Source organism: Periophthalmus magnuspinnatus, chromosome 8, assembly GCF_009829125.3.
Source record: "Periophthalmus magnuspinnatus isolate fPerMag1 chromosome 8, fPerMag1.2.pri, whole genome shotgun sequence".
NCBI lineage: Eukaryota > Metazoa > Chordata > Actinopteri > Gobiiformes > Gobiidae > Periophthalmus > Periophthalmus magnuspinnatus.
The window spans coordinates 24,528,069-24,600,157 of NC_047133.1; the positions used below are offsets into that span (position 1 = coordinate 24,528,069).

Sequence of the window (72,089 nt, forward strand, 5' to 3'; positions counted from 1 at the left end):
GAAATAACACAATGATAACTAAAACACACAACACTGATAGAACATGGGAGATGAATGGTCTGAAGGACCTGGCAATAGCAGCAGCAAAAGGAGCAAAGAGGGACTTAGCAGGAGGAGCAATGCGGGGTTTAGCAAAAGGAACAGGGTGACGAATAGGAAGGGACTTAGCAAGAGGAGCAGGGCAGGGCTTAGCAAGAGGAGCAGGGTGGAGCTTAGCAAGAGGAGCAGGGCGGGGCTTAGCAAGAGGAGCAGGGCGGGGCTTAGCAGAAGGAGCAAAGAGGGACACAGTAGGAGGAGCAGAGGGTAGCTTTGCACGCCTAGCGATAGAGGGAAAGAGGGGCATAGGAAGAGGATCCAAGAAAGGCTTAAGAGGAGGAGGGGGAGGAGGAGGAGGAGGAGGAGGAGGAGTGAGGAACTCAACAAGAGGAGCAGCGAGAGAATTTACACGAGTAGGAATGATGAGCTTAGGTCGAGCAGGAAAGGGGTACTTTGGTCTCCTAGTTGGAGGAGCAGGGGGGAGCCTGAGCCGCCAACGAGGAGCAGAGTAGGGCAAAGCAGGAGGAGCAGGGTCAGAGAGAGAATGAGAAGTAAGGAGTGGCATAGCAGGAGCAGTAGGGAGAGGCTTAGCAAGAGGAACAGGGCGGGGCACAGCAGTAGTAGCAGGAGGAGCAACGCAGGGCTTAGCAAAGGGAACAGGGCGGGCCATGGCAAGACGAGCAGGGACAAGAAGAGGAACATTGCGGCGCTTAGCAGGAGGAGCAGGGAGAGGAATAGCAGGAGCAGCAGGGAGGGGGATAGCAGGAGGAGCAGGGAGCGGCATAGCACAAGGAGCAGGGAGGGGAATAGCAGGAGCAGCAGGGAGAGGCATAGAAGGAGCAGCAGGGAGGGGCGCAGCAGGGAGGGGGCTAGCAGGAGGAGCAGGGATGGGGGTAGCAGGAGCAGCGAGGGGGATAGCAGGAGGGAGAGGCACAGAAGGAGCAGCAAAGGTGGGCATAGCAGGAGCAGTGAAAGAAGGAGGCAGTGTGTGTGTTTGCATGAGTGGGTGAGTGTATATGTGTGTGCTTATGTAGGTGTGTGTTTGCCTAAATGTGTATACGACTATGTCCATGAGTGTGTGAGGACTTAGCTCCAGATATGAGGACCTTTGCAGGAGGTCTGGACCTGTGCAGGAGGTCTGGACGTGTGCAGGAGGTCTGGACCTGTGCAGGAGGTCCTAACCTGTGCAGGATGTCTGGACCTGTGCAGGAGGTCTGGACGTGTGCAGGAGGTCTGGACCTGAGCAGGAGGCCTGGGTTTTGGCTCACACAGATCTGTGGAGAGAAACATTTGTGTCAGACATTGATGAAACAGGGCTCACATACAAGAATACAGCAAATGGAGGGGTCTGAAATGTTCATCTTAGGTGCATGTCCACTGTGAGAGACATAATCAAAAAAAATCTGGAAATCACATTGTATGATTTTTTTAAATAATGTATTTGTATGTTACTGCTGCAAATAAGTATTTGAACACCTAAGAAAATCAGTGCTAATATTTGGTACAGTAGCCTTTGTTTGCAATTACAGAGGTCAAACATTTCCTGTAGTTTTTCACCACGTTTGCACACACTGCAGGAGGGATTTTGGCCCACTCCTCCACACAGATCTTCTCTAGATCAGTAAAGTTTCTGGGCTGTCGCTGAGAAATGACAGCCTAAGTGGGAGAACTTGCAAAATCACAAGGTGTTCAAATACTTATTTGCCTCACTATATATATATATATATATATATATATATATATATATATATATATATATATATATATATATATATATGCTTGGCCTCACAGTGTCTGCAGTACTAGATCAACAGTGGTTTTGATCAACAGTATTTTGATTGATTTATGTAACTTATGTATTACTCTGAACTAATAAAGTGAATTTGTCATGTTTTAAGGTCAACTATATTTGTAGAGCGAAGACATGTTACACATGTTACAATGCTTTTATGCACAGAGGTACCCAATTAGTGAGTGCATCTCTATTTCAACATACACATTCATTTGACACACTGTGTGGACCTCAAAAGTGTCCTGTACAACACTTTATTCTCAGCCACTGAAAGGCAACAATGCAAAAAGCAGTAGGTGAAAATGTATGGTCTTCTGGTAGTCTAACGTTAAGTCCAGAAGGTTAATAGTTTTTTTGAAAGGACAAAATATTGAATAATGCACAAAATCTGGTATTTTCAAATGACAGACCATAAAAATTTGCAAAATGAAATCACATCTGGAGGCATATTGCAAGAAACACAAATGCTCAAACAATGTAGTACTGTATTGTCAACAAAAACTTGTAATCTTACTCACAGTGAGAAGAGAAAGTAGCCAAAACTTTTACTCAAGTAAGAGTACTGTTACTCCAATAATAAGCTATTACTCAAGTAAAAGTATGCTGCTAGAAAAGCACTGTGAAATAACTACAATTTCTTTAAAAAGTTACTAGAGTAAATATGGTACTGTATTTGAGTACTGAGTACTCCCAGCCTCTGTGGCCTATACACACAGCCTAATCATTTTCATTTTGTATGAAACGGAAATCATAAACTCACACACACTGATCGCGTCTGAAAGATCTACCACCTAATACAAAAATGTTAAACATATATTTATTTGTAAATGTATTATGAATTCTTACATGTACAGTGCATTTTGATGTACCTTGCACAACGTCATGAGATAATACTGCACAACACAATTGAACCTCTTACATGTTCATAATTACTTGAATGATGATTACTGCTCTGATGACACTGAATGGGATGAGTGAGGGATGCATAGTTCGGGCAGTAGCTTCTGACAGTCAGCCAGGAGTAAAATTGCATTTTTCGTTTGAAAGCGATAACAGAGCTAATCATGTTGATTACGGTTTTGTCTTTTTTTTTTATAGCCATAAAAATCATGTTAAACGAAGTATCAGAATTTACGCCATTTTTTCACACAACTACTTCTATTTTACACATCCATCCGTATTTTTTCTTTTACGATGATTTATGATGATTATTTGTGATTATTCATGTTTTTATTTCTGTGATTTTAACGTCCTTCTTATTCTGTAAAGCACTTTGAATTACTTTGTGTACGAATTGTGCTATACAAATAAACTTGCCTTGCCTTTACGCATCGAATAAATGATTGGGAAAATCCCTGCAGCCCCGCGCTCTCATTCGTCACCTTCGAGGGACAACAGAGGCAGATTACTGTAATGATGGTAAAATATTTAGATAGCCCCATGTCTCCGCTTTGAGACGCCGTTTGAATTTACATGAGAGCACGACTGGTTGCGGAGTTACGCTGCTGAAAAGTCCGCAACCGCGCTCTATCGGCGACGATAGGATCCGACGCTATAGGGTTAAACTAACTCGCGCTTGTTTATGCGTGTGCAGCGCCCATGATGTGACCTAGGGTCAGGTGTAATCTGACTGAAGGTTTGTATGACTGTTGTCCTGTATATTAGTCGTGTGACTGGATGGATGACGGGACGTGGTCTACCCAAAATGCCTTCGCGATGGACGTAATGAACACCCCTGCCCTAAGGACTAACGTGAACATGGAAAGTCACAAACCTCACGTGTTTTTCTCCCAGAAGTCTCGCAGTCAGAGTCAGGAGGCGGTCAGTAGAAGTGTGGGTGAAGTCTGGGTCCCAAAGTGATGTCTTTTCCGATGAAATCGTCAAATGAAGTTCACAAGTGCAGGTTTTGGCGCAGCCGAGGTTTGCAAAGTTTGCAGTGAGGCGCTTGGCAACAACAACCACAACAAAAACAGGACGCATGTGCGCACTGACGTCAGCACGCGCGCATCTTTGCGTGACCTATAACCGGGTTGGATGAAATACTCTATTTTGTTAATTAAGTAAAAGTTCACATACAGGAGCAAAGAAAGTACCTGTTTCAGATGTACTTAAAGAGTAAGAAGTAAGTTTGCTCATATTTTGAGGTCCTGTAAGGTTTCAAATGTATTGACTTTGATAACGATTTGTGCTGAATTTTGCTCAATAGAAACTACTGAATCTAGTTGTTTTTATTTGTATATCTTTGTTTGCTCAAACTATGAACCTGTTAAAAATAAACCCTCAGCCTTTTCAGCAGGGCTCAAACAATAATAAGAATACTTTTACTTTTCAGTCCAGTTAAAAAATGTAATGGAGCAGAAAGTACAGATACTGCTCTCAAATGAAGTGAAGTAAAAGTAAAAAGTATCTACTTTAAACTTTTCTTAAGTAAAGTACAGATACCTAAAAGTAATACTATGTTTACTTTGTTAAGTTCCACCAGTGTATATAACCTACAGCCTGTCAAATATGATCTATAGCTCCTTTTACATGCATCGTAGGCCGACCTGTCTCAATGTCGGGACAGCAGACTCTCTTTGACAATTTGCTGAATGTCCCTCTCTGTTCAAAGTCCACTAGTCTAAAATATCCAGGCCAAAATTGATACATGTGTCAGATTTCTAATAGACCTGTTTATCCTTTTTTTCAATCTAACTAAGATCCCTGTAAATAGCCTACTGATGGATTGTACTTTGCTCCAGTAGGCCCAGCTGACAGCTGTGCAGACACCTGCTCTGATGTCCTGTAGTGCTGTGGCCACCTGCACAGATACATGTCCTAGAATGGAATAAATATGATCAGGATACAGAAGGTTTGTATGCAGTCATTCTGGGGTAGGTTATAGTTGCTAAACTGAGGAGAATGAATTAACCCAACAAATGAATTCATCTACTGAGTAGACCAAGCACTTTTACATTAAAACTAAATTAATTAAATAGTTCTAGAAAGAAAGAGCAAAAAGCAATTGACAGAAATACTAGGCTACTAAATGACCTGTTTGGAGGCAACATCTGATTTACTGTTACTCTGATTTACTTACTTGAGAGTGTTTAAACAAGAGAGAACTGTGAGAAAATGTTAATGTGTGCAATATTCTTGAAAATAGCCTAAACATTGATTTCATTTTATAATACTATACTTATTATTATTATTAGGCCCGAGCCTGGGACTCCGTCCCGGCGAGGGACTCATTAAAACCGCGTCCGGAGCGTGGAAAATGGCAAAAATCAAGTAGTAAACACGCCCCGACATGGCAGTGAGTGGTGTCAAAAATTAGAACTCGACGAGCTCTAATTGTCACAAAAGACCCCGAGAAAAAATAACGAAAGATGACTCGGTAGCGCCACCTCAAACTTTGATTTTCATGGGGCCAATGGGAGCCCGACTCAGAAAAAAGTCAACATAAAAATCTGAAACTCACATAAAAAATTAGAACATGTCAGGACATGACAAAAATGATATTATGTTCCCGCCCTAACATGTACAGGAAGTCGGCCATATTGGATCAAACCCGGGAACGACAAAAGTGCACACCCTCGCATTCAGGACATTTTCTCGCACAGTTTTCATCACAAACACGTCAAATTTGGCCAAATCCCACTAAACCCATGTGTGATTAAAGATTAACAATTACATTTTGATTATTACTTTGGGTGTGGTGAGGGTGAATTTTCAACAAAATCGCAAATTTTGGAATAATTTTAAAAAATATTTCTCTTTCACACATTTTTTGTTGGGAAAACGCTAATACAGCGTTTATGCACATTTGTGAGCTGAACGCAATGATATGCAAATCAAGGCACTCTGTCACAAAATGGCTCTCTAGCGCCCTCTTCAAATTTCATTTTCAAAAATTCGTAGAAGACAAACGCTTTGACGTGGACATGTGAAAAAAATGACAGGGGCCTTATTTGTGATGGGGAACAATGTGAGAAAGTCACATGACTGTAGCTGGTATGGTTTAGGAGAAAAATAATGGATGGAAAATGCGTTTCCATTATTATTATTATTCTTTATTATTTTGGTGGCCGGATTGAAGTCACTTTTAACCCCCTGAACGTTAACGAAAAGTAAATTTTATTGCACCCAAAATTCAAGACTGGTGAAAAATTTATTATTTTTACCTGCGTTTATAAAAAATTTGAAAAATGTCTCGGTAGCGCCCTCTAAAACTCCAATGCATTGTTTTTGCAAAGTTTGACATAAACATTTGAAATTTGGCACATACATCCTCCTTGACATACTGATCAAAAAAGTCAATGAGATCATACCTCTATTTGCAACTATGTTACCGTGGTAACATAATAAATGTGCCATTGAAATGAATGGGGTTCAGAGTACTGCACTTTGTTGTAGACTAAATAGATGCTCTACACTCATCAAACTATGGCCTAAAATTCAAGATTGGCAAAACAAGTTGTATTTTCATGTGGAAAAAAATTAACGTATCAAAATGACTCAATAGCGCCACCTCAAAATTTGAAATACATTACGGCAATGAGAGACCTTTTTCATCGTAGACAAATGAAATTTGGTACAAACATAGAACATGTTAAGACAAGAAAAAAATTATATTATGACCCCACCCTAAACCCTACAGGAAGTCGGCCATTATGGGCGGAACCCCATTTCTTCAAAATTTTAACTCTAACAATTGGATTTTTTATGCCGTGGATTTTCATTCAAGAAACTTGCAAAATGGTCAATATTTACTAGGTACATGTGGGATTATAGGGAACTCTTTTGGAATTTTCTAAATTATAAAATGTGGGTGTGGCCAGCCTTCAAAGAAAAAAGACGTTTTTTGAAGGTTTTAAATGCGTGTAACTCACACAGTTAGTGTCCTATGTCCCGGCAGGAATATACTTTTTTATTCAAACTGTTGATCTGAACACATAGATATACAATTTACACAGGTCAGACAATAAATTGCTCCACAGCGCCCCCTTGAACTTTTGAATTGGACCAAAAAAATTACTTTGACATAAACATTTGAAATTCGGCAGGGACATTTGGCTTGGCAAACTGAAGAAAAAAGCCAATCACAACATACCTCTATCGGCAACTATGTTACCGTGGTAACATAATAAATGTGTCATTGAAATGAATGGGGTTCAGAGTACTGGACTTTGTTGTAGACTAAATAGATGCTCTACACTCACCAAACTATGGCCTAAAATGCTAAATTGGCAAAAAATTTAGAATTCTCATGTGCAAAAAAATTAATGTGTCAAAAAGACTCAATAGCGCCCCCTCAAAATTTGAAATACATTACGGCAATGAGAGACCTTTTGCATCGTAGACAAATGAAATTTGGTACAATCATAGAACATGTCAAGACAAGTAAAAAATTATATTATGACCCCACCCTAAACCCTACAGGAAGTCAGCCATTGTGGGCGGAACCCCATTTTTTCAAAATTTTAACTCTCACATTTGGATTTTTTATGTCGTGGATTTTCATTCAAGAAACTTGCAAAATGGTCACAATTTACTAGAACCATGTGGGATTATAGGGAACTCTTTTGGAATTTATGGAAGTTATAAAAAGTATGTTTTTTGAAGTTTTAAATGGCCCGTAGCTCACACATGCAGTTTCCTATTTTCCGGCATTAATTAACATTTTGTTCAAAATCTTGATCTGAGTGCATAGATATGCAATTTACACGTATCAAATATTACATTGCTCCACAGCGCCCCCTTGAAATTTTTAAAGAGCACCTAAAAAAATTACTTTGTCACGAACATTTGAAATTTGGCATGGACATCCCTACTCTGATAGTGAACAAAAAAGTCAATGACACCATACCTCTATTTTGAAAGGTGCTGCCATGACAACATCTGACATTTCTCATTGAAATACATGGGTTTTGGTCTACAAGGATGAAAAATATTTACTGTGTCATAGACTATTGAAATTTGGTACACATATTCCTCTCATCATAATGAACAAAAAAGCCAATGAAGACATACCTCTATTTCCAACCGTTCAGGCGTGACAATGTGATAAATGGTCTCATTGGAATGAATGGAGTAGTATTACTCAGTCGCCAATTTTGGGGGGAGGGGCGATGTAATGGGGAATGAAAGGCAGGATCTCCGCGGTGGCATGTACCCCACGGTCGCAAGGGGTGGCGAGGGCCTTTATCACTGCTTGCATTTTTAATTATTATTATTATTACATTTCAGTTAAATAAATACAGCAGAAAAACTTACTTTACTTTACTCTTATCAATATAATTTGGTCATGTTGGTGGGACGGATTAATGAGCCTAAAGGGCCGTGTGTGGCCCTCAGACCGTATTTTGCCCATGTCTGACTTAGACAAAGGTCACATGTGGTGAACATTCCTCTTAAACAATGTGGACTATACTTACCTGTTTATCAGGTAGTGTTTAAATTCACACCCATAATCTGCAGCAGCAGTCTGCACAGTGGAAAGACAGTTTTTTGTTGCACAATGCTGCTACTCTGAATTTTCAATTGGAGATATTGCAGAACAAAGTACCTCAGCTTGTGCAGGTTTGTATTGTTTGTTTGTTTCTCTTAATCTGCTGTGCCATGTTGAAGTTATAGAGTGTTTTGTGAATGGCAGGAGCCTGCATGTGGACAGCCCTCCTCAAAAGCCTCAGCAGCAGTTATGTCCACGGCACCTCTTCAGTGTCTTTGCTGCCTCTCACTGTGAGCCAGGCCCTGGACTCAACCACAGAGTGCTGGCCTGAGCGAGAGGCAGTGGTCTGTGTGGAGGATGGGGTCAGGAAAACCTTTGCACAATTTCACCAAGATGTGAGTTATAAACACCTTACAAGATACAGAGACAGTTCATTTAGGTTTGTTAATTTCACATTTGATGCCTCAATACAGAAACTACAGGTTTAGTCAATTAGAAAATATGTTTGTCAAGTTATGTTAATGGTGTATCTCTTGTATAGTTGTTATGCTGACAAAGAGAAGTGGTATAGATGAATATATTTTTATTGATGTCAGACAAGAAAATATCTTCATAAATGCTCTAGGTCTAAACCCAGTAGACATGGAGAAAGATATGTGCACTCCCTGTTAATCTTTGGGGAGACAACCTTGAATTTATACATTCATGCTCCAGTAATGCAACACACTGTCTCATATAATCCAAAATTATACATAGGCTTCACTGTTCAAAAGTGAAAATCCATAACATTTCCCCAAATGTCTCATCGAGTTGATGTGAGTCTTTGATGCAACACTTTACCATGCATTTGTCTCTTGTCCAAAAGTGTCCGTGTATTCTGTGATTTGACACAGAATAAGTGCACATACAGTTGAAACTGGAAGTTTACATACACTATATAAAAAGCTTTTTTTCCTCACCTTCTGACATGAAACCAGACTTGTCTGTATAAAGGTTTGTTACCAGATTATTCAATTGTGAGTGTGTTCTATTTTTGTGAAGCAAAACAGCTAAAAGCCTCTTTGTCATCTCAGTTTTGATGCTTGTGCTTAGCCTTATGCAGTCATGTGATCTGGTGTTAAATGTTCTAGTATCAATGATTAACAAACAGGTGAGGTATTTTGGCAGTTTTTGAAGTAGTCCCTTATAGAACAATTTCATACAATGCTGTTTTCTTCTAACAGACAATCCACTTTTTTCATAGAGAACACAGTGATGGGTTTCAAATCCATCCCCTGTAGTAGAACTAAGGGCAGAGTGAAACAGAGGATCCGAAGGTTTCAAAGCAGAATCTGCATGTCTGCATGTACCACATCCTCATAACCCAGTATGGAGAGGAAGGCTGCTTGCACTATTTCTTTTTTGTAATTTATTGGGATACAATATTTGTTTCTGTAATAAAATGATCATTTTGATTTTTAAACTGTTACATAATTCCAAGATATGTTTTTAAAGAATACATTTTCATCAAGCCAAAATCCAAGATATTTATAAGTGTTGACTCTTTCAATGGATGTACCATTTAATGTATCAAGATTTGTAGCTTGTATGTTACTTAAATGTTTTCTGATGCAGGTGGACAGTTTGACTGCAGGACTATTGGCCCTGGGTCTAAAACCAGGAGACCGTGTGGGAGTGTGGGGCCCCAACTCATATGAATGGATCTTATCTCAGTTTGGAACAGCCAAAGCCGGCATGATACTGGTCAGTCTGGAGCTCATTTGGGGTTAAATCATGTGTATTTTATTTTTTTGTTTTATGTCATGGATTTATTTTGAAGGTGTCACTGAACCAAAACTACTTGGCGAAGGAGTTGGAACTTACTCTGAGGAAGGCAAGAAACCTATAAAGCAGAATGGGAAGTAGAAGTTGAAATTTAGTTACACTATGTTTTTTTCTTGTAGGTTCAGTGTCATTTGCCCCTCTAGTTTCAAAACCCAAAAATTCAGTGAAATCCTCAGATGTCTCTGTCCAGATTGGCACATCACCAAAAGGCCACATCCAAAGCTCCAGGTAAAACAACTCTTATAAACTATAATAAAAACATTTATTGACTCAATCTTGTCCTGTAGACTTCCAGACCTGCGTATGGTGATCCTGATGGACAGTGTGCAGCCGGGAATGTTACACTTCCAGAATGTGATGGAAGCAGGCGAGAGTCGGCACCACAGAGAGCTGATGGGTCTACAGAGCAAATTCACGTCTGACGATCCCATTAACATCCATTTCACTTCGGTAACCTCCACCACTATATCTTAAAATAAAATGGCAACTTGATGAATGGAGGACTTAAAAAAAAAAGAAAGAAATACAGCAATTCAAAACCATAATATAAGAATTAAATATGTGCATGGGAGAGATCGTCTGTTAAAATGAAACTTCCATTTAAGTAATTATATGTTATTGAGACATTTATGGTATAAGCCAAGAGGCATACGTATTTGTTATTTTGTTTTATAGGGAACAACTGGTAATCCAAAAGGAGTCTGCCTGTCGCACCATAACATTGTTAATAATGTATATTTAGCAGGCCTCAGAATGGGCTTTAGATGGAGGGTAAGTATTCTGTATGAAATACTTATATTCACAAGCATTCATATGAGCTCTGATTTGATAAAAATGAATTTAAGAGAAACAAAAAGGTTTAGGCAAAAGGATTGTGTTGATTCTGGGATTCTCCTATTCAATCCCCCAGCCCAAAGTGTGTGTGTGTGTTCCTGTCCCCCTGTACCACACCTTTGGCTGTGTGGTCGGGGGGATGTGCATGGCAGTACATGGCATCACACTGGTCTTTCCTTCTAAGGCACATGTGTCAAACTCAAGGCCCGGGGGCCAAATGTGGCCCGCCACATAATTTTATGTGGCCCACGAGAAAGTAAATTGAAAGGCATGACGGTCATTTTAAGATAAGTCTGTGCTGCTTTAATATGTGCATCGGCCATAAACTAAGGAGATTTTTTCAACAAGTGGAACTGAGAAATATATGATGTTCAGGAAAATTGTCAGCAGTTTCAGGAAAGGTGAATACAAGTGTGTGTTAGTTCAGGGAGAAAAGCCTGTATGTTTTTTTGTGTTTTGAGGCATGGACGGTTGTGAAAGTGAACTATCTATGTCGGCATTTTGACACCAAACACGGAGCTAAGTATGCACACATTAGTCTTCAAGAAAAACAACAAATTGTCCAATAGTTAAAAGGCTGTTTTTGAAGCTGAGCTGAAGATCTGAGCAGGTGTGCCCCGATACACTTTTAAAAATGTCAGTTTATCAGGGATACACAGTTACAGACAGGTGATATTTGCAACTTGACTAAGTAATAAATACAGAGAGTTAATTAACAAGTTAAAAAGTAGTTACATTTATTTTACATAACACATACATTTAGTGACATTTATACTGCCTCACAGTCACATCTGGCCCTTGATGGCAGCCATTTTGCTCATGTGGCCCTCAGTGAAAATAAGTTTAACGCCCCTGTTCTAAGGGCTACGACAGTCGGGCTAACCTCAAGGCCATTCAGAATGAAAGATAAAGCAAAAAGTATTGACACTGCTGAAACGTCATATACGAAATAGATTTCTTATAAGGTGTAACATCATCTATGGGACTCCCACAATGTACATAGACATGCTGAACCACCCAGATCGCCACACTTTTGATTTGTCTTCAACAAGGAGGTGAGGAGCCTCTAGGAGCTTGTAGTATTCTCCATTATGCATGTTGCAGTCAACAATGTGGCAGGGATATTCTGACTGTATATCTTGGCTAAATCTGTGTACAGGGTTTTTTCTAGTGCTTTAAAAATGACAATATGTTTTCTTTGAAAATGTATTTTTAATGTTTTATTTATTACGGATAATAAATATAATATTTTTACACTAAACCATCTAAGTTTCTTTTTTTCTGAAATGACATTGTTGGTGTTAAGGAGACTAAAAACAGAGATGAACATGAAAGAAATCATGGTAAGAGTCATGTGTCTGGTAACACTGCATTACAGCAAATTCACTCTGTTCACAGACAGGTTAAGGATCTACTGAGAACAGTCCTCTCGCCTTCCTGGGATTCCCTCTGGACAGTGATGAGCTCAAGTTCAACACTGTTGGCTGCATAATGCCCCACACAGAGGTATAAATATCAAAATCAAATCAAATGTTTTATCTGAGCTTTAACAGTAACTTTTGTTGTTCTGTGGTGTTAGGCTAAAGTGGTGGACCCTGTCACTGGGGTCACAGTTCCCCTGGGAGCTTCAGGAGAGCTCCTGATCAGAGGCAGATGTGTGATGCTTGAATACTGGGAAGATGAGGCCAAAACTAAAGAGGCCATTGGTAACGACCGCTGGTACAGGACAGGGTAAGCACAAAGTTATCTATGTTATTTTGGAGGTACTGCACTTTAAAATATTACTACGCATAATTTACCTGGCCAACCAGAACAACATGCTTTGCCAAAACTTTACAAACACGGGTGGACCTGGAGCATCCCTGGCTTCAGAGGGTGTGATTGACAGGTGGATTAACCAATCAGAGACATATGGTCTGTTTGTGTCAAAAACAAACATGGGCATTTACATGTAAAAAAGGAAAAAAGACAGTTTAAAGGCAGTGGTACCAAATACTAATGAAGTGTATTTAAACATCTGACTTTGATGAAAGTAATGAAAAATTATCTAAAAAATCCCTGGCATTTAGCAAATAGAAATCATTTTGGTATTCTTAATAGACCTAGATCAGGAAAGTTTAGTCTGGTTTCATGCCAGAGAGTGAGTAAAAAAAGGATCAGAATACAGAAGGGTTTGGCTGGTCAGGAAACACATTAGTCTCATACCAGATCCATGCATCTTTCTTCACACAATCCATACATTCTGTCCATATCAGTCTGGGTTTTTGGACTTTATCTTTCTTCACCATCTAAAATGAACTCATATATTAATTCCACTTTTCTGTCCTATTTCTCATCCCAAGAGACATAGCCAGTTTGACCAGCAGGGGATACTGTGTTATCAACGGACGTATAAAAGACCTGATCATCAGAGGGGGTGAAAACATTTACCCCGCTGAAATAGAGCAGTTTTTATTCACACATCCAAAAGTCAAAGAAGTGCAGGTAAGTAATCTCACCACTAGAGAGCAGAAAAAGAGATACATTTACACACATCCTGCATACTGTACACACTCTGTAGTTTTCCATTGACAGGATCTGAAAATGTTGGATTATGCAAATACTCAAACAATCATATTGCTTTAATCAATGGTTGGTTTTACACTTCTCCCTTACAGATTAAGAAGACTGAATTAAAAGAAATTATTCAGAAGAAATTGGGGATTCACTGTTATGTCACAACATAGGTTGTATAAAATATTGTGGATGGGATTTTCACTACAGACTATAAAGTATCTACATTTAGCAGTGCTTCTACTTTAAACTTGTATCTTGTTGTACTAATGCTAAAGTTAATAACACATACATATCAGTAAAATACAGACACACAACAGGAGACATTGAAGCTCCGATTCAAGGACAGAGCTGTGAGTTTCTGTGGCCCTGGAGTTGCTTGGGAGCTCACAAAGAGAATGCTATGTTGACCAGAAAAGGATCCTCCTTTTACATACACACACATGCACTGAGAGACACTATAAAAACTGTAAACATGCACATCTCAGGACTCTCATCGTTTCCATAGAGTCTGTTGCTTCACTGTTCATTTTACCTGTGTGAAACTCATTAAACTCTTCTGACTTTGTGTTTCAGACTTTTGATCCTCTTTGACGCTTACACCAGAAACAAACATTCTTACAAGACATTTATGTATATTTAAAGTAAATTTGCTCTATGTAGCAAAGGCACAGAGGCTCTGTACCCACCCAGAGAGCAGTGGTTTCAGTGAGGAGCTGAGTGGATGGGCATTCTCTCCACTGGGTCTTGGATCCCAGCTGTGCAGGGTGCACCTTAAAAACAACTGGGTATATTTTTGAGGCTCTGTCACATTCCCTAACCAACATTTTGGACTTAAATTGTTGACATAATCAATTGTCAAACTATTAAAACCATTTACTTCCAGTGAGACTAAAATGTAGCCTGAGGAACAGGCACATTACTTCAGTAGGAACACAGAGTAAAAATGCTTTTGTGATATGGCCAGTAAGAGATTAACTTATCCACCTGACATGATGGTTGATTTGAGAATGACAGAGACAAAGGCCACTGGTTAAGCAACACATGTGTTAAATAAACAAGAGCAATGAATAGTATAGTTCCACTCTTCATTATGCTGCTTACTGTGTTTACCTTAAAAACAATTTCCTCTTGACCACAAGGGTGACCAGATAAGGTTTATCAAACAGGGCGACAGCTGTTCGAAAAAAGGCAATGTTGTAACAGGGGATTTCTTTAGCTGTATGAATTGAATATTGTGAATGTGTGGTATTATTTTATAGCCTGTGTATATCAGAGGATGTGGTGACTCCCCAGAAATTTTTTTAACAAACTCTATCCAATTTGTTTGCCTGGCAGATTGAATAAGTGTGTCTTCTGGATCCCAAACAAGCAGTTTGCTGCATTCCAGTGCATTTTAGAGGTGTACAAAGCCACAGCTCAATAATATAAGCCTTTTTTTATAGATTTAGTTTGCTTCACTATAGTCCATGCCCCCTGCTCTGATAAAGCCTTGCTCATGTGCATTTCTCACAGACACGGACCTTCAGCCTGTGCTTCAAACAAAGACTTCACACATTATCCCTATATTCAGAATGAACATATGCTTTTTAGCTCATATTTACGATAATAGATGGTTTACATCATATCTGTCCCACAGGAAACAAAATGTAGTAGTTGATGGTGTAAAATTTTCATGTTTTGATTGTGATATTGGTGTCCGACAAGGGTCAATACTAGGACCAGTTTTATTCTCCCTCTTTATCAATAACTTACCAAATGCTTGTCCAAATGTATTCTCACAGATGTATGGGGATGATGCAATCGTCTATAGTCAAGCCAAAAACATTCAGCAAGCTGCTGATGTCCTCACAGCTGCCGTATCGTCTGCTCATAATTGGCTTGAAATAAAGCAACCAAATGTCGAACTTAACAGAGTAGAACTTGATCTGGTCCCAGAATATAAATACCTTGTTACCCTAGACCCAACATTGTCCTTCAAAAGTCACATAAAAAGTGTCCCAGCTAATACAATTCAACAATCAGAATTTTCATCACATCCAGAATGACTTAAACATGAGTGCTGCTAAAACTTATTTCTACTCTATGATCATCTCCTACATAGACTATTGTTTAACTGTTTGGTCTCTTGCCTGCCCCACAACACTTAAAACAATTGAAAACCTCTATAAAAGAGGCCTAAAAATATTTGATAAAAAAACCCATTTCTCACCACTGTTATTACATTCTGGAAAAGGATAGACTGGACTTTAACAACATGGTCAACCTTAAAGGAGCACATTAAATATAAAGGCAATTTAGCAAAGACCACACGAGCCACCACCAGAGGTGACCTGTGACCCCCACAGACTGTTGGTCAGAATTTATTATCTGTTGAAGCTGGGAACCTGTGGAATAGTCTCCCGGTAACCCTGGGGAAAATGTCCCATATACAGTTCTTTTAAAACACAAATGAAAAACTGGTTATGGTCAGACCAAATATGCATCATCTATTGTCACAATGTGAGCTTAACTTTTCTACAGAGACATGTTTGGGCAAATAAGAAGAGGGTGGGTATAAAATGTAATTGTCTTGAATAGGTGGCCAAACTGAATGAAATAATGGGAACTGTGCAATGAGAGTAGTGTGCAATAAATAAAGAAATAGAGAATAAAGAATAAAGAAAGAAAGAAAGAAAGAAAGAAAGAAAGAAGATGCAGACTATTCCCCCGGTTACATACGCACTTTTTCAGTTTATTTTTTACGTTGTATGAAAGAACACAAATAGCCTGTGGGATTATGAAGTAATTCGTTGAGAGACTGAACACCTCCACAGTAGTATAAACACGTTCACAACACGCGTAGTAAATGTAGGTGCTGCCTGTGCGCCTGCCTGTGCGCCTGCCTGTGCGCCTGCCTGTGCGCCTGCCTGTGCGCCTGCCTGTGCGCCTGTCCGCTGCGCGCTGGACGTGAAAAGGCGGAGTTTAGACCTATACTGTTAAGAGGAGTTGAATCTAACCAGATGAGCCAAGTTTGTCGCCAAAACTATGAAAACTGGTCCACACAAAGCTGTCGAGTTAAAATCCCGGACATTTTGGACATATTTAGAAATGATTCCCGGGCGTTTTTTTGAACCCCAAAAGAAGGATATGTGTAGGAAAAAGAGGACGTCTTATCCGTGCAGAACAACCTGTGGTTAAACATTACACTTTACCGCCCTCATCCTGACAGATACAGAAGGCATTGCACAATGGCTGATTTGAGGGCAGTCGGGTTTGTGTTCACACGCGCACCACCTCTGCAGCACTATGTTACGGAGCACACTCAAAATCCACTACAAATGGACATCTACCAGAACGAGCTGTCTTAGCTTGTGCAGGTTTGTATTGTTTGTTCGTTTCTCTTAATCTGCTGTGCCATGTTGGAGTTATAGAGTGTTTTGTGAATGGCAGGAGCCTGCATGTGGACAGCCCTCCTCAAAAGCCCACCCTCCGCAGCAGTTATGTCCACGGCACCTCTTCAGTGTCTCTGCTGCCTCTCACTGTGAGCCAGGCCCTGGACTCAACCACAGAGTGCTGGCCTGAGCGAGAGGCAGTGGTCTGTGTGGAGGATGGGGTCAGGAAAACCTTTGCACAATTTCACCAAGATGTGAGTTTTATAATACTTATACATGGACTTTACATGATGTCTACAATCTGTCAATCTATGATGTCCAGCTACAAACATGACACCCACTCCTCTTTGTGAAATTGGATCAGATGAGAGACAACACCTTCAAAAATTATACCTTTTAACTGTATTTTACATGTGTTGACATGTCAATTTTTGTTGACACCACCTCAGTGTCATAGGTAAATGAGAACAAAAATGAGACAGACTGAAAATATGCAAGGATATGTGTGAAAAATTGACGTCTTTGATTATTAACCACAAACACAAAGAACTATTGTTCTGTTAACTATTATATACCTTAATCTTATGTAATGGGTGGAATTGTAGCAGGAGTAGGTGTGACCGTTCGTAGGGAGGGCTCTTAGTGCTGTGCGTAATGACGCGCCCCCTTTCACTACTCGCTTTGGTCGAAAACACGACGCGTCTCCTGCAGCGTACAGACGTTAAAAAGAGCTTATGCATGCTCTCAGACTACCTCCAGCCATCCACCAAGAAGTAGCACCAAGCGTTTGATTCATGGGTGATAAGTTAAAGGAAGACGAGTACAAATATTTGAACTCAAGTTTGGCAAAGGAATATGATCAGTTCTTAGACTTGTCACTGTTTTATCCCACTATTGTTTTATTTTACTAAGTGTATATGGGCCTATAATTTATCATTCTTGCACCTCGGCACTTTATATAGTTTAATAAAATTCAGGCAATGTGCAATATGGCGTAGTATAGTGAAGTGCCAAACTATTCTAATGTTTTAATTGGGTTTGCTGTGTTTTACATTGGATGATATTGATTAGTGTGTACTCTGATGTGGAATAGCACTGGACACTTTACCTGCCTTTACTGAATGGCCGATTGCTTGCCTTAAGTGTTTTAGGGGTGCCACCTTGTTAAATAAATTTGTTAAATTTATGTCCAGCCTCTCTCCAGTTTATTCTGGTACCTGCTAATCCTGAATACTACAGAATTGGCGTTGCAGGCAGGATCAGGGCTGTTCTTTTTGGCCCTTGAGTGTTAGTGGGATAAATACAGTGACAGGTTGACGGCGCAGAGGCACTACAGTACTACCGTGTCACGTCCTGGTTCTGGTTCACGGTAGAACATGGAGGACCTGCAGGCCCTTATGGAGCAGCTACAACAACTTAAAGCCGCTAATGAACAGTTAAAAGCGCAAGTACAAGCTCTACAAGCTCAACAAACCCAAAGTAGGGAGTCCGACCCAAGGCCTGGACCCTCTAGCGCAAACGTGACTTTTGCTGGTAACCTGTTTAATGAAACTGCAAATATACGTTATGTGTATGTGCCTAAAGAGCGCAAGTGTCCAAAGTTTACTGGTAAAATGAGTGTTGATTTGTTAACTGTTGAACAATGGGTTGATGAGGTACGTAGATGCCTGGAGGTTAGACACATGCCTATCTCTGAACAAGTACTATTCATCCCTGACCATCTAGATGGGGGTGCTAAAGCAGAGGTGAAATTTTATCCAGATGCTAACCGGGATACACCAGATAAGATACTTTAAACCTTTAATGGATGTAGCTTTACGCAAAACTCCTGGTGGTATCCCTAACCATGATAGAATCCTGCGTGACCAGTTTATCGAACACATTTTAGATGATAATTTGCGTAGAGAGTTAAAGCAACGTGTGCTTGGAAATCCAACAGTGTCTTTTATTGATCTCCGTGCAATTGCCATTAGGTGGGCGGAAGCCAGTAGAGCAAGCAGTAAGAATTGTCCTCGTGCATTCTTTTGTGACTCTCAGCAGGCTGAAGTGGTTGAGGCTATGGCAAATTTGATGACAACAAAGCCTATTAATGAGATTGCAGAAATAAAAGAATATCTTCGCAAACAACAGTTTCAATTAGATACAATAATGCAACTTTTAACTGTGCAGGTTCCTCAAGCCAATAGTAATGATGTACCTCAGAGTTCCATGAAACGGCCAGGCATCCAGGCCGATAATAAAATTAACTGTCATCGCTGCAACAGACCAGGTCATATTGCGCGGTTTTGTAGAGTAAATCTAAACACCGGCAATCGTCGTGCACTGTCTAGCTCCGAAGTTGCTTCACGCAGTCAAGTAGTGGGGGAGGGCCCAGATCTTCAGCGGTCGGAAAACTAGGCCCCTCTGGTGCGGAGAGCCAGAAGTCAGAAACGGGGTTTGTGGGCTCAAAGGAAGATTATAGTCAACTCATTGGAGGATGTCCAGTGGTAGGAGTAAGCATGGGGGGAATAACAGTCCCCTGCCTCTTAGATACTGGATCTGTGGTCACCACGATACGGGAGAGCTTCTTTGATAGGGTTTTCAAACCACAAGGGGTTGGACTATTGAAAAAATGTCATTGGTTACGGCTTAAGGCTGCTAATGGTTGCTTGATATCCCCTATCAAGGGTACATGGAGTTAGAAGTTAATGTGCTTGGAAGAACCGTCCCAAAAATGGGTGTCCTTGTTGTTAAAGACCCTCTCAACGAGTCTGCAGAGCAAAAATCTCCAGTACCTGGCCTTTTGGGAATGAATATCATTCAATGCTGCTATAACTTGCTGTTTGAAGAGTTTGGTCCCAGTCTTTTCCAGTCCCCGGCTATTGAAGCCGCTGGAAGGGAATGGAGAGAAGTACTGGTAAAATGCCAACACACTGAATTGGTGACTATGCAGGGGTATTTGGGTAAGGCCAAGGTCCAAGGCCGAGCTGTAATGCTGGAACCACTGTCTGGGACGAGCCAATTGCCAGCAGGTCTTCTTGTTTCCACTACCCTCCTCGCTGTCCATCAAGGGGGCATAGAGATTCCAGATGTTAATGTAGGCTCAGAGGACGTGTGGCTTCAGCCACTCACACAGCTCGGGGAGTTGCATGTGGTGGACATCAAGCAGCCCAGGAATACTGTTGTTTTGGAGGAGAGTGAAGATCAAGAGACAATTGCCATTATCTACCATGTCTCAGTAGATTGTGCTCCATCGCTCGACCTGTCTAATATTTCCTGGTCAAGTCTGTCGCCTAAACAAAGCAAGCAAGCAGCCGAACTTTTAAAGACTCATAGTGCAGTGTTCAGTCAAGGGGACTGCGATATTGGATGTACATCATTGGTAGAACATGAAATTCATCTACTTGATGAGGCACCTGTACGACAACGATATCGCCGGCTCCCACCATCACAGTATGAGCAAGTGAAGACCCATATACAAGAGCTGTTGGATAAGGGGGTGGTGCGACCAAGCTCAAGTCCATTTTCATCACCCATTGTTATTGTGTTCAAGAAAAATGGTGAAATGAGACTATGTGTGGACTACAGGTTGCTTAACGTGAAGACGAGAAAGGATGCTTACCCACTGCCCAGGATTGAAGAGACTTTGGACACCCTTATGGGTGCACGGTGGTTCTCAACTCTAGACCTTGCAAGTGGTTACAACCAGGTACCTGTGGCAGAGAAAGATAAAGCAAAAACTGCCCTTTGCACGCCCTTTGGTCTTTTTTAATTTAACCACATGCCATTTGGATTGTGCAATGCGCCAAGCACTTTCAAAGGTTAATGGAGCGTATATTTGGAGACCAAACCTTTCAGTCCTTGTCACTGTATTTAGATGATATAATATTTTTTTCTTCAACATTTGAACAACACCTTCCACACCTTGCTGACTCGTCTTCAGCAACACAAACTAAAGCTGAAATTGCAAAAATGCCACTTTTTTCAACCTGAAGTGCAGTATCTGGGCCATGTCATATCAGCCACCGGAATAGCAACAGATCCATCAAAAATAAGCGCAGTCACCGAATGGGCCAGGCCTACTCCCTGTACTGAGCTGCAGTCCTTCCTGAATACTACACTTATATATAATAATATTCATCAAATATGGACTGACTGACTAAAACTGTACACAATCAAAGTGACGCAACACAATGATATAACAACAGACCATGTGCATAATATGAGCCGCTGACCTTGGTGAATATTCATTAATCCACTGCACCATTGTAGATCCAGTATAAATGCTATTTTCTTTTCTGATGCAGGTGGACAGGCTGGCTGCAGGACTGCTGGCCCTGGGTCTAAAACCAGGAGACCGTGTGGGAGTGTGGGGCCCCAACTCATATGAATGGATCTTATCTCAGTTTGGAACAGCCAAAGCCGGCATGATACTGGTCAGTCTGGAGCTCACTTAGTTTAAAATACCCATAAAATACTGCCTGAATGTCTGAAGGGATTACGTGTACCTGATAATTGATTTCATTTGCTGGTGCAGGTTTCACTAAACCCAGCCTATCAGACGAAGGAAGTGGAATTTACTCTTAAAAAGGTATGAATTGTTGGGTAAAACACAATCGCCTGTACTAAGTTAGTACTAAACATGCAAACTTTTTTATTTTTAGGTTCAGTGTAAAGCAGTCATTTGCCCCTCCAGTTTCAAAACCCAAAAATTCAGTGAAATCCTCAGAAGCCTCTGTCCAGAGATTGACACGTCACCAAAAGGCCACATCCAAAGCTCCAAGTAAAATTTCAATTTTATTTCTATAGCACATTCACAACAACAGCTGCCCACAGTTCATCACGTGTACAATAAATGGTAAAAAAAACAACAACTTATACTTACTAATATAAAAAATTACAGATGTACAGCTTAAACAGTATTAAAACCCCAAGCAAAAAAATCTCTGTAGAGGTGTGCAGCGTTAAACTGCCACAGCAAAGACCCTATCACCTCAAGTTCTCAGTCAAGATCGGGCCAAACCTCACTGATCTGGTTTTGTGACCTCACTGATCTGGTTTTGTGACCTCACTGATCTAACTGGGACATAAGGTGATAAAAAACATTTAAAAACAAACATCAGAACCTTAAAATCAATAGATAATGTGATGAAGAGCCAATGGAGGGATGCCAGCACAGGGGTAATGTGCTCACACTTTCTGTCCCTGTCAGCAAGTGAGTGGCAGTATTTTGAACCAGCTGTAGGCGGTTGAGAGAGGACTGGTCCAGTCTATAGTACAGCGAGTTGCAATAATCTAATCTAGATGATATAAACAAGTCATTCAAAGTCATTTACTGGAAGAAAGAAACAAACTTTTACTGTTCTCTATTCTTGTCCTCTAATCTCATCCTGTAGACTTCCAGACCTGCGTATGGTGATCCTGATGGACAGTGTGCAGCCGGGAATGTTACACTTCCAGAACGTGATGGAAGCAGGCGAGAGTCGGCACCACAGAGAGCTGATGGGTCTACAGAGCAAACTCACGTCTGACGATCCCATTAACATCCAGTTTACTTCGGTATTCAGTTTTTGTTTTTAACTGTGTTGCAGTCTGACAAGTTTGTACTGGTTTAGGCTTCAGTTCTATTTTAATGGTCTTATTGAATATATTTTGTGATGCACAATATGTATTTTATTTGATTAATTTTAATTCATATTCAAAGGAGGAAAAAAAATCATTTATGTTTGTCTTAGGGAACAACTGGAAATCCAAAAGGAGCCTGTCTATCGCATCATAACATTGTAAATAATGCTTATTTTGTGGGCCTTCGAATGGGCTATGACTGGAAGGTAAGCCTTTTTCTCATTATATTTAATACAAAAGGTCAACTACCAACAAATATATAATAGTCCATGTTTTCAACCCTCCTATGCAGCCTGAAGTACGTGTGTGTATGGCTGTCCCCCTGTACCATTGCTTTGGCTCTGTAATTGGAGGAATGTGCATGGCAGTAAATGGCATTACTTTGGTCTTTCCCTCCAAAGGCTACGACAGTCAGGCTAACCTCAAGGCCATTCAGAATGAAAGGTGAACTATAATAACCATAAGAACATCTCTCAAATGTAGCATATGTGGTTATTTATTCACTACTTATTCACTTTCATTTTAATTCAAGGTGTAATATTGTCTATGGGACTCCCACAATGCACACAGACATGCTCAACCGGAGAGATCTACACACATTTGACTTATCTACAATAGAAGGGGGTAAGAAGTTACTCTGTGGGCAGCAGTAGCTCCGTTGATAGTGTGTTTGTCCACTGATCTGAAGGTTGGCGGGTCATCTCCCTCTCTCAACATGAACATTATTGGTTGAGCTGTGCAACAGGCTGGTGGTGCAATTCCAGCTTCCACCAATGAATACTGTCGTGTCCTCGTGCAAGACACTTAACCCCCTCACCCCCAGTGCATGTGTACACTGGTGTATGAATATGTGTGTTATATTTATTTTACTTGGGATGGGAGACCACTGGGAATTAAGGTCACACAGTGGGGCTGTGGCTTTAGTGGAAACGGTTGCCTAGTATGAATATGGTGTGTACATGAGGGTTGGACAGAGTGGACAATGGGGCAGATTGGCAGCCTCACTTACATCAGTCTTCCCCAGGGCAGTTGTGGCTACAATAGTAGTTTACCATCACCGAGTGTGGAGACAATGAGTAATACACTGTAGAATTTGAGTGTCTTGGAAGGCACTATATAAATCCAGTGCTTTATTATTATTATTTATGTAATATTGTCTCTTTTTGGCCAGGACTTATGGGAGGAGCCCCGTGTCCTCCTGAGATAATGAGGAGACTCAGAACGGACATGAACATGAAAGAAATTGCTGTAAGATATTTATATAAAGTCTGTATTTGCTACTTTTCACTGTGACTGCTGTACTGTCAGGATCAGTATTGTAATTTACCCTTTGTAAATTTAGGTTATTTATGGAACAACTGAGAATAGTCCTGCAACTTTCCTGGGATTCCCTCTGGACAGTGATGAGCTCAAGTTCAACACTGTTGGCTGCATAATGCCCCACACAGAGGTATAAATATGAATCAAATGTTGTTTTATCTGAGCTTTAACAGTAACTTTTGTTGTTCTGTGGTGTTAGGCTAAAGTGGTGGACCCTGTCACTGGGGTCACAGTTCCCCTGGGAGCTTCAGGAGAGCTCCTGATCAGAGGCAGATGTGTGATGCTTGAATACTGGGAAGATGAGGCCAAAACTAAAGAGGCCATTGGTAAGGAATGCTGGTACAGGACGGGGTAAGCACAAAGTAACCAATATATCACTAATACACTCACAATGTTATATCTTGTAATAGTCTTTCTTAGAAACAATTTTGTCCTTTTAATATATGCGTGTTGCCATCATAAGGGACATAGCCAGTTTGAACAGCAGGGGATACTGTACCATAGAAGGACGGATAAAAGACCTGATCATCAGAGGAGGTGAAAACATTTACCCCGCTGAAATAGAGCAGTTTTTATTCACACATCCAAAGGTCAAAGAAGTCCAGGTAAGTAATCTCACCACTAGATGGCAGCAAACAAGCTCTTGTTATCAAACATATTTCCAATCCATACAAACCAGTTTTAATAGATTTTGCTGTAGGTGGTGGGGGTGAGAGACGAGCGGCTGGGTGAGCAGGTGTGTGCCTGCATCACCCTGAAAGATGGACAGAGCTGCACTCCACAAGAGATACAATCATTCTGTAAAGGACAGGTCAGGAAACGTATAAACCGAATGTCTACAACTTAATGTCATCTATGTCATCAACACCATGATGTTTTATAGATCTCCTACTTTAAAATCCCACATTATGTGATGTTTGTGGACAGTTTTCCATTGACAGCTTCTGGAAAGGTAAGATGACTTTGTTTGCACACTAAGTTATGGTAAAATCACATGTTGCGACAATGTTGATACTATGTTACTGTATGTTTAGATTAAGAAGATGACGTTAAAAGAAAATATGGAGAAACAACTGGGCCTTCAATGACATAACATTCAGTGTAATGTGACAGTGGACCAGAGGACATATATTTCACTCCACACAGTGTAACTACTTGTAAAGCGCGTTTTAATATTATGTTTTGTCATAAAATAAATTAACGTTTTCCACCATCAAGGCACTCAGATTTGTCAGCACATTCATACAGGCAAGGTGGGTCTCTTGGCAAGTCTCTTGCCTAAGGACACAATAGTACGATCCATAGTTGGATTCAAACCACCAAACCTTCAATTAAAGTTCCTGTCCAGTGCATTTATGTCAATTAGACTTAAAGCCCACACATTAAGACCACTGACAGAAGTGAATCATCTCTATCTCATAACTATCAGAAGAACATGTACATTTTATTGAGTACTCATAAAACCGTATTGTGCATGTGTTAAAAAAATATAGCTGTGTAAACCTTAAATGTTTGTCTTGCACTGCAACTTCAAATCACACAACTCACTTTTTTTTTTTTTTTTTTAATCTTAGTCTTTACTTAAACAACTTGGACAAACTGTTAACTGAATACACTTTCCACAGTATGAATCTCAGTATCCAAACTCATGCCATATGCAATTTGTAATATAATAAATAAGACTTTAGCTTTAAAGTCAGTATTTACAAATGTAAACTAACCAGTCTTACAGGCTATTTACAGTGACGGCAGAACATATGAAGCAGGCTTACGCAATGCTCCAAGTCATTTTCCAAAAGATAGAAGATGCAACAATAGACAATTCAAATGAGTCGAAATTATTTGATGCTAAATACATTTGAACATATTCATTTTGCACATACAGATTTAAGAGGTATGCAAGTCAAAACTGCTAAAATCAAAGACACTAGCTTTCTAAAACAGTAATCTTGAGATATATACCAAGAGCCTGTTACAATTTAAATAACTGTGCATAGAAATTCAAATAAAACATTAAATTGTCAAAGAAATACAGTTACTGTGCTGTCTTCCTATCAAGTGCAGAGTGACAGATGTGTTTGACGGAAAATGCATTAAAAAATAAAAAAATTAAAAATGTAGCAAGCAGCCTATAATAAAATAAAATAAAAAATAATACTGGCTACATTGCTTTGAACGATCAACATTCACTTCAGTCATACAATGCAATAGGTCCAGCCATGCCCCTTTCATAAATAACACATGCATGAAAACAAATGCCATTTTAAAGCTTCACGGTCAAATGTGCAAAATCCATTCATACAAACAGTCCCTTTTAAAATATGTTGAATCGTTAACTGTGCAAAAGAGAACATAAGCAGTAGTAGTAACTGAACTGTTATTGTGAATGTAATATATAGAGCATTACCTTTGCAGTGACATCAATACAGCCTTACAGCTTGAGGCACATGCAGAAAGTGGTTGAAATGTGCGTAGACATGACCACAACCTTAGTCAATGTCAGATTTCAGAGCTGCGTTCAAGAGGGACAGAGCTCAACAGTCAAAGCCCGCCAAAGTTCCACAATTCAGTTTTCCATCAATTTTTTGTTGGAAAATGTAAATATTAAGAGTTTAAAAAGATACAACTGAGGCAAATCAGCTATGTGGTAACTAATGTCCATTTAAAAAAAAAAAAAAAAAAACAACAACTAAAATTCAGTGTTTTAATAACTTTTGAGGTTTATAAAGCTTCAGACTAGATTGTGAATACAATTTTAGATCTTGTAATCATTAGTTACTACACAGCTGATTAGACCTGAGCAATATTTCATACTAATGTTTTTTTTGTTTTTTTTTTTATGTCAATGGGCAAAATTAATGGAAAATGTCTTCAGTAACCTTGCGGTGAGTGGTCACTGTTGAGCTCCATTACTACGGTAATAGCTCATTCACTCCAGTCTAAAAACCCTCTCAAACAGCCATTCACACGTTCCTTTCACTCCAAACTTGAACGGTCTTAAAAGTGTCCCCTCTGTGTCATAGTTTGATATTGTTGTGGAAGGATGGCACCTCACACACTCAGAGGCAGCATTCCCGGTGGAGACACAGCTCGAGAAGTTTTCAAGGAGGTCAATGGGCTTGGGTCCAATCCATTAACAGTCCTGCAAGAGACAGAAGATTTAAAAAGCTCATGTCTTACCACAACAAAACAGGAAGAGATCTGAAAAGAGGAAGTTACGTTTTGTCGAAGTAAGTGGTATGAAGAGAGTGAGAAAACTTGGTCGCATTGCTGTTGATAAGTGTGCCGTTTTCATAGTTTTTCCTTGCTGCTTGATCTTTGGCAAAGTTTCGACAAGCAGCGAGTTTAGACTCCAAAGCCTGAAACAAAAGAAAACTTGGTCTTTAGAAATCATGTGCTCCATACGGTGAAAATTATGACAAAAGTAAAAACTGCTCTTACCCCAACCTTCCTGAGGAGATCACCAACTATATTAAGGGCTGAAATCCGAGCAGAAGGAGTAAGGGTTGAGGTACCGTTGGACAAAGCTGTAGCAAAAAACAACAAAAACAAGTTAACATCTATTTTACTTTCTTGTCACGTATTGAAAAAAGCAGCCACACTGCACTGACCTTTCGGAGCAGTGAAGGCCTGCTCTATGCTCTTTGCTACAGGTGTTGCTGGTAATGATAAAGAGGCCTGAACTGCAGAGTCGATCTTGTCAATATCCAGAGTGGGTGAGCTTGGCGCAGACATTCTATCTGATGCCCTCTCACGAACAGCAAGCTCCTGTCGCAAATCTGTAGGAAAAAGACAAAGACAGTTCAGATTAGAGCAGCAAGATACTTTGCAACCTTTCAAACTGCAACTGTGATTTTGATTGCAATTAGCAAATCACAATATTAAAAAAAAACAACAACAAAACTCAAGTGCTATCACTATTAAGACCTGTGCAAACACATTTTGAAATGCCAGTGGTTCATATTTTATTCTGTTCTCAGTTGTTAATGGATGTGATTAAAATTAAACCTATTATTAGCACAAAAATCACTTCTGTAATTGCAATCACTATTTAGCATTTTAGACCATTTCATTTTAGATATTTTTACCTAGCTGAGTCTTAGAAATCATGACCAATGTTTAGATGTTTGTCTCCTCTTACCTCGAGCTTCATCCTTCAGTCGCTGAACAGACACAAGCAGAGACTCCTTCTCGTCCAGCTCGCTCTCCAAAAAGGCATTCCTCTCAATGGCCTGATTTAGACGACTCTCAAAGTCTTCAAGCGAGACAATCGTGGCCCTATGTAGGACATTAAACCATTAATAGAAATCACGGGAGTGCTGTGTAAAACATCGATCAAAAAGTAGCGGACCTCTTGGCCCGCTCCAGGTCATCGTTGGCCTGTTCGAGCTCGCGGACGTATTTATGAAGCTGCTCTTTGATGCTGCGCGTCTGCCCCAGATCATCCTCCAGCATTGAGATCTGTTTATAACTCTGGGCGTACTGCTGCTCCAACTTCTCCTGCAATGGAAAACATGATGGGTGTTGATGTATTTGCACAGTTTATAACATAATCAATCAATAATAAATCATAGCACATTTGATCATTTAACACAACCCACTTTTACAGCAGAGGCCTGTGAACTCATTTAAACTGTGAAGAGGAAGTAGGTATTTCAGTCTGCCTAAGTAGTCCCTAGTTCTCATAAACTCTTTTGGCTCATTGGGGAAATATAACAATATTACTCATTTATAAACTTTTTGGTTAATGTAACTTTAATTAATGATACGATAGTGGACTGCCAACGTAGACTATGGGCCTTAGAGATGCAAAGACATGCATGACCTCTCTGGATTCATTTCACAAGTCAATTCTATTTATGGTCTTATTTGACATTTTGCAGATTTTATGTATACTGTGCAGTAGTAAAAATAAAGTCAATTTAGATAACTGACAACTACCATGACTTAACCTTTGCCCTTCTTTTGCACAAATAAAAAGGTGCTGGAGGATTACCTGGCTGACACTCGACCCTTCTCTCTCATCCAACAAGGATCATGTATCCGCTTGTGTAACAAATAATCAATGATCTCCCAAAATAACCTTCACGGAGAGGCTTTAGTGTTGTTACCTTCAGGCTGGACACTTCATTCTTCAGTCTCTCGTTTTCAGATTGCAGGTCTCGTAGTCTGTGCTCAGCCTGACCCAGCTGTGCCTCTAGTTCTGCCTCCAGCTCACGACTGCCCTCCTGAAACTCCAACAGCTCCTCTTGGGCTTCCTGGCAACTGCAGAGAACAAAGAGTGAAAAAGTGTATCAATGTTTGGGCATTTTGACCACTATTCAACACCCCACTGCCGGCCTTTGTCAGTACTATTGTGTTACAGAATAATACAAGATAACTATGGCGTGTTCCAGTAGCTTCAGCTCATGTTGCCTAAAATATCCTACATAATAAACCTGGGTAGAGCAACTTGATTGTAGAAAATCAACCTCTGAGTCATAAATGAAATCACAATTATTTGAAATTATTATGTATGTACTTTCAATAGTTAGCATGTGGGAACTGGGAAGAGCATGCGAGCTCACATCTTTTAGAAACAAAATTTAATTAAGGTTTTTATTTGAGTGATGTAGCCGATTGGAGCAATTGTTATCACCAGAAAATGCTGTTTATCTACTCTACACCTGATAATAACTTCAGTAAGTAAGTTTTCTATCTGTATTGAACAAATACCAAAGAGAAACAAAAATGGGGCTCAGTTTTTGTTGACTTGAGCGTGCTAAATATACAGAGTCTGTGGTGGGGCAGCTGTTCTGTGGCAGTAGTAAGTCCGCAGGAGTAGAAAACAGCCCTGTCATTTATTTATTTTATTTTTATTTTTTATGTGAAGGGAAAGTTAAAAGGTCTTGGGCAGGATTCACTGTATATTTTCAAAAAGTCTTGAATTCAGAACTTTTAACTTGTTTTGACACTTCATACATGGCTTGGAATTTCTTGTTTTATGATTTAAGGGGAATTTTCTTACCCCAAAGACAGATATTCTTCTTGAAATTAACAATATAATTTAAAACTAATCGCTATTCAAATCAAAGTAACTGTCAAGTCCTATTAAGTGCCCAGTGTCCCCCTTAACATTTTCAGTTTACATAAAGTTAAAAAGGTTTTCCAACACTACACAGATTTGCTTGTTAACAGTTCATGAGATCAGCTGACTTGGGCTCACAATGTGTCTCTTCAGAGGAATTCATGAATCAGTTGTTGTGCTGGGGTCGTTCCACACATACCACAACCGGCAGTGGTAAAGCTAAAGGCTAAGAGTTTGTAGGGGACATGAACTCACGTACATTTTAGAGTTATAAAAGGAAGAGTCATGAGAATCCTACGAAAAAGTCTGCATAATATTTTTTTTTCCTCTTCTGGCTTCTCAGTAATCACAAGGTATATCTAAATATTTATATTGCTTAGAGCATACATAAAAAACTACTTGAACATCAGCTGGTGGTCTCTTTGCCTCAGGATAAAAGATGTGGTAATTTCCTCCTACATAAGCTATAATAAACTGTGGGAAACCTTTTAAAACACTTAAGTGAATATACATTGAACCATTAAAAGCGTATTAAAAAGTTTATGTAAACATTTACCATTACAGCATCCATTCATTTCTTCAGTATAGGATAGAAGCTAGATATTTTGACTGAAAGTGTTAACTACAAAATGCATTTAGTTTTCTTTTTGAAATAAGTAATATTAATACAGGCCTTACCATTTTTTGTATTTGAGAGCTTGAGTTTTCCAGTAATCTACTTCTTCGTCCTTTGTCGAAAATTTAGGAATCATCTCTGTGTCCATGTCAGGGCAACCTAAAAATTTAACAAGAAGCAAATCATAATCAACACTTCTAGACTGATGCAGTAAAAATATTTTGGGCACGTTTGATCATCTTTTTGTTATCTAAAATCGCAACAACAAACCAGGTCACTGCTGCTATATATTGAAACAATATCACAAAAACATATCTTTGAAGTAAAAATGACTGATATTTGAAGTGGTGAGTGAGGAAGGACAATTTTACTGGCCAGCTGTTCCTCTTTTTGCCTCCTACAAAGCCCCTCTCTCTGATTTGTGTGAGCAAACGGGGGAGGTTTGAGAAAATACTTTAACACATCAGGAAACAGCCAAAGTGGAAGGAAATTTAACTTCTGCTGCCAGGACATCCACCATTCTGTCAATGTTCATCGTCAAGATACTGTGATGACTGTTTCCTACATACTAGAAAAACAACCATAGGTCAAAAATGTAGGAATTCGGATGCATTCACACTTGTCCTGGTTTGGTCCTGGTTTGAGCCCAGTTTAGTCCTGATGAAGACTCGGTTTGATCCTGTTCTAGTCCTGGTCAAGTCTGAGGTAGCACCAATTCCAATGTGATGTGCACGCAAACATAAAAGTAATCTATGCACAAGGTTGCACCGTTAATAATTTAAATATGAAAGAAAAGTGCATTTCAAACAAAGCTATATTTCTACAGTTTTGCATTTAATTTTGCTTATTTAAAACCCACAGTCTTTATTTACTTTTTGTGTTATACTTGAACCACAACTAAGATTACTTCAGGCATGTTTAAACATATTTATGATGTGCTGGTAAAATATCATTTGAGTATCATTATCATAATTACAAAAAAAAAATAAATACAAAAATACTACTACTACTACTACTACTACTACTACTACTACTACTACTACTACAACAACAACAGAGAAGAGCGCCAGACTAAGCAGCAACTGAAGCCCTCTATAATTTCTCGACTGGTGGAGGAGTATGTTGAGTCTAATTCCCGCCGCTGGTCTACCCCTTGCATTCCTCACACATGTTGTCATATACAGTTTCTCCATGGCGGGCCCCTCACGTGTCCACAGACACTCACTGAGGAAACCACTACCCAGAAGGAAAAACGCTGGAAGAAATTACTTAACAAGTCTAAATCCAGCCAGAACCTCAACGTTTATTCCAGGTATGGTCATTTAAAGCAAATTTAGCAGACACAGCTGACTATTGTTGACTGATGCCAACCACTGGAGACTGGGGCTTTCTATTGATTGACTTTTGATGAAATGGTGAGGGTATAGTTTCTGTGGTGATCCTGTTAAAACATTTCCATAAAAAGGCAAATAACAAAGCCTACTGAGTAATTGATTTCTACACAAAGGTTGGGATTGCTAGGAACATCGTGCTTGAAGCCACATGAATATTCCTGCAATACTGCAAATTAATTCAACTTTAATAAACCCCAAAGGGACAGTTATGAATGACATCCAATACAGTATCCTTTGGACCAGTGTCACAACAACCTCTACATGTTTGTCACTTGCATCAGTTTCCAAAAGGACAGCGGCCAGTAGACGAGATAAGAGTGATATTTTGAGCAATCCAGTACTGGTACATTTGAAGAAAGGGGAATCTAATTTATAAAATGCTGTGTAGACATCCTCTTTTGTTTGTAATGACAGTGCAGAGTAAGAATGTTGTCACTCTTAGTCATTTTAGCAGAAAACTGGAGACTTAAAAAGGGAAGGGCTCATTCAGTTTCAGCATTATTATTTTTATTAGGTTTCATCCCACAAACTACATAGACACACATAATTCATTATTAAATCCTACAATTATGTGAAATGCAATTGATCAAGAGGGTATACTTTGTAAGGTCAGCTGTTAACATTTTCAGAACACAGCAAGTGCCACAGTTAATATAAAAATTCTTTAAATAGATGTCTGGTATTCACAGTTTTAGATGTAACTGTCCTAAGGTTAAGCTAGCTGTTAATTCACACCCTGTCAGTGAGGCGACTTATCATATCTGCGTGGGTTTGTGTGACAGCAGGGGAATACTGGGGTTAACAACAAACATCTACTATGAAAACTAAAAAAAAACGACGTGAATATTGAAGAATCTGAAGTGAAATAACCATCTGGGCATATGAACGCCTATAAAGCAGCCAGCTGTAACCGCACAACCGCTACACGAAGAACAGCAGCGAATTTAACACAAAAATAGACTTTAAATCATAAAACTCTACCTGTTCATGTCCAGTTGAAAACCAGCGGATTCGTGGTGAAGTAGGTCGCCGTTCACCCGATACTGACAGTCCACACACACGGATCAAACCCGGCCTGAGACGATACAGTAGAGAGAAATCCTCTGAGCGAGCGCACTGCTGTGTTTAGGAAATGCCAACGCGTCTCCCGGAAGCGACGTAAGACCCCGACATGTGCGTGCGCGCTGACGTAAATGAGGATTACGTAAAAGTGGGCAGGGCCATGGGCTGGTACTGTGGATGTCTGTACAGAATAAACAAACACAAAACAACACAGCAGAGGTTTTATTAATAGGCTAATGGACAAGTATCACTGTTGTGTGGTAATGGTCGTATTATGGTGATTGGTATTTTAATTCCCATTACCCTAATCGTAACCTTTTAATAAAAAGAACTGATATGGTTTTCACACACAGGAATTAACAACTCAATACGATGTCTATATGCTATTATATCTATAAACTATCAGCATATCACTTAAACAGGACTGTCACAGCAGAAGATATCAATTAAGATATCATAAAATACCACAAAAGACCTCAGGATAATGTCTATCACAAACTAAAAACTAAATCAGTTTGACAGAGAGAGAGAGAGAGAGAGAGAGAGAGAGAGAGAGAGAAGAGGAAGAGAAAGAGAGACAGGAGAGGAGAGAGAGAGAAAGAGAGAGAGGGGGGAGAAAGAGAGAGACAGAGGAGAGAGAAAGAGGAGAGAGAGGAAAGAGGAAGAGAGAGAGGGGGAAGAGAGAGGAGAGAGAGAGAGAGAAAGAAACGGAGAGAGAGGAAAGAGAGAGAGAGAGACACAGAGAGAGGGGAGAGAGAAAGAGAGGGGGGATAGAGAGAGAAAGAGAGAGAGCAGAGAGAAAGAGAGAAACAGATAGAGAGAAAGAGGAGGGAGAGGAACAGAAAGAGAGAGGGAAGAGAGAGAAAGAGAGAGATAGAGAGAGAAAGACAGAGGAAGAGAGAGGAGAGAGAGAAAGAGAGAGAGACAGAGAGAGAAAGAGAGATAGGGAAGAGAGAAAGAGAGAGAGAAAGAGAGAGGGGGGAGAGAGAGAAAGAGAGAGAGAGCGAGAGAGAGAGGAGAGAGGGGACGGGGAAGGGGGGTAAAAAGGTAAGGAGGCCTCCCAATCAGCCGCAGGTGGTAGGCCCAGTTTAACGAGACGCTCTTGCCTCCACCCACAGGCTAAAGTAAAGGAAACACTGAGGAAACATACCAAGAGCGTCTCTCATCCCGGGCTGGGGAGCTACACCGGGTGCTTTTTTTTTTATTTGATGGCATTTTTAAACGATGATCACGAGGATGGCAGAGAGTGTCCCGTGTGCTATGAGAGTTTATCGGGGACTGAGAGGACGCTGAGCTGCGGACACGTTTTCTGTCACGACTGCCTCGTTAAAACCCTGGTGAGCGTCAATACCAATGGAAACATAAGAGACACCATAGTTTGTCCAATCTGCAGACATCTCACATTCATCAAGAAACAAAAGGAAGCTGTGGTGTCATTCAATGCGGATAAGGATGTAGAAGCGGCGGGACAGACATTGGAAGTACCCGTGCCCCTCTGCTCCTCTGTGGGACAGCAGCAGCATCTGCGCGCGAGCCCTTCAGGAGACACTTTACCCACGGGACTAAACTGGATCTCTCATGTTGTTAGATGGATTTCTGAACGACTACGGAGGCAGAGACTGGTTTGTCCAACTCATAACGCATCACAGATTTTCATCATCAGCGCAGAGGGTCGTCCTATGGTGGAGGAAGACGCGCTCAGTGCGGTCATGACGGTGGTGCAGCCAAACAGGCGAAGGCGCAGGGTGTGCACTACGGCGCGCTGTTTGCTCTTTTTACTCTCTGTTTTTACTGCTCTTGCTCTGGTAGCTGCTACATTACCCTGGATATTGTTGGCATAGCTACGCCATATTCAGCAAAAACTGCGTCAATGTATAAAACATTTTTATATGGAATAAAACAGGCACTTGGACATGATGTGCAATTAATTTAAAACAACTCTGGAAACGTAGATGCTCCTAATGCTCTTATGTGGATTTGTTTTTCATTTCCCTCATATTTTCATTTAATTGTCTGTCACTGATGGCTTTAAAATTAAGATTCTGTCTATTCTCCAAACTTTTATACTAAACTGTTGTTCTTGCAGCACTCTCAAAATCTTTGGCCATGCAATGTGTTTATTTATTTTAAGTTATCTTGAGACTACAGGTCAGCCTATGTGAATAAAATGATTTGTATGTAAACCCTTAGTATTACTTTGTTATCACGGCCTAAAGGTTTAATTGACAAACATGATTTATTGTAGTCTACTGCCACTTTGTTGTTGGATACCCTGTTTCTAAGCAGAGGACAAAAGCTTTTGTGACAAAAAATGTTCTAGACCGTTGTACTTCTGGGTAGTAAGAGATGTTAATGCTCCTCTTTGGAAGCAGATCTGTAGTTACAGATATTCCAGCTAAATATTAGGACAGTGCTTAACATTCATTATTTGTGACTTTTAACTATCTAAGGGGATATTCTGTAGCAGAGCTGCAGCTGTAAGAAGAGACAAGACTACAGCATTAAATTACACCACTAGTCCATCTTATCTGGCTTCTTAGAACCATGCAGATACCTAGAGTTTCAACACTGCCTTGCTGTCCATTGCATTACATAATGTTCTGACTCAAGAACGAATGGTTTCTTTCATAGAAAAAGCTTTGTCAGTATCTCCCATCGTCTTAGCAAACACTCCTAGTTTCCCCGTGTGGTAAAACCTAAGTCATCTTGCTGGTCCAGTTGTACAAGTTACACACCTGTAGTGACTGTTATGTGGTTTCTCTGAATGAGATGACACCTCTGATCTGTCATTATTGGCTTTTTAGTCTTAGAAATACAGTTAAACATAAACAATAAGACCAAAGGAGAACAGCTTTTTACAAATGTAGACTTTAATATATATTTATTCTTGACATTCTGATCAGATTTGCAGGTATAGGCCTCACAGTACACAAACTGTGTTCCACTTGATATGCTAAGCAGAGGCAAATGAATGGATGGCATGGTGGGCTCGACAAGCAGCAACTTCATAATCAGTACACTAGTGAAAGCAGAAGGAGGCAGCACATCCACACTCATCCACTCCTGTCCGTATTGCTATGAAAACCCAAACAGGACCATTCAAAGAGATCCCCATTCCCACCACACAGTCCTTTGTTATAACATTGTTAACCCTTATACAAACCCTACAAAGACAGTGTTTGACACAAATGTGGAATACAAAACGTTTCTCTAAATGCATGCATTACACATCATTTTTATTTTCTATTTTTCCCGAAATGTAAACAAATTTTTATGAAGTGGAGAAAATATGTCCTAATGTACCATACAGTTGATATTCTTACCCATTACTAAAAGTTAAACAATGCTAAAATGAAATTGTAACTCGTAATACACCAGGGTACTTAATCTCTGCAGCATCATTGCGCTTATTAATTTAACACATGCTTTCTGATAGATGTAAAAGAAGCATTACATGCCAGCAGGCCATACTAAACCTTATTTACCTTTTACATAGGACAGTTTGAGCAAAGTCACATTCAGTCAACACAAAAAGACACCTCCTCAAATGTATGGCTCCAACAGATACAAGACCTCCAGTATACACTATATAAGCCTGTAAAATGTTGCCAATGTTGACATACAGTTATCACCACAGCTATCAATGTAATATGTAAAATCAATGTAAATTAACTTTAGTTACAGAAAAAAATCTATTTGAAATTTCTCCAATTCATTTGAATGCATTTCACTAATCATATGATTAAAAGACTGTGCCTGTGGTGGAGCACGGACATTGTAATTGCACTTTAATAAACATAATTACCGTCTGTTTGAAGTGTCTGCTTCACACATGTAAAGTAATTTGATTATTCTGGTAAAGGTATTTTACTTTTGAATTAACATTTTTCACCTTCTTATTCAAATCATGAATGCCTCAACATGTCAAAATGTTCTGATTATCTATCAAGAACTTTTACACTCAAGAGATAATGTTGGAAATTGCATGACTGAAAAAAAAAGAAATTTCCGATGAAGTGTCTCTGTGATTGCTGCAGCATCTTTGTAACCTGGTTATTTAAGTGAAACGTCACAAATACTGAGTCTGTGCAGGACCAAAAATAATGTGATTATTTTATCAATATATTTTCCACACATGATAAATATCAGCACATATATTATCATATATTCCAGTTAGTCATAGACTCTTCATCTCAGATTTATATACATCAAGTTATGTACATATTTTTGTATTTACACTCGGGGTCAAAGGTCACTCAACCTGAAGCACTTAAAACAAGATAAAGATTTATACAAACCTAAAGGCAGTGGTGTCCTAGATCACCAGTCTGAAACATGGGCGTTTTCTGCAAAGAGAATCTGACACTGCCATTTTGAGCCCCTTGGCACCGAGAGTTTAGGCTTCATGTGCAATGTTTCTGTTGTCTATTTAGAGAGTAACAGTTCAAAGTTCACAATAACATTCTTTTATAATGTGCTGGTAGGTGGTGATTTTAGGTATAAATAATGTGTAGGGTAATGTAAATAAACTTTGCAATTGAAGCAAGGTACACTTAATAGTAAAATGTAACCACCTGGGACCATCTTTGGGTCTTAGTGAGATGTGCACAAAGCTTGTATACCCTGTGAGCAAACACTGACCACTATCCACTGTAACACTCACCCTGTAGGCCTAAACATTTAGTGATCTCAAAGGAAAATCTTTCACATGTGACCATTCAAAAGCACGTTTTGATAAGGCAAACATAAAAACGTACGAAAAGGCAGATCACTCTTGGGCACCGAAATAATGAACTGAAGCAAAGTGGTTAAATTATTCAAATACTGGTCGGTAATCCAGTCTTTCCAATAAAAGGCAACTGTTCCTCCACAATGGCATTTGTGTTTGTTTTGTAGTCATGCATGTGGATAATTAACTATAATATTGGCTCTTTGCTGTCTAGCTGATGTGCAACAGGTTAGGCAGGGCTCAGGTGGGCATAGGTGAGGCCAACTGTTTTCCATCAGACCTTGGTCGCCATAGTAAGCAGTGTGTACAGGATTAGAGGCGCTGAAAGCTGTGGTGCCTTAGTGTCATAGAGTGGTACTCTGGGGCTCCTCCTCATCCCCTTCTGGAGAGTCTGTCACTGCCATGGACCGCCTGCAGGGGGCGCCGCTGAACTCATCGATGAGGCTGTCCAGATTGACATTGATGGAGGGGATTTCATAATTGAAGATATCTAATGGGGAGCATGTGGGGAGGATGAGGAGCAGAATGGTGAGAATGGAGATGGCATGAGGAGGGCAGATGAGAATGGCAATGAAGTGTAAAACGGAAGAAAGCAGAAATAATATTAATATTTTTGGGTTTGGATTTATGATAAGTGGTGTATGATTTCTGACCTGGTTGGAAGAATTAGTAGATTACATGTGCTTCATATTCTACACAGGGTGTTACCAGTGTATTCAAGCCACTACAGTGTGATATGTAAGATTGTTGTGTCTTGTGAGACAGCAGCTTTTCAAAATACAGAAAACACATCAAATTCACTGCACAAGGACACAGAACTCTTTACAACACTGGTCAAGTAAACCAACACAGAGGCAACAAGATGTTTGATGGCACCAAAAGACACCAAGTAAGAACCGAAATACATCTTAGATATTTTTGCATTGAAACGTTTATATAACTGCTGCTTTTGTATTTGCAGCAGCGGGCTCAGGCAGACTAGCTCCTGTGTAGGAATGAGATGAGTGAGGCAGCGTAGTAATAAGGTGCAAAGGTTATTAAAGCAATGAACCTGCCATAGGAAGTGTAGGGGGTTTACCTGGTCCCCCTAGACTAGAGGCAGGGCACGTGAGGGGGATGTTTGCCGCTTAGATACTGGTTAAGGAAAAGCATCTTAAGAACGGACCTTACACTGTACGGACAATGTGAGCACTGCATGGTGCACTCTAGGAAATCCTTGAGCCATGCACTATTTGAATCAAATCTTGAATTTGCAGATATGATCTCAATTGTGAATATGTCCATTGTGGCAGGCTGCAGGAGGCCCAGAGGCAGCCACACGGAGATGCCAGGCAGTGAAATGGAGCGCATGGGGCGGGGGCGGTCTGGCTTACCCTAAAGTCCCCCTCACATTTAGCCCACATAGAATCCCTGGCCTCATACGGCTGCAAGGTACACAATAGTAGCAGGGGGACAAGAAAATAATGCATGTAACAGTGAGATAAGGTAATGTATTGTCAGAGCAGCTAATTATTACAACATTATTTAAAGTGTAATGTTTGGGATCTAGGCTCCACTCCTGCTACTGCACTGAACAGACCAGTCTGTGTGTGAGCGCTGTAAGCTGGTGACCTACCTCTGCCAAGTGAGGGTCTGGGTAACACAGATAAACAGAGAGCACAAGATGAGTCGAATGGCAACTCCAGTACAAGCAGGACAAGCTATGCTTCTCTGATGTTTCCACATTACCCAGAAACATCAATCACAGAACACAAGCAATGGATACATAGGTCCAAACCGCTTTTCTACAAGTGCACAGAAGTTGAGTATTGCACAGGTATCATTTGACATCTGTGTCTAAAAGGCAACTTGAATTCATTGAGATATTCATTTGAGGAGATGTGTTTAAATCTATGGTGAGTCCTACAGAGTCAGTCCTACACCCGCCCACCATCTCCATTGGGCAGAGCCACAGCGAGTCTGAGAGTGGGCCGCTGCAGCCCCCCCTGTGGTGGGGGTGGCGGGGGTGTTGTGGCCATGAGGTGAAGATTACCTGTGGACATGCTCTCTCCAGGCGACAGGCCATCCATCAGGCCCTGCTCCAAAGGCTGTGGCACAGAGGCGGAGCTGGGTCCAATGAGTCCAGGGGGTACTGAGGGGGGCTGGGGGGGTGGCAGGCTGGGTCTCTGCCGGGGTTTAGGAGCAGGGCGGGACTTGGTAAGTGTTCCTGTCAAAGAGGGTGGGGACGACAGAGAATGTGGACCTCCGAGTGGGGTCTGTCCTGGAGAGGAGGGGGGCAGCGGCCCAGGTGGACAGCTCAGTCCGTAGGGAGAGGGGGTACTGGGAGGGGTTGGAGACAAGCTGACTGGTGATGGCTGTCCCGCGGACTGGTCAGGCATTCCACCAGACTGAGTGTATGGGACTTTGGGAGGCACTGGGGCCAGTTTCTTAGAACCTGAGCACAAACAAAAGTTCAGTTACCACAATAACTGCTTAAATTAGATTAAATGACCAAACCAATCGTGACCTTTGCGCAGAGAGTGTGGGCTGTGCTCTGTGGAGTGGGGGCACTGGCTGCTGCTCTGAGGGCTACAGTTAGGAGGAACTGTTGGAGTCGCCACCTGGATGGCTTTGTGTCCAATCACAGGGGAGAGCTCCTTACTCTTCAGTGAACTGAAACAACAAGTTTATGTTAGCATCAAGAATAGCATGTGTGTGTGTAGGTGTGTGTGTGCGTGTGTGTCACACACCATGTATATATATATATATATACATATATATATATATATATATATATATATATATATATATATATATATATATATATATATATATATATATATATATATATATATATATATATATATATATATGTATATACCACCACCATTACCATCAACATCATACACATACCGACAGCATAAAAAATCTAAAAGACTAAACACACTGTCAGTGGAAAAATTTTGCTGATAATTTCAAAAACTTTATTCAGATTATTTACAACAGAATTGATTGTAGCTGATTTATTTTTACACGTTATCTTTTATTTCAGATTAAGAAGTAGGCCATAAAAGTCAATGTCATTCATACTGTCCAATAGATTTGAAGACCAGTAACAGACCAGTTGTCTCAGTTATTATTGTTATGGTAGTAAATTCCAAGCTGGACGACTTTAACCTCTATAACAAGATACTTGCATTTAATTGTGCAAAAAACTGTAATGAATTTGATTTGGTTATCACCAGATATGTGTACAGAGCAAACACTAGCTGTAGACAACCCCACCATATCACTTTTTATGTATCTATGTGCTTTATTTTGCCCACTTACATTTGTAATGTGTCATTCTATCATAAAAGAATGTACTAATATCATGGTATAAGCCATATTCAGTTGCTAGGCAACCAGATGAGCATGCCTGGACAACACGAATGCTACAGATTGTGAGGTGCTGTATGTCAGCTGGAGGGGGAGGGAGGACAAGGAGAGAAAAAAGCAGCAGCATCAGGCTGCTCCACTGTAGGCAGGGGTGTGTAGTATTTACCTAGTCAGTCTGGGGGGTCCTCTCTCTCTGGCACTTGGACAAGCGGCCCATGGAGGGGGTGGGGGAGCAGATGAAGGGAGGCTAGGGGGGTTACCAAAGGCCTGATCGTGGCGGGTGAGAACCAGGGGTGTTTTGATGTACAGAGGTGACGCGCTTGTGTCTGGTGGGGGGACATGTGACATGTCACCCGGAGGACTGTGCTTGGCAAAGTGCAGACAGCTGGGTTTGGGGTTTGAATTGATATCAAGTGAGGAGGAAGAGGAAGAAGATGAGGAGGAGGGGGGCGGGGCTGGGGGGGTAAAGCCAGACCAGCGCAGGGGGGCTGGAGGCGATCCAGGGGGCTGAGACTCTGGACCTGGTGCCACCGGACGGGCACAGGGCGGGGGTTTGGGGTAGAAGTGGTGCGTCATACTGTGGCACGAAGACATGGGGTAAGGAGGGGGGGGGGCGGTCCTCCCCCTGAGGCGGGTGGGCATGAGAGGTGTCCGGCCGATTGGGTAACACGTGCTCTGAGCTGTAGATATTAAAAGAATAGACAGCAGAAAAAACAGCTCCAGTGACTGAACAGGGAGAGCCGTAAACTAGTTATGACCAGGATGTTACTGTTAGTTGGTCCATGGTCAGCTTAGTGTCAATACATACAAGCACAGAGAAATAGCAAAAGAAAGGTGCGGGAGTCCTATTGGGCTCATCTTGTGTCTGCACACTGCATGGAGCTGAGAGGAGCCAGCGCTGGATAGCCCAGCCGTTCAGCTGACAGTATTATCAGGCTGAACTGATGACTAAAAGTCTCCCTAGGCTGCATATGGAAGCCCTATCTGCTCACCCTGTAGGACTTGTTTGCATTGCAGGTCCAGCCATCAGCCCAGAGCAGTGTGAAACAGACGCAAAGCCCTTTCATTGGCTGAAAGAGCAACAGAAGAGGTGGGGGAGCCAGCCAAGCCAGAAGCTACATTATCTTGTGTCTGCCACACAGGCAGAGCCAGCAACTATGAGGTGAGTTGTCATGTGTTTAGCAACAATAATCATACCATAGCAAAATGGCAAAAAAAAAAAAAAAAAAAAAAAAATCAAAGGTAGATTGAAAAGAAGCTGGGAATGCCAATCAACATCAAAGTGATGTTAAAAGGGCGTGCATGCTCGCAAAAAGCTCCATACTGAAGCACACTCCAGGTTGAATGCAGTGTCCATAAGTGGACTAAGACTCCATACAATGAGGCTACAATTAGCCAAAGTGACATAAAGAAAACCAAAAATAGGGTGCAAAGGAAATTACAGAAAAGAAATTAAAGCTGTTTTTGCAAATTAATAAGGTATGATTAAAAAGCACGGGAGGGTTGTCATATAAAGCTGAAGAGGAGATGATGGTGATGGTAATGGTAATTTACAAAAGCCTTAGCAATGGATATCATGTATAACCCATGGTGACTTACCAGGCCCGGTCACTAAGCGGAGGTGTGGCAGAGGGAGACGTTAGAAACTCCCCAGGCTGTTCTGGGATTAGAGAGTCTGCGGAGGAGCCTGCAGCAGGCATTCCCGGGGGAGTAGACGAGGTCTTCCTCGACAATGTGGACGAGCCCTTACGAGAGACCCAAGTGGTATCCATCACCCTAACACCCATACTGCGACAACAAAACAATATTGTGTATTCTTTATGCATTTAACAAAGAGAAAGAGAGGGGGGAGAGGAAGAAGAAATGCATGCTACATTTACCTTTGTATTTTCCTAATGCTGCATTAATAGGAAAAGAGAGGCAAAGGAGCATGACATGAGAAGTGATGAACTTAGTACTTCACAATAACAAACAAGCAAATGCAATTCCAAGGTAAATGGACTATGATTAGTTAGAATAATAACATCTCAAGAATGTGAATATTGGCTCTAACATTTGAGGTTTTTAACTTTGAGAATATCACACTGCTACATTAGCCTAATACAAATATCTCTGTAATGCACAGAACTACAGAGAACAGACCATGTCTAAATGGTAGTTAATGTAAGATTAGGGATATTTGTAAAATCCCTGTGAATGACTCAGGACAGGTGATGAGCTCACCAGACTGTTAGGGAGGAGCAAGTGTAGGAGGACGAAAACCAACGCTGGAGAAAACCAGTCTTACCCTGTTGCTATAGAAACAATGCCAATCAAAGCTGCTCATTTTCTGTGTAATTATGGTGCTGTTGTGAAGAGCAACACAAATAATAAGAATTGGTTGACTGATTATTATAACTAATAATAATTAGTTATTATAATAATAATACTAATTCATTATTATTAATTGCTTAGCTATTAAGTGCTAGAGAAAAATACTAAAAGGTTTAATCCTTAATAAATGGCTTTAAAATATGAGTATGTTGCACAAACCAGGATAACTTCTCCTAAAATGACCCAATTCTAACAGAAAAAATGACCACAATTCTAACAGATTTTTTACTCTTCTCAAATACAAATGTAAAATCTGTGTGCGTGGGTGTGATGAGAGAAAATACAGGATCACAGACTCTGCATTAAGTGGGAAGGAAATTTTTTGCACTTGGCACCGTACCCATCCTTCTTGTAAAATTCGAGCATCATGTTGTCCGTAGCAACACTCAGTGGGCGACGGCTTTGGTCGTGCGGCTGCTTGCGTTCTGATTGGTCCATGTCTGGCGAGGGCATGGAGCTGTAGTTGGAGTTGTGGTTGGTGTGGACTGGGCTCCCGTAACAGCCAGTCAGGTTAAACTCAATTTCTGAGACAGAGCAGAAGCAGTATCAGTAAATATCAGTCCCATGTATAAATACACAAAACAATGAATCTCTTCAGCAGTGACCATGCCTTAATGCAGACATGGGCATACTACGGCCCAGTGGCCACACACGGCCCTTTGGGGTTATTAATCTGGCCCGCCGAATGTGACCAATTATATTAAAAAAGTTGGGGGTAAACCTTGTTCATTTTACCTTTTCAACAAGTTGTTGATCTTTTGGCACTTGATAAAACTAATTTAACTTAAATTTAATACATTAATTATTAATTTAATGAATGCATTTGGAAAACAGTTTATACAATGAGCCTTGCATATTCATACCTTTGTTACAGGACAAATGTCTAATGTAACATATATATATATATATATATATATATCTTGGCCCGGCCCAAATTTTAGAACCGATTTTGGCCATGTGTCAAAAAAGTTTGCCCACCTCTGACTTAATGTGTAGAGTTTTATATACCCCAAAACAAGAGACATGGATAATGCATATGACTGCTAAAAAGAGTTCATGGGTAATTGCTTAGATTTAGAAACTCTTCTTCTCTTGGTTTTTTTAACTTTTATATCAACTATAACCTTAATTATTCATTTTGAATAAACATTTTTCAACAATTAGATACATTAAATGGTTAAATGTGGAAAATATTACATAATAAATTTCATCTTTTTGAGGGATCATGAGATACTCATCAGGAGTGATTCTAGGAAATTCCTCGAAAATATCTTAATCCAATTCCAATATTGTTATTGTTATTCCCAAAATGAAGTCTCCATGGCTGAGCTGCTTTCAAGATTTCAAAATACTATGATTACAATATTTGTCAATATTTGCCCATAACCCCTAACCCCTAATCCCTGACCCCTAATCCCTGACCCCTAACCCTTCCCTTACCCTAACCCTGACCTGAACCCTACGTCTAAAGTATACTTGTCTCACCTCCGGGAAAGAACCAATCAGCATGCTGAATAATAGGTTCAATGATGCCAACTATCTGCAGGGACACTGTCGTCATCATCTCTGTCATGTTCCTGGAAACAAACAAGAATGAAGCACGCTTTTGAACGCAGTAAAACAATTCTATATAAATATTAAACACATACGGTTCAGTGTGCGTCCACAGCAAATTGGGGCCAAGGACAATCGCCATGTTACCGGGCGTCATCTTATTTGATTCCTGATATTCACTCAGCTTGGCCAAGAATTTAATTAAATATCTGCAGAAAAATGAAATAATGAAGATGTACCAATCTAGGCCATCGAGTATTTGAATGAGTGGTTAATAATAACTTGAGTTACTGACCTAAAATTGTTCAAATTATCTGTAGGAAGTTTTTCACAAGTTGCCATGAGTGCTTGTAGTCTCTTGTCCATATCTTGAATGCTGAAAAACAAATACATTATATTTATGTGATTCCAGTTACATTTCAGTGTTTCCATTCCAGCTTCACAGCCAGTGGCATGTGTTCACCAAAAACACCGTAATGAGACAACTCACTTGGAAGCCTGTATCCATTCGTCATAAAGTTCTGTGGTCATTAGTGGCTCAGGGAGTTCGCGGAGGTAAGATTTTAACGCCCCTGTGGATTCAGACAAAGCAAAAAATAAATATGTGGAATACAGAACTGGTGAGAGTTTTGAAAAACTGGATTGTGCTATGCTTCTGGGAAAGCTGTTTAGTAACATTGCCAAAACTCAACCCTTGCCATACGGGAAGAGCCACCTCATTTAAAACAAAAAGAAAATAAAACAACAACAAGAAAAAAACTAATTTGAATCTTACATGAATTAATTCAAGATTGAAGTGAATTAACATGCTAAAACAAATCTGGGGAAGTGAGACGAAAAACACACTTTTTAAAGAATGTTACATATACAGTCATTTGCCTTAAATAGCCTCACACTACTTCAGTGTATTTTTCTATCTTCAGTTGTTTGGTAATCAAGAGCAGAGGCTTGTTGTTATGGCGATAAGCTTAGAACAAGTATCTTATGTGGGCGTAGTTCACCTGCTATGGCGTGTGGATCAGAGGAGTACTCCTGCACATCCAGAACCCCACAGTCTAACGACGCCTTTAGCTTCTTCAGCTTTGACGCAGATGGAGCCACTCTGAAGAGACCCTGCACAGATTAGGTGAATATAGTATGTCAGAAGTATTACACAAACACATTTTTAAAGGTGCGCTATGAAACTCAGGTGAAACTTCAGGTGAAACAGTTGAAGGTTAGGGTTAGAGGTCAGTTAAAGTTAAAGGTCAGATATGTGGAGACGCAACCCTCCCTAATCGCAGAATGAATGAATGTTTTTAAGAGCAATACATCTGTAACTAAAAAAAAATAAGATAGATGCGTTTAATGCCATACAGTGACAAGTGGATACTCACACCAGACATGTTACATAGTGTATCTTTAAGAAATCCATTACCCAAAAAATTTACTAAAACCTCCAGCAAGGCCATGGACCTTACTCACAATACAGTGCCTAAATTCTAACCAAAACTCTCTTATGTACCGCACAGTTAACAAATCCAATCAGTTCTTGGTTTTATGTGCAATTTTGCAAAGTCTTTCATAGAAATATAATTTCTAAAAAACAAAATTTGGCTTATACCTCCTCTTGCATGCCACACTCCAGCAGCATAGTGACACAGGCCTCGATAGGAAAGGCGATTTCTCTCCCGCTAATGTTCAGGTGCTCTTCTAAGGACTTGCCAAACGACGGCTTCTCCACCCACGCCTCTGTAAAACACGACACAACCTGGCATCACACACGGGCAGACCAATTCTGGCCTTTTCTCGACTTCTTGGTTAAAATGTATCATTATTACTCTTGGAAAATATTTACAAGCCCCCTTTGAGTGCAAATAAAAAGCAATTACAGCTGAATGTGGCGTCTCTGTGTTTGTTGTGACTCACCTTGCTGCGCTTTAATCTGAGGCAGAATACTGTGAAGAATCTCTAATGATTTCCGATGGTATTCGGCCTGTGTTTCTATCAACTGCAGATAAACAAAGCACTATATCAAAATGGGTTTTCTGATATTACAACAACAATGCACTGACTTTGTTTACTTACCGTCTGGAAGTAATTTGCATAGTCTATTTCTTTGGCCACAAAATTGTACATGTCTGCGGACAACTGATCCTAAAAGAGAAAGTAGGGCAACTATTTACATAAATTATGTTTAAATGTGCACCATGGAACTTTTTGATGGAGGGTCCACCATCTGCTAGTCTCTTAAACAGGTGTAGGTGCACGTGACTGACCCTGCAGATCTCCATTCGGGTGGCGGCCTCCTCCATCTCCTCTCGCAGAGACTCAGACTTGGCTCCAGGCTGAAGTGTGCTTGGGTGACTGGACGACTTTGATGACTGCTGAAATCTGTTGGAAAGTGATGGGCTTTTTTAGACAATGATATCAATTATATAAAATAATAAATCAACTTTTGTCCTAATAATCACTCCAAGACCTTGTCCGTGCAGAGTCCATGTCCAAAACAAGCTTAGCTAAGTGTTTTCTCTGTTTCTGGATGTTGGGAATATCCACCTTCAGGAAAATGCATATAATACAAATTTTTAAAATGAAATTGCATCAATAAATTATTTACATGACTGAAACTTTTAGTACTGATCTTAGGCTGTGCCAGGCTCGACAGACCTGAGTCCTCTGTATTTTCTATGCAAATGGCTGTTGTATGGTCCCTCAAACATTCACAGCAATTTTCCCCATCAACAATCAATACTAGTTTTGATACAGTCACTAGTCGGGGTCTGTCTTGAAGCTCTCACCTCAGCCAGGACGTAGAGAGGCTCCACCACATCCCTCTCTATCTGAAACTCAAACTGGATCAGCTCCTGGGCCAACTTCTCCTCAGTTTCTCCACTGATCTTCAGCATCTTCCTGTTTGTTTAAAGACAAATAAAATAACACATGGTAAAGTGGCAGGACTAAAAAGAACATGTTCTTGAAAATTTTTACCCAATAAACGAAAACACTTACCCTAATAGAGAGTCGTCCCCCAGCACGGCAGCCCCTTCAACCAAACATTGTGCTAAGACTGTAAGTGGTAGTTTTTTCTAATAATGTAAAATAAAAAAAAAGAGAAATAAGTAATTACATTTGCAATCATTGTTAAAACATATTACAATTTTATATGCTATTCTAAAAAACTAAAGCACATGTTTTTACTGACAGAGGATCGGCTGTAGACCGCTAAAAAAAACGAAGATGACCATTGACAATTTGAAACAACTGGATCTCAAGTCTATTAATCTTAATTCTGTTTGATTAATTGCAGAACATTGTTGTCCTGCACAGCTCTATAAAACACATTTGAATTTACTCTTTAATTTCATACACTTTAAATACAGTATATAAACTTCTCTTGGAACAGCTAGAGAATGCCAGTGTTACACAATAAATGAATCGTGAATGATAATGGGATACTCACGGATGGGGACTTGACAGACCTTTTCTCTGGGTCTGCCCCCTGCTGGCCCTGCAGACAGGCTGTGAGCTTCTTATGGGTGCTGTGACTCACTTGTTTGACCAGATCCAAGCGCTTCTCCACCTGCAAGAGCACACATCCTATGATTACCCCCAAGCCTATTATCAACCTTCTTAATAACATCATTCACACCTGGTAAAAGACTCTAGAGAGAAAAGCAAAGGTGATAATTGCTTTCATTTAATCTCATACTCATTGTGTACAGTGTTAGATGGCACTACTGCTTCTCAGCTCACCTGTAAAAGGTCTTCACTCAATACTTCTGTTTTTTCTGCCCTGCAAACAAAAAAACACAAAATATAAATTGTTTGGTAAGACTAGTTTGCACTATTTAAACATACAGTATATTACAAAAAATAATTACACAAGTTAAAATATTTTAAAACATTAAATAAATTGCAAATAATTCTACTACCACACTGTTTGAAACAGCAAGAGTGATGTACACTGCCTTGGATTTATAAAGTATCCATTAAAGATATTCAGAGGAAGCACTTTATATTGCATTATTTATTCACCTCTCACTCGGTGGTGGTAAACTACTATTGTAGCTACAGGTGTTCTCAGGCAGACTGACGGAATCTGTCATCTGACCACCACCAATCACTCACTCACATCACATTCATACTAGACAATGTGAGTGTATTGCTTAAGGACACAACAGACGCACTTGAGTTACTGGTATTCTCAGGGTTCTCCCATCCAGTGCTAACCAGACCCAACCCTGCTTAGCTTCCAAGATCAGCAGAAAGATGATGGGCATTGTCAAATTGGTATGATATGACCACAATGCAATTCATGTACAAATACTTGTTTAAAAGGAAAACACTCTTGTATTGTCCTAATTTCCAAATCACGCTCCTCTCATTTGGTGCTTGAGAGTGGGTCTCTTTGGATTATGTGGGTGGCCTTCTCAAACTGCAATCTGTTATAACTCAATGTAATATTATTGTCGAATCCTTATGCCAAAACACACAACAGCACAGCACAACATGATCTAAAGCAGAGGCCACTTGATCGAATGTGCCCCGTCCCACTAGGGAGCACTCTGTCCCACTACGAGAGGGAAGAGACTGGGGACTGAGCCAAGTACTGGAGGACTAGCAGCAAGGCAGATAAAACTACTCATCTGGAGCGGGCAATGAGGCATCACAGTTTTACTTATGCCATCAGCAGCTTTGACTCACAGTAGTACTTCTTCAGCAAAGTACCTCCAAACTACTATTTCACAAAAGGGAAAAGTAGGCAGTTCCAAGGATCTAGTATATTTGAAATCCTTATAGAAAGAATTACTTGAGCATGCAACATTTTGGCATAGAATTATGACCATCTGCCGATTATTGGTGATTATAATGTTTTAATTATTCTGGAATGCTTAAAAATCCGCATCAGCATTTTTTTACTCTGCCACTTTTTGCCAACTGTTACTTACTTGGACCACAGTTTTGATTGTTACTAAACTTACTAAACCCCAAAAGAGCTTCTGTTTTGGAAATGCTCTGACCCAGTTGTCTAGCCTTATAATTTATTTGTAGCTATGTCATACAAATCCAAAATCTATTCATTTTCAACCAGATAATCATGAGTGTAGAAACAAAATCTACCCAACACGTACTCTATGTACACTTCGCTCATATTGTTACGCCTGACCAATGTAGAGCCTGCTAAATGTGCTTTTTCAGTTCAGCAACATTAACATGAGGTCCAGACCTGCTGACCACACGCACACACACACACAAACGCACACACACTTTACTCTCGCTGCTTCCTTTTCCTGTCTGCACAAACTCTTCCGGCCATTGTGCCCTTGACCCAGTCACTGCCCAATGGAAATAATGGTCATTTTCTATTATTTATCTCAACAAAAGACAAGTTTGCATTTCTATTGAGCACAGGGACAACCTTGTGGTCATTGTTGTCTTCTATACAGACTGTAGCACAACTTTCATGCTTCAGTAGTGCTCTGAGGCCCAACCCTATTACAAATATGTCAAACTGTTTAATTTCCAAATAATTCTCTTATCCGTCTGCACATTTTGGTTAATAGCATCTGTAACCTCTGTGCCCAGAAGTAAGTGATGGGACATGGGAACTGGGTCAAAAGGATGATGGATCTAATTGCAGCCACCCCCTGGAAAACTGCTCAGCGAGTGGACGAGACGTGACTGTGGATATGGCATAAAATGAGCAGTAGGCCGCTAATGCAATTCAGGAAGAAGAATGTGATTACAGATTGCATAAAGAACTAGAAAAATAAAACCATATTCACCGTGTATTCGCTCTAGGCATCGATCCTAGCTTGCAATGGTTAGGATTCAATCATCAAATTCAGTCGCAAATTGAAACGGCATGCTCAAGGACTCAACAATAGCATGACTGGCAAGGGTATTTAACTACGGTCTCTGTCACTTTTTTACTGGCCTCTTGACAAAAATGTGCAGTTATTGTCTAGTTTTGAAGAGCCCTTATCTCCACAAGACAGGAAGACATCCGTTATTATGTACTAAGCATCTCTCATATGGTGGAGGTCCTCATTGCAGCTGTGGCCCTGTCACTGTCAGCTTCAGACTAGACCCACGAGGGACAGTGGAGCCGAGGGACCAGAACAGACAGTGGGACAGGACAGGAGCCCAGCAGTGATATGTGAAACACCGAGCAGAGCGGCAGTCAACCTGTCAGGTTCTGCTCTGCGCAGTCTGTCTCTGTTTGTACAGAAATCTTGGAGAAAATCTAAATACAGTTATTTTCCATTGATTTAAAGAAGACCTATTGTGCTTGTGTCTGTGTTTGCACATTTTAAATCACAATATTCATCTAAAACAACCTAATAAAAGAAACAAGACTTCTGTGTTAGAGGACCGCGGTGTCATGGAGCAGATTTTTTTGATTTTTTACCAAAATGTCAATGCGACACTGTCAAATACTTTGTGTATCATCGATTAAAAAATTAAAATTGGAGACTGAAGTAAGTACAAAGCAGTGAGCGGATGCCGGTGGTGTTGAAAACCATAAATGATCGGCAATATGGCGTCTTAAAAATAAGCGATTAAAGATTGCTCAAATATTCACAAATCACTCCAAATACAACTTCAAAAGGGTAAACGAGAAGGGGAAACAACTATAACATGGTTAAAACTCTGAAAAGTCGATATTGCATTATAGGTCTGCTGTAAGATTCTTGATATCTGACCACAAATGTAATCTCATAGTTTATGCTCACTAGATTATTATAAGAACAATGTCTAAATATTTGATACTATTTGACAATAAGGGTAAAAAAAAAAGTTGATATGAGACAATAAAAGAGCTAGTAGTTATATTATTCAACTAACTATTTCTGTCTTTGTTTTGAACATTCAGAAACCTCAGAATGATTGAATATAAGGGATGCTCAAAATGTTCTGGTCCTCAAGCGACATAAGGATAATGTTCACTGTTCATTTTTCACATCTATTTTAATATGACCACAAGTGACCAATGAATGAGTTTGCCCTCAGCTTCAAAGAGCACATTTTATCTTCATCATCATGTTTGCTCTACAACAGTGGTATTTCCTCTGTTCCGACGACAGCAGTAACAGCTCTATACACAAAGCTAAGAACAAAAACTGTCACTGACATAAACAGTAACGTAATAAGCACCGAATGTGAAATCTAGACGTTATGAGTGTGGGTAAATAGTGAGCAGGAGCGGAGCTGAGTAAACACAGGAGAGCTGGCAGTCGCGTGGGTGGGTGGTTAGCGGAGGGAGCGAGAGAGGGGGGCAGGTTTAGGAGAACAACCATCTGTCACTTTAGAGGCATTCCTTTACCTGGAGCTGCTGATGATGATTACACAGACATTCAATGGAGAAAAATGTATTAACTAAGTGAAAGTGTTACTGATCACTACTGTTCACTATTTGAGAACATAAATGAGTGCACTTAAATTGTATATTTAAACATTTCAGTTTCAGGATAAAACATGGGAAGGAAGCTCATTGTTGCAAATACAGATGAATTTCAACTGTTTGTTGCTGGTGTCCAAATAAGTAGGCTATACACAACATAAAATCTGCTGTACAACTAATAATTATTGGACATTGCGTCTAACCCAAATTCATTTACTGTAAAGAGACTAAGTGTAATTCATCTTTATCACGTACTGTTGGCTGTTCTGTCACAGTTATAGAGACAAGACAATATATCCCCACAACTTTCTTTGACTAGTCTAATGGCTCCTGGCTCTTAACAAGCTGACTAATTACAAATATTAATTTTAGTGGTACAGGGCATTTTTTCTTCATTTATCAAACTGGATGCGTCTGCCAAATGCACAGCAGTCTTGCATAATAAAATGTTCAATCTTGCGATATGTAAATGTGAGATGGCCATGTGCTCACCCTGCAGCGCTCTGCATGGCTTATGACAGCATAAATAATCTATGTGGGCATTATCAAAACGTGAATAAAAGAGCACTTGTAGTCCTGGACATATTGTGCTGGTAATGAGCCAACATGTGTGAGTCTACAGGTTTAGACTCATGTTTAAGTTGTAAGAATAACACAATTGAAGCCATAGTTTTATGCATTGCTGGTCCTGTGTAGTGGAGCAGAAGAGTCTCAGCACTGGCTCCAACCCTGGCATCAGACACAGTCACACACACAAGCGTTAAACATGAATATTTATGCAATAAATGTTTTTTTAAAGCATGGAAAAGCATTAAATTGATTCTTCTGAAACCCTTTTGCATCCAGACAAGATGCAGTGCTGGTAGGATGCAGACTTACTAAAACAGAGAAACCCTCTTACTGTAGTTGTCCAGTAAACTAGGTCACACTTGGGTTAAGTATGCAAGAATAACTGTGAGAGGAAGGCACATGCATGTTTGGAACAAAACACAGAGAAGGAACCAAACTATGTTGTTGAGGTTATGGTTCTATGTGCACATGTTTCCATAAGAGAAAAACACCCTGCAGTTTGGAGCATTTACTTGTGGAATATGTTATGTCTTCTTTCTGAAAAATATTATTTTAGTTTGAATAGTTGTGATATCAGTTACAGAGCTGAATATTGCTTTTCTATAACACTACCTAAGTGTTCCATTGTGGCAATAAACATATGTAACTCCTTAAGACAAGCATGCGACATGACCAGCACAAGTTCTTTGGAAAGACACAGTAAGAGAACAATGAAAACACCTGTCATAAATGCAAAATAGATGAGACTGATGGAATTCTGTGTTGAATGGATTATAACAGTACAACAAACCATTAAAGAAGACATATTGCCCTTGTGTCTCCTCTGTAGTTATAATCTATGACATCCATGGATCATTTTGTTATTTTGACATTTTAAATTGATTTCTAAAACAACTTTAAAGCTAAATCCTTAAGAAAATAAAATAGGAGAACAAGCTAAGTACAGAGAAGTGGGTATATACTGGAGACGGTGAAAATGGGAGTTGATCAACAATATGGAGTCTTGAAAATAAGCAATTAAAGATTGTTCAAATATGCACGAATCACTCCAAATATAACATTGAGAGTTTAGTGAGGGAAAAACAACTATAGCATGGTTAAAAAGTCTAAAAGTCAATTTTGCATAATAGGTCTGCTTTAAACTAAGAGCCATTGTTCATGCTCAGAGTGCACTTATTTTGGTGAATGGAGGGAAGTGAACATGTTGAGGGCGTAAGGCATGTGTTATATATGTAGGATATTTTCAACAACAATACAGTGACAATTCCAACTGTACTAGTACTTCATTATGATACGCTCATGTCAGTAATTGGCCCAAAAAGGATGATTCTATTTGTGAAAGGGATGTCAAAATGATAGATAGATGCAAAAAATTGTAATTTCAATTAAATCTATAGGCTAAACACAAATTTAAAGTGATTTTTATCTGTGTGTTTATATCACATTATATAACGTGACTTCAACATACAGAAAGTTTGATTTCATAAAGCTGACCCCATGGAAATGTGAGAAAATGTGAGTGAAAGTGATTTCACAGTTGTTTGGTCATGGTGTCAATAATCATAAATAATCATAAAATTGTGATGTTTCGTCTCATCTACTACTACTTTGTCTATACTAAACACTGAAAATGTATATTGTGACATCCTTATTTGCTTATAAGACAAAAATGACTAAACTGTAAATCAAAAAATATCATTCTCAGTCATTTATCTTAATCACTGCTGCAGTACTGAACAAATTAATGCATGGTTTCTATAAGGGAGGAGACAGTCTTTTGAGGGAATCAGAGAATGAGCTTGTGTGCGAAATTACATCATCTCCCCTTTCACGGCCAAAATGGGTCTCGACAAAGCCTCTTTATGACCATCCCGGGCTTGTACGGTGGCATCTTTCAGAGGCACTAATGGCATTAATTCAGAGCTATCAACACATTTTGTCCTGGAATTATCTCTGTCCAACAAACATGGCTGACTTATATATACTTCTATAACAAGCACATGAACTCAACTCAGCTGCAATTTACCACCTGTTCTAGGCCAATTAGAAAAGTAAAGGTTGAAAGCCACATTCATATTCAGGGGCTAGCTCGTGTTACCTGTCAGTGAACATATGCTTTCTCAGAACAAACCATGTGGCGCTCTTGTAGTAATAGTGCACTGAATTTAAAATAGGAAGGGTAATTATTTCTACATGAACTACAAATCGGTCCTTATCTATAAATAGAAACTGTGAGATAGTGGTCTGTAAATTAACTTCAAATTTGATGGTACACATATACTGCTATGTAGATGTGTACAGACAAAAACATCCACAGTTGAGATTGTGAAATCTGCATGATTGTTCACAGGCTTTAGGCAAACGGAAAGAGAAACAACATAAAACAATGAAGTCAAAGAAAACACTTGGGATTAGGAATGCTAGCATGTGCTATTCTTTTATAAAAGCTTGGTAGCGCTTGATGCTTAAACTTTTCCTAAAGGCAGGAATTCAACAATCACATTAAATGTGAAATGAAAGTGGTAGGAAGAAAGATGAAATTCTTCTTTGAACGGTACACAGGCTCTCCCTCTGTTATGTGCAGCTTTCTGTTATGATATGCCGGAAACAATCTTGAACCATGCTGTCCTAGACCTAAATAGGACAGTGAGTTGGGAATCGAGAAATGGGTCAAGAATAAGGGAGGGTTATTGGAGCTGCTTCAAACTGGCATGTTTAGACATGACACACACTGTACTGTAACAGGCAGTTAGAACTAGCATCAGATCTCACAGCTAACATCGGACAAATGATTTCCACGTCATGTAACCATGACATACTGTTGTCTCTGCTCCATAACACGTTTCTCTGAGCCATAGCATATGCATGAGTGCACATACTCCAGCATAGTCTTAATGCATAGAGGGGATTGGTCAAGCTTATGGTCACATGACACATTTTACCCACAGCAGAAGCAGAGCAGCGGCAGCAGCAGCAACCTTGGACCGAGAGATGCTGACACAGCATACCTGATCACCAACCCCCACTACTTTATATTTTCAATATCTATCAGAGATAAAATATTACACAAACTCATGTAAACACAAGGCGAAGGCGATGGTCCTAGCTTGTGAGTTAAATACATGACTAAAGTTACTTAAGTCAGTACGTCGGCTGTAGTATTTCCAATATATCTCAATGCAAGATGGTCCTAGGTTCAACTCCCAGTCAGCCCATGCTGTGTGGAGTTTGTATGTTCTCCCTGTGTCAGGGTGGGTTTTCTTATGAGCACTATTTGCCCATTAACCTAAAATGGTTACAATAGGCTAATCCATAAAAAGGGCACTGCTGATCAAAAGCCTAGCTCAAGATCGGGAGAAGGTTACCCAGACACTGCACTGCAGTCACCCAGTGCTTCTAACAGGTTGTTCCAGTAGCACTGGAAGGTGGGTCAAATCAAGCAGAAGTGCCTTAAGATAACAATACAGTTAGTCACATGAACAGGACTTTTCACATCCATAAGTTTTATTGAATGCAAAATGATTATTAGTCTGGTTTCTTTATTACTTTCCTGTATACAAAAAACTGACATTGTTAAGGAGTTACCACAGGTCTCCTTATGTATGTAATGCATAGGCAGATTTCTAATTTGCAGTGGCAACGCCTTTATAAAGTACTTTATCCCTTTTTGTGGTACTGTTAGGAATTGTCAAACTCATGTTCCAAGAAACATTAAGATTGTATATGGGCAGGGTTTAAAGCACTGGCATTAATAATGACTAAGAAACCACCAAAACCACCCATGAGGTGACGTAAGTTAACATACTGTATATAGAGTGAGGCCCGTAATGTCTGACCTCGTACTTCGTAATAATTCAAATCAAACTTCAGAACAGTCGGTGGTACTGCAAGACATGTATCTGCTCTAGTGGTGCACATATTATCTTGATGTAAATATGGTGTTTCTCATTACGGTTTATAAGAGAAAAACAGACTCAGCAGGCTGTTCAGCTGGTCACTGACAGCCTCGTGAAAAGCACTAATGGCTAGTGTCTTAAAGAGTATTGAGCTTTATCAGATCCACAGATATGCAGACCGGCCCATTCTCTCACATTAGGCCTTCCTCTTGCCCACTCCAGCCTCACACCCACATGGCCTTGGTAATGAGTCACTCTACCTTGGTTTAAAAAGAAGAGAGTTACAGTGATAGGACAAACTGAGTCTGCAAGGTGTGTCCACATATAACACAGTCAGTATGTGCCACTTCACCAGCGTGTGTCCAAATGTCAGCTCAGAGGTGGTGACTGAGGGGTGGACGGTTAGGGTCCAAAAGCACTCACTCACTAAGGTGGGCTATGTTCCAGGATTCAGAATGCAATAGACTGGCAAAAAAAATCATTAAGTGTAAGTGTAACCCAACATGTAGCCTAAAGTTTGAAACATGATTTACAACCCAATCTAATGAAAAGCAGCAGATGGGCTTTAAATGCCAATGCGACCTTCAGAAATTCACTCAATCGATAACCCACGCCTTAAGGTGCTTCCCTCCTCCTAACAGCTGACTGTACTGCGTAATAAAAACAGTGCGCCGATCCCCTTTTTTCTCACGTCGCAGCCCACACCGCATCTCTGTGCATCACATCCAATTGGCAGGTTTGATGACAGGGGCTAAATCCAGTCACTAATCAGCCCCATATCTTTACTGCAGCACGGTTTAAGAGACAGTGGGTGTGAATGGTGCATTTATATCAGCGTGATCATGCTATATTTAATGTATGGTCGTGGGCAGGTACTAGAGCAATGCGCCCACACGCTGCTGCTGCGGTAGCCTGTTCCAATGGACATTACGCATAGAGCCACTGACGGCTTTGTATCAGCCTTATCTTTTGTTCCCCACTTCACTTACATGCCAGAGCTAATTGGCTGATAACGTACAATAAAAGACAGGCTCATAATTCACATCTTGGCCAAAGCGCATAAAAGCTCTCTCTAATTGCCTTCAGCGCACCGGTGAGACGCGCGTGCACAGGGTCGGCTTACCTTCCCACCGTTTGGTTGGCGAGCTGTCGCATCCGATTGAATTGCTTCTTCATCTTGAATATTCTTGCGTTAGCACCTACTGTAAGGACAGATATTCTGCATATTTCCTCTCAAAATAACGGTCTGTGCTCCAGAGCAGTGTGACACAAAATCCTGTCTTCCATTTTGCCTCTTTCTTCATCTCGTTCAACGTTTACATTTTTTCTCCTGAATCCTGATCTATCAGCCCTATATTAGCCCCATTGCTGTGCTCTGCGTAGGGATGCTGAGCTGTTTCGCCGCGAGCACAGGCAGCACAGAGCAGCGGCTGCGATAAGGGCGGCTGCGCAGCAAGGGACTCTGGGAAATGTAGGAGCAGCCAAGATATGATTGCTCTGCGTATGGCCTACATTTAATGTAGCCTACTTCTTTATGATTTGTCATTATGACCATTCTTAATATATGCAGATTTGTTATTATTATTTTAATGGTTTACCGATGTTATTATGTAGGTAAAGGCAATATTATAGGTCAGGCTATTTTGCTAACATTGAACAATGAATATCCTACTACCTTGGACAATAATAGCAACAATAAAACAGATTTGTATCTGCTCTGTAAAGCCATGCATTGTTTTTCAGATTGTGAAAGTTGTTGCCTTTCCAATTGTGGATGCAAGTGTAATGACAAAGCATGGCCACTAGACGGCACCCTTTATCCGTTGTGTGTCATTGATCCTATACATTTTTTGTCATCACAAGTTCTTCAGCCTTTAAGTCGAATGTGGTCTGGGAAATCAGATTAAACTTTTCCTGTTGATTTTAGATCAATTCTCACTACTTTCTTCAAAGTCAGAAGTTTACATGCATTTCATTAATATATGGAACCATTGCATTTAAACTGTATGACTGGGGTCAAATACTTTGGATAGCCTTCCAAAATCTTCCCACAATAGTTAGTAGGAATTTTGGCCCATTCCTCCTGACAGAACTGGTGTAACTGAGCCAAGTTTGTAGGCCATCTTGCTCACACAGGCCTTTTCAGGTCTGCACATACATTTTCAATAGCATTGAGATCAGGGCTTTGTGATGACCACTCCAAAACATTCACTTTTTTATCCTTTTTATCCACTACAATGATTTGTCCAGTTGACAGATTTAATTTTGTCTTTTGCTATCAGATTGTTGTGGTAAAGAAGGAGCCGAGTCAAAATGCAAAGCTCTAGATTTACCATATTTTATCAATTTACATTCCTACCCTAACCATGGTCATGAGCTTTGGGTAATGACCAAAAGAACAAGATCCAAATACAACCAGTCAAAATGAGTGTCCTCCACAGGGTGGCAGGGCGCTCCCTTAGAGGTAGAGTGAGGAGCCTACATGAGGCAAGGATTCTCCGACCACCTGGAGAGGGTGAGCCACCTTTTTCTGGTCGAGAACCATAAGCCACTTTGTCACCAGTTTGGCAGTATACTTCAGGTCACTGTCCATTTGGAAGACCCATTTGCAACAAAGCTTTAAGTTCCTGGCTGATGTCTTTAGATGTCATTTCAGTATTTCCACATGTTATTTCCTCATGATCATTTATCATTTATTTTATTTTGTGAAGTGCTCCAGTCCCTCCTGCAGCAAAACTACCCCACAACATGATGCTGCCACCCCTACATTTCACACTTGGTGTTCTTTTTCCTCCAAACATAATGATGCTCACTATGGCCAAACAGTTCAATTTTAGTTTTATCAGGACACAGGACATGTCTCCAAAAATTCAGGTCTTTGTCCCTGTGTGCCGTTGCAAACTGTAATTTAGCTTTTTTATGTTTCTTTTGGAGTAATGTTTTCTTCCTGGTACTGTCCTTTCAGCAGATGTTGGTACAGTCCTCGTTTCACTGTGGATAATGACACACTCTTACCAGCTTCAGCAGCATCTTCACAAGGTCTTTTGCTTTTGTTCTTGGGTTGATCTGCACATTTCAGATCAAAGCACGTTCATCTCCGGGACTCAGAACCCATCTCCTTCCTGAGCAGTGTGATGCTGGGCATTCCCATGGTCTTTATACTTACATATAATAGTTTGAACAGATCAACGTGGCACCTTCGTCTGGAAATCGTACCCATCATGAACCAGACTTGTGCAAGTTCACAATTCTCTTCCTGATATCTTGGCGGATTTCTTTTGACTTTCAAATGATGTTATACAAAGAAGCAGTGTGTTTTAGGTGTACTTCGGATACATCCACAGATGTCTCTCTAATTAACTCAAATGTTGTCAATAAACCAATCAGAAGCTTCCAAAGACATGACAACATCATCTGGCTTTCCCAGATTGTTAAAAGTCATAGTAATTTTACTGTATGTAAACTTCTGACTTTAGTCTCATTTTATGTCAGTCTTTTTATATAGCGTATGTAAACTTCTGGTTTCAACTGTATTTTTCAAGTTCCACATGTTATTATTTTGTGTTCATTTATTCATAATAAAATGTAAAGGTGCACTATGTCACTTTATCTCGTGGATGGTCTGTCAATCTCCACGGAAACCAGCAGGTGCTGCTACTAGGCCAAGTTACAGGTGAAAGATATAATCTCACTCACAGTAAGAATATATTTTTTCAAGGTATTTTTCTTAGCAATAAATACACCTGTAACTGATTAAATGTAAGATGGATACATTTAATGCCATAATGAGGAACATTCCAGGCAAACCGAACCCCCACAAGAAAGTTACATAGTTAGTAAAAAAATATGTAATTTTAAAGTTTTAGTTTTTAATTTAGTGTTTGTGTATGATATGTTTTATGTTGTGATATGTTTTAAGGAATAAAAAATGAAAAAATCAAGTTTATTGCTGCTATAGCTTTTCACTGGGCGGCTGTTGCTGCTTTGATTCTGCATGACTACGGCACAGCCCTTGCCCCAACAAATCCAAAGAGCTTGATGGCAAAAGATAAACATTATGGAGAAAGTAAAATGATCTCAAACATGCCCCATTTGACTCCAAAGGTTGACACATGCATACATGTGGCTGTGCCATTGAGAATAATTTATTGTATTTATTATAGACAATAAACTGTGAGTTCAGTGATGCTGTCAGTCAGTGGTGTTGGCTACAAACTGTTTTTTCCTTTGTTCAAACAAAAAATCAGACCCAAGATTTAGTGAACAATATGGACAGGCCTTTGACAATGGCTGCGAAAAGATGAGCTCTTATCTGATGCCTCCTTGCTCAGTGTCTGAACACTTTAACAGGTGGGTCACACCAATGTGCCCTGGGCTCCAGGCTTCAGGCCGAAAATGATATAGAGAAATGGCTCTTGTCTGGCCTCATTAATCTCCTTTGCTGCAAACTGAGAGGGGCGGACCATGCCTCAGCCTTGATCTCCACCTTTTGACCTTGTTTGATCATTTGTTTTCATTAGTCCCCCACTCAGCCCAGCCCAAACTGCTGAAGCTGTATGTGGATCTCCAGGGGTCTTCCCTTGCTTCGGACCCTACCCCCAAAAACGTATGGTTACACATAGTCTCTGGACAGTCCTAAATCAAGCATGGATGATTTCTTACATCCGGACCCAAATCTCGTACTTTCTCTCATCTATTATCTTACTACAATGACCAGAACAGGAAACACTAAAGCAAGTTTAAATTTCAAGGGGATTCAACTTGGAATGCTGTAAAAAAAAAAATAACGTATCCAAAAATGTATGAACATTTTTCATCCAATCCCCCGCTGTTTCCTGTCACTAACTCTATTGCCTCAACATCTGGGGACTAATTGGCTCCCGGTTTTGGTAATGAGGCCTTAGGTCAGGTCATAACCCCTCCACCTGATGACCCGGAGCGCTACTGATATGTGGGTCGCACTCTCCAAGAAAACCCCTGTGTTTTTCCAGCACTTGTAATATTTGTAAAGGGTCAAAACAATTACAAAATGGCTAGAGTGTAGGTCTTTGAGCATAAATGATTGGGTGCATGGAGACCTGTCCACCATCCCTTGGTTTTCTTACCGGGGAATACAATTAAATTTAAATAAATGCATTTACCTTCATAAGCTGCTGTGGTTAAGCAAATTTGGACGGTTAGGGAATAATATATTGCTCTAAAAAGTCTATGCATATGTCAGAGATTGAGGCCTAGGGAGTATTCAATTCTTGTTATTTGATTTTAGATTCAGCCCATTTCAGTTTAGTTTTGATGCGGAGTTAGTTTGGTCTTGTTTGAGTCCTTGTTTAGTCCTGATAATAGTTTCAGGTTTAGTCTCAATTGTGCAATGTTTGAACACACTCTTATTTCTCGAATGTTATATGACTCAATGAAAATCTTTGTCGTTCTGCTGCTAATTTTAAAATAGACTTTCAAGATTTTTTGTTTGTTTTATGGTACCACACAATTATACAGATCTGTCAATCAAATAGTGACAGATGGAACAGTTCTCTTGTGGTGTTTCAATAAAGAAATGCTGATATATTGAATGTACACAGCAAAAACAAACAGGAGATAGACATGTCATTGCCTTGCCTTTTGAAGAGTGGGTGTGGACACTCAGAGCTCTGTGTTCTTTCAGGTGAGGCTTAGAACTAACACCAGACTGTGCAGGGCATCTTTAAAAGGTTATCTAGGGCCATAATGAGCCACAGCCAGCTCAGCGCCAGAACTAATGAAAACACCGGTCTTTCTAAAAAGCCTCCAAAATACAGGCTGTTTCAAATGCACCGCTAAATGATGGTGATCACATACAAATTAGACGAGCGGTTAAAGTTCTGTGCGTTATAAACTGTTGTTGAACTGTGGATATAACTAATTAAACATTGCCCATGACAACTAACGGCAAGGTTATGGGTTCAGTTCTCCTGCTTGAATCGTGCTCTATGTAACATCTTAAAGGAGATAAGTGGCTAGTGGACCCTTTATCACAAATGTTACAGAGTGCACCTTTACATCAACATACATAAAAACCTGATTGCCGTTGTTATCTCTGTACCAAGAATTTGAAGAACCAGCCATTGTAAAAATAACTCAAGTCTGAATGGTAACTGCCAACGTTCTTTGTATTATGGACGTGTAGTGATTGGACTCTCTATTGTCTCATGCAACATGTTTTTTTTTCATGAGGAGACAATAAATGCTCATCAGAAGACAGATCCCAACAACTGCTGATTTCTAATGAGAATAAGCAAAAAGATGCACATGTTTTGGTCTAATTACATATGTACACTATAAAAGCTAACAAATGTAACCCTACTTGACTCCAGCTATAATTGTTCTGAATGTAATGCAACATCAAAAGCCACAACCGTATCATTCTTCCCCCCAGTGCACACTACAGCGACATGTGTGGTGTAGCGTTAGCTGTGTAAGTGTTGCCATATTTCACGCTTGTGCCACCTCTTCATAAAACGGGCGGCTGCAAGTGTTTGCCCAGGTGCGGTTGTACTGCAGCTGCACTCATGTTGTCATTACTCTGTTTTGTTCTGACACTGTACATGCACATACACGCTAGCACACCTAAAGCTCCGGGTTTACTGACAGAGAGCTCCAAAGACGTGTTTGCTTGTGTTTAGGATTGGTTATGTAAGGACACTAAGCTTGGAAGATTTTTGGAGAAGGAGAAAGATTTGAAACAATTGCTTTAAAAATAATATTTTACTGACTGTGTTTCTTTGAATATGCAATTTTTACATCAATTGATTGAAATTCTCTGTAGCTTTTTAAAACAACCAAACCTTGTTTACCAAGTTCACAACAATACTGCTCCTGACAGGTTGCCCCAGCGACACTGAAATGTGGGACAAATGCACAAGAGAAATGTCTCTGCAGGAACAATAACCTGTGACTTAACCTTGATGCAAAAACATGAGTTTTAGGAATATTTTTTAAAGAAGACAGAAAAGGTAACCTTTAAAGTGGTTACAGAAATAAATTTACATCCACATGAAATAGTTTGAAAGCATGCAGCAGACACAGCATTTTTAATAGAAAGGCCTGAAGGAAGCCTTGGCATTTCATGGCTCTTCATGGGTCTTACTCAGCTCACAATTTATGACCTGAGGTGAGTGACCTGAAGGACAGGCCAAGTCCTCCCTGCACTGGCTCAGGTTTGGGATGGACAGATTTACAGGCACATAACCACGAGGGAAAATGATGCACCTTAATTAGAGAACTGGATCCTTTTTTTAACAGTTTAAAGCTGGGGTACCTGATTTTCAAACTGTGGAAAACAATGTATTTATCTAAATCTATGTGACTAGTCTCTGTCAGGAGTCTCAATAGCTTCTTGGCACACCACCAGTATTCACATGCAAGAACTATTTAGTCATTAGGACAGTTTTAGAGCAGCTTTTTCAGCCACAAAAGTGAAGCGGGGTGGACCACCCTTGGACAGCCAATCAACTCTCATCCCAAAGCATGTGAGTGACTCACATGGCCCATGGCACAAGTTCGTAGTAAATAAAATGTTTTATAATTACTAGAAACATCTACCCATCTGGTTATGATCACAGAGTTCTGCATTTATAATACATTTTCTGGGGGGAAAACAGAATTTACTGATTTATGAGGAAAACATATGGGTAATGGATGAAGGTAATGCGTACTTCAGCTTAAATACAACATTGTTCAATTCAATATTTTTTATGGTTCAACAGTGGAGCCTCTCAAAACAACTTTGAGCCTGTGGTGATTTACCTGGGGCAATAGCAAAGCAGGGTTGACATCCAAATACTTACAATCCTTCCCACTCACATTCATTTGCTGGTGATCAGTGTGCCAAAGTGTCCTGACCCACTAACTCTTGAATGGAAACTGTCTAGAAATGTGAATAAAGTGCAGTGATAAAACAAAAGGGCCATATATTTCCCAGGCTATGCATTGTGTAATGTTTACCCAATGCTAATGGTTAGCCTTTAACAAAGACTTCATAATGTGCAATAATCTATTTGCATTGGCCTTTACATGTTTCCTCAAAGCGCCCTGCGTGCATTCTCACTAGTTTGATTCAATCACTGTGGATTGTGGACATAAAGTTATGTGAAGTGGATCGACCCTATAATCATGCTGTTTTTTCCTTCTTGGTGTTGAGGAATGTAGGAAGCAGAGAAGAGAGAGAGGATGAGTGACCTTACACTTCCCTCGTCCCAGAGCTGAACTCCATTAGGGCAGTGCAGTCTGTAATTTAACCAACAACCTCTTATCATGTTTGTGCTGGGTCTTCCTCACCGCATTGACACAGTGCCCAAAACTTCTGTCAGAGAGCTTTGAGGTACAGTATGGTGATGATTTGTAACTGAAGAGTAATATATGTACTACTCTTCAGTTACAAATGTGTATGTATGTATATATATATATATATATATATATATATATATATATATATATATATATATATATATATATATATATATATATATATATATATATATATATATATATATATATATATATATATATATATATATATATATATATATATGTGTGTGTGTGTGTGTGTGTGCAGATTCTAGGGGTGAGGTGTATCTTGTCCAAGAACAATGGGATTCAAACCACCAACCTTCGGATCAGAGGACAATCACTCTACCACTTTTGAACCTTTTGAACCAATGGAATATGTCTGGTGACCAAATCAAGCGAACATACAAACATTATATTAAAAATTAATATAGTTTGGCATAAACTGCAACTATTTAACAATTATTAGTAACGTGACTATGTATGTGGGTGTGCGTGTGTGTGTGTGTGTGTGTGTGTGTGTGTGTGTGTATTGTTGCCTTTTTTTTTTTACCCTAAATCATTGCTTGTATTGTCATGGATCTTTTTACCTTATTTTTTATTCATGGAGACGTCTTAGCTCCGTAGTACCATCTGTTGTTATGCACAGATGTATCTCTTGTTTGTTGCGTCCAGCAGCCTCGAGCCACTTGGACTAGATTAAACTGGTATGATCGTTTTAATGGTATAAATACACTGTCTGTATGTTCATTTGTCAGCTGAGGGCGAGACGACACTTTTAGGGACAACAGCTCTTTGACAACTGTGCACAATTGATTCAATAAACCAGACTTTTCGATTCTTTATTGTAGATTACATAAAAATCAAAATGTTATCATTGATATATTTTCAATGCCATAACACACTTTCTACGTCTGCCCCAGTGGACCATTCATACAGGTAGTCCATAGTGTCCTGTCATGTGCTGTCCCTGCCGCCCTATGTGACCTTGTCTTACAGTGACTGTGGACAGACGAGTCCTGGGGCTCTGGGACCATACAGCCTTGTCATGTGTCTGCGATCAAAGAGACAGCAGGCCTCTTTGACAGGGACCACAGCCTTGTATCAAACGAACAGGGAGCAGCCAATGAGGCAAAGGCTGCTCTCAAGGCTGCCATCAGCCCACACAGGTAACCCTACATGGAGATTTGTAATGTAAACTCTGGTATGTGACAGGGCTAAGTACCTCAAGAGTCCAACACAGGACATCTAACAGAGAGAGTGTGTTAAGTTGGTTTTCTTCCTAAGATCATTTTAGTTTGCATCTGAAGGTAATGGTATTTTTGCAGTGTGGAGGCTGGCATCAGGCCAGCTGTACACAGATATGACATATTTAAAGGGTCTATATTTCCAATCTATGTTGTAATGTTGTTTCTTCATCACAAAAACACCTGGACTTAACTGTGTTTTGTTTCATTCACACATTTTTAACACACAAACTCTGCATATTTAGGCTGAGTTCTTCATGTGGTCTTACAAGAAGTGCTCCACTTTTTCTTTTCTTTTTTTTTTATTCCACACACCTTCACCAATATCATTCAGATAATTTCAGCCCTGACATTGCCAGGCTCTACTGAACAAAAGGTAAAAGGAGCTGTTAAGTTGAAAATTACTACTACATGACATCACAAGGTGGAACAGAGCATTTTGAGCTTTGGAGATGTAACAGACTGATAATAAAAGATTACTCAAACATGTGTGAATGAAACAAACACAACTGCAGGTGTGTTTTTGATGAGGTAACAATATTATAACATGGCATAAAGCTCACAAGAGTCAAGTTTGTGTAATAGGATCTTTATGTTTCATGTGAAAAGTAATCCATATCCAAATTTGTGTTTAAGATTTCAAGATGCTCAATGTCATTTTAAAATGTAGTGTATTCATAACTACATAGCTACTTGATAGAAGCAAGTCTCTCAATCTGCATTGAATGGTCGAAAACCAAATTTGAACCACCAAACTTTTACCTCTAACTACAAAGCCACTGCCGCCCTAATTTCGGAGAGAGATGCCAAAGATTTCAAATATAAAACAAAGGGTTTACAAAGCTGTCTCCTCCATAGACACATTTGTACAACACATTTCCACTGTTTGAGCTTATGCCGCCTGCTTTCCTTTCAAAAGGCCATGGTGGAAATTGCGAGTCCTTGATATTTTCTCTAATTTCCCACAGGGCTGCACTGATCTTGGTCTTTGTTGAAAGCACCTGTTCTCCACTGGAACAATGAGCCACATTTTGATCCAGGACAAACTCCCCGAGGGACACACAGCCTTCAGGCCTCCACTCGTGAGTATCTAGTGTCCACTGTCGCTTGTGAATGGCCACCAAGAACTGTGCAGCGTTACCAACAAAGGTGTCCAGACATTTAAATGAAGGAGGAGTTTAAATGCAGTAGAAAGTTCTATGGTTGCTCAGTAAGGAAAAGGTTTACTATAAAATTTAAAGTAGCAAAGCAAATAGCAAAGAACCTGCTGACAGTAGAGTAACCGGGTCACAATTTTGCAACTACTAATGTTGTATTTTCAGTGGTAGAACATAATGTTTTTGTTTTTTTTAATGATATCTGTCTTTGTTTAATTAAATTTTACAGTGGATACTTTTTACATTTGCTTCACTACATTTGAGAGCAGGTATCTGTACTTGCTACTCCACTGTATTTTTGAACAGGACTGAAAAGTAAAAGTGTTTTTTAATTGTTTAAGACCTGCTGAAAAGGTTGAGGGGTTTATTTCTAACACATTCATAGTTCTTCATCAAAATCATTTCATTTGAAGCTTTGTAGGACCTCAAAATCAGCAAGAAATACTTTTACTCTGTACTCTTTAAGTACATTTTTAAACAGGTACGTTCATACTTTTACTTAAGTAGATTTTTTTCATGTGATACTTTTACTTTTATTTGAGGGTTGTTGTTGTTTTTTGTTTTTTTTTACTCTATTATCTGTACTTAAGGATCAAACCTGAGTACTTTTTCCACCACTGTGTATTTGCCCAGTAAGTCCAGAATGATTTTTATCTTCATATATTTTTTATTTTTGTAAAGTTTTGCATAAGTGTCTATTCTGGATCCCAGGCAAATGAATCTATTATTACTTCCACTACTATGATACTGTCATTGAATTAACAAAATACTTGGTCCTCAATTATGTTTTCATCAGAAGATTACCTAAGAAACCCTAACCCAGACATTCAGAAGTGCAACTGGTGACCTTCAAAATAACACAATACTCCTCTATAGACGGATGTTTTGCAGCGTATGCAGGACTGGAGCAGAGCATCTAAGCCGGGTTGAGCTCTGACCTGCCACAGGGCTCTGGTCCCAATCCAGGAGCAGTACTGAGGGATAAGACCTTTTTACAGGATCAAGTGCAGAAATCCACTCAGGCCATCCCCTTAGAGCAGATAAGATGCTCTTTAGGATGGCTCCGGAGAATTTATAGACATTTTAAATAGCCTTAGCCCAAGACATTGACGGTTGCCTGGAGGAGTGGAGCTGAGATCTGCCTGGCTCACCTCATAACCCTGTCATTAGGTGGTTTTAGTGCATAAAGCTCGGTCGGACCTGCTGTTGTTTGGCTTTGTTTGCTCTTTAGGACAGCACAGTGAGATCATCTGTCAGCACACTTTTCTCTCCATCTGTTTCTAAAGTGGTTTGGTGCATTTTGCAAAATACTCTTGCAGTGTAAAGGCCGACTTTTTCTGCATGCTCCATATTGTATTACCATATGACATCACAAGGTGGAACAGAGTGTTTTCAGTTTGAGAGAAGAACTAAATTTGCAGGGTTTGTGTGTTAAACATGTGTGACTGAAACAAGACACAACTCTGAGTATGTTTGAGATGAGGAAAACAACATTATAAGACAGAAAATTGTGTCTTTAATAGCAAAAAAAGTGTTTACAACTCAGACTGTACGATGTGATCTATGTGGGATTCAATTTCCGAGCATAATGACTAGTTGTTGTTGTTGTTGTCCATCTTGCATTTATTCAATTACCGGTGTTTTTTATTGCTCAAAAGTATATCTCAAAAAGCATGTCTTCTCACAGCAAACATAGCTCCCTCTCCACAGATCTCATCTCTAACATTGGCCTGGCGGTGTCACATATTTGTCTCCATGGAGATAGATAAGTTTAATGGCATACAATGCACCAGAAACACTCTTTCAGTTTTTCTCAAGTATGTATGGTCCTGATGGGCTGTGGGGAGTGAGTTCCAGAGGGCGGGGGGCGGCGGCAGCGGAGGCTCGGGCCCTCGAGGTTCGGTGCTTTGTCCTGATGAGGGGAGTGAGGGGGTTGGTGTCTGCTTATCTGAGGCGGTGTGTGGGACAGTGCTGATGGAGGAGGTCGGTGAGATAGGGAGGGGCCAGGTTATGAAGGGACTTTGTAGGTGATGAGGAAGACCTGGTATTGGATGCGGCATTGTACGGGGAGGACAGGGGTGATATGTGTCTGGAACGGGCGTGGATGGCAGAGTTCTGGATGTATCGCAGTTTTTGGAGGAGGATGGAAGGTAGATAGTGCAGAAGACTATATTGCAGTAGTCGAATGAGGATTACTGCAGTGGGCTATGTCACTAATAACCTATTTATATATTATGCAACTCATTAACTATAGTCTCTTACAGCCATCGTGTCACAATATCTAGCTTTATATCTGTCTGGAGTGGAGTATGTGGAGAGGGCTACAGTAAACAGACGATGTCATCTGTTTAGGCGGCAGACAGGACTGTGTTAACAAAGAGCACTCTGGGTAATTGTCTGTGATGTCCAGTGTTCTTGTGAAATGACACGTTGCGCCCGAGTGTTTGTGTGTCTAATGAAGACCTGTATAAACCACTGCTTATGCTCCTTGTGTCCAGACATAGACTATAATATATATGGTCCAGGACTGCATTTAAAGAGTAGAGAGGTGGAGCACTGGAAGGAGTTGTTTATTTACATTCAAGGCTATTTTCTCTGTTTGTGATAAATAAAATCAAATTCAAGTTGCCATATCCCTCACCTGACACTGTTCACTGTCGTTTTACCAGATCTCTCCCATTTTGTTTTTTTTTCTACAAGTTACACACCGCAAAGTCAAACAAGAGCTGTGCACAGAGCAGAGAGGGCAAACCAGGGCCTATATCTACAAAATCCCCCAGACATGACGCCTTATCTTGTGCTCATGAACTGTGCAAATGCAACTATGAGGATTAGAAACCACAACACACATAGTATATCATCATATAAGGAGGTGTCTGAGAGATGAGATAAGGGGCTTAGGTGAACAGGGGGTGCCTATGGGGTGTTACTCTGACTGACATGGTTGCTCTGGGGGTAATCCCGCTAATCCTCTGCCCGCTAGGGGCGTGGAGGGACCCGACAACCTTTGACCCCAACGTACACATCCTCACACCCTTCCTTTATCTTCACATGCACCGAACTTGCACTGGCATTTCAGACATCTTCAGTAGTGCAGCCCAAGACACAGCAGTTAGCCAATGATTAACTGTTATGGATTTTTAAAAATGGCCAATAATGTTTGTTGGTGCGATGGGTTCATGTTGTTTGGGATTAAATTGGAAATCAGGTTTGAGACTAGTCAAGTTGTTTGTCCACAAAAGTGATCAGGTTTTCAGCAAATACAATATTGTAATGTATTGATTTTATGGTTGGACTGAGACATTATTCCTCTAAATTTATCTAAATTCTAATGAAAATGTAAATTTTCACTATCCCATTTTTACTTCCCTTCATGACATGACATTGGGAAATTGATATTGCTCGGCTCTGCTTTCAATCAAAGGGTGAAGCATTTACCATATACCTTCAATAGACTCCAGATAGATTTAAAAAAAATAAATAAAATAAATACTAAATAACAGTTGTAGCATATGCCATTTATTTATTTATTTTTAATTAATTATTTTTTTTTTTTTTTATTAGTAAGCTTTTAGGCTATTTTTTGCCCCATTTATTTTGACAGGATTTGAAACAATCTGTCGAAGCTGCTTTTAATGTGAAAGGGTAAACCGGACGTCACGCTGTCTCCTGCGCTCTTTTACGCTCTCTTGACGCTGGTGCGTGTCCAATGAAGATAATTTGGTGCCTCTGTGCGCCGCGCGCTCAGACAGATCCAGCAAGTGATGGGAGCGTGAACTCTGGCGCACAGGGCTCAGGTGCACTTTTCAAACCACCAAATTCTGCTCTTACAGTGAAGTCAAATTGGATCAGACCTCGCTTTGTATTATCTGTAAGTCGTTAACTTTTATAAGTGTTAGGAAATCATGTGTAACTAGTAGTGGACATTTGTCCTGGATTTACGCGATGGCAAAGGAGTAAATCTCAATGGCAAAGATGCTTGGGGACTGGGAGGTCACTTTGGCACCGTGGTCTTATGGAATATAGCCCGATCTTAAGCAGTCTACATGTTGTGCCATCACCCCACGTGAAAAACAAACTTTTTGTCTTCTGTATCATGCTGTCCCTTTGGGTTTACATGATCTACTGTTGCGTGGGATACTGCTCCACGGTGCCCAGCCTGAGATACGTAAACAGGCACGGGAACGACGTGGATGTAGTGGAAAGCCTCGGTGCGTCCAGGGACTTACTCAACAATAACGAGAACGATGTGGACAGCCGAGGGGAGGAATGGGACGAGCCGAGGAGCGAGAGCAAGGCGCTGGATGATAATGCCATGACAGCTTTCCTCAATGAGACTAAGAAGTTGCCCCAGGCCATCATCATCGGGGTGAAGAAAGGAGGGACCCGCGCGCTGCTCGAGTTCCTTCGCCTTCATCCTGACGTGAGAGCCGTAGGAGCAGAGCCGCATTTCTTTGACCGCAACTATGTCAAGGGGCTCGAGTGGTACAGGTAAATAAACCGCCTACATAAACAAACATCACACTGGAAAAACATGTGAAAGGGGCACTACACCAACTTAAAGCTGCACTGTGTAACTTTCTGTTGGTGG

The 72,089-nt window shown here is 40.1% G+C and overlaps 5 protein-coding genes and 1 pseudogene across 5 annotated transcripts in view; 4 read left to right on the top strand and 2 right to left on the bottom strand.

Moving 5' to 3' along the window:
- Positions 1 to 8,470: 8,470 nt before the first annotated feature.
- LOC117375375 (medium-chain acyl-CoA ligase ACSF2, mitochondrial-like) lies at positions 8,471 to 14,063 on the top strand (annotated as a pseudogene).
- Positions 14,064 to 16,685: 2,622 nt separating this feature from the next.
- Positions 16,686 to 24,992, top strand: LOC117374342 (medium-chain acyl-CoA ligase ACSF2, mitochondrial-like). Its single transcript, XM_033970424.2, has 16 exons — positions 16,686 to 16,828; positions 16,902 to 17,097; positions 21,130 to 21,258; positions 21,360 to 21,413; positions 21,487 to 21,605; positions 22,219 to 22,381; positions 22,558 to 22,653; positions 22,740 to 22,891; positions 22,980 to 23,071; positions 23,619 to 23,695; positions 23,790 to 23,897; positions 23,967 to 24,118; positions 24,231 to 24,372; positions 24,468 to 24,578; positions 24,651 to 24,719; positions 24,802 to 24,992. The coding sequence occupies exons 1-16, from the start codon at positions 16,758 to 16,760 to the stop codon at positions 24,853 to 24,855; spliced, it is 1,785 nt and encodes a 594-aa protein (XP_033826315.1). The 5' UTR covers positions 16,686 to 16,757; the 3' UTR covers positions 24,856 to 24,992.
- Positions 24,993 to 25,343: 351 nt separating this feature from the next.
- ndel1b (nudE neurodevelopment protein 1-like 1b) lies at positions 25,344 to 33,012 on the bottom strand. Its single transcript, XM_033970427.2, has 9 exons — positions 32,826 to 33,012; positions 30,513 to 30,609; positions 28,879 to 29,032; positions 28,119 to 28,267; positions 27,909 to 28,045; positions 27,379 to 27,546; positions 27,209 to 27,294; positions 26,987 to 27,126; positions 25,344 to 26,909 (listed from the first exon to the last, which is right to left on the bottom strand). The coding sequence occupies exons 2-9, from the start codon at positions 30,596 to 30,598 to the stop codon at positions 26,819 to 26,821; spliced, it is 1,011 nt and encodes a 336-aa protein (XP_033826318.1). The 5' UTR covers positions 30,599 to 30,609; positions 32,826 to 33,012; the 3' UTR covers positions 25,344 to 26,818.
- A 1,009-nt stretch (positions 33,013 to 34,021) lies between these two features.
- Positions 34,022 to 36,709, top strand: LOC117374344 (RING finger protein 222). The gene has a single exon (XM_055223659.1). It carries the CDS (start codon positions 34,115 to 34,117, stop codon positions 34,745 to 34,747), a length of 633 nt encoding a protein of 210 aa, XP_055079634.1. The 5' UTR covers positions 34,022 to 34,114; the 3' UTR covers positions 34,748 to 36,709.
- Positions 36,528 to 58,153, bottom strand: arhgap44a (Rho GTPase activating protein 44a). Its single transcript, XM_033970423.2, is given in 23 exon segments — positions 36,528 to 38,125; positions 39,668 to 40,069; positions 40,142 to 40,287; positions 41,159 to 41,604; positions 41,606 to 41,672; positions 42,592 to 42,780; positions 42,873 to 42,890; positions 43,706 to 43,889; positions 44,851 to 44,942; positions 45,015 to 45,128; positions 45,215 to 45,295; positions 45,410 to 45,491; positions 45,921 to 46,032; positions 46,523 to 46,650; positions 46,828 to 46,909; positions 46,987 to 47,055; positions 47,178 to 47,292; positions 47,381 to 47,457; positions 47,700 to 47,811; positions 47,911 to 47,987; positions 48,362 to 48,481; positions 48,655 to 48,694; positions 57,896 to 58,153. Coding segments are annotated over 23 exon segments (2,952 nt in total). The 5' UTR covers positions 57,949 to 58,153; the 3' UTR covers positions 36,528 to 37,979.
- Positions 58,154 to 71,397: 13,244 nt separating this feature from the next.
- The window catches only part of hs3st3b1a (heparan sulfate (glucosamine) 3-O-sulfotransferase 3B1a), an 11,847-nt gene continuing 11,155 nt past the window's right edge, over positions 71,398 to 72,089 (top strand). Inside the window, exon 1 of the mRNA XM_033971271.2 lies at positions 71,398 to 71,989. Coding sequence (XP_033827162.1) covers positions 71,514 to 71,989 — 476 coding nt within the window. The 5' untranslated portion in view covers positions 71,398 to 71,513. The remainder of the gene's footprint in view (positions 71,990 to 72,089) is intronic.

Bases quoted from the DNA above. Each gene is read 5' to 3' on its own strand.
- LOC117374342 (XM_033970424.2), top strand. From the start codon at position 16,758: ATGTTACGGAGCACACTCAAAATCCACTACAAATGGACATCTACCAGA. The intron at 23,898-23,966 runs GTATAAATATGA...CTGTGGTGTTAG, and splicing joins GCATAATGCCCCACACAGAG to GCTAAAGTGGTGGACCCTGT. The intron at 24,373-24,467 runs GTAAGTAATCTC...ATTTTGCTGTAG, and splicing joins CAAAGGTCAAAGAAGTCCAG to GTGGTGGGGGTGAGAGACGA.
- ndel1b (XM_033970427.2), bottom strand. From the start codon at position 30,598: ATGGACACAGAGATGATTCCTAAATTTTCGACAAAGGACGAAGAAGTA. The intron at 28,268-28,878 runs GTAACAACACTA...TTTCCATTGCAG, and splicing joins ATGAAGTGTCCAGCCTGAAG to GAGAAGTTGGAGCAGCAGTA. The intron at 27,295-27,378 runs GTCAGTGCAGTG...TTTTTGCTACAG, and splicing joins GGCCTTCACTGCTCCGAAAG to CTTTGTCCAACGGTACCTCA.
- LOC117374344 (XM_055223659.1), top strand. From the start codon at position 34,115: ATGGCATTTTTAAACGATGATCACGAGGATGGCAGAGAGTGTCCCGTG.